Consider the following 72,089-nt stretch of genomic DNA (forward strand, 5'->3'; position numbering starts at 1 on the left):
ATTCTAACCTGGAATCCGTATTGCAGATCCGAGAACCCGAAGATCTAACCGGGTTGATTTGTGGAGTGTTCGGATAGAAGTCCATGATCCATGCCCTGAACCCATGGATCTAGATTCTCTTGATGAAGAACCTGCTTTACTAGGAAGTTGGACCTCTGGTAGAAGGCATGTGATGTTTGGAGATGTCCAGAATGAAGGTAAGACCTCCCTCACGTGTTTATTAGGGCTAGGGTGTGTTTTAGTTTCAACCCCACGAGCAAAGCACCTTGGTACAACAATGTACTAGGGGGCAGTTGCTAGTGGCGGTTGATTAGACCAAGCGACTGCCCCAAGCGACCACCTGGTCCTGGTTGCGGGGTTTTGCCCTCAAACTTCTATATATAGCAACCCTTGCCTATTTTATGAATATTATTTTCGGGATTGCTGTGTTTGGAGGTTAGGCGGATGTGGAGACGTGCTGGAAGGTGATCTGAAGTGCCATTGGTGACTTGGAAGCTCTTTCGCTTGTTCTACTAATCTGGTTGAGGTAAGTGATCCCATGTTCCTCTATCCTTGGCTTTGATTATGTAGCTTTGTCATCCTCTTTGGTTGTTCATGTTCCTTCTATTACAGTACCACCTTTTTAATCATTCTTGATGAGATCCGGTCCGAAAACGAAACCTTGCTTTTGTAAAAAGGATGGATCTAATCAAGGGGAGGATTTTGGACAACCAAATTGTTGACAATTGTTGGGTTTCGTGTCACCCTTGGTTGTGGGAGTGTTAGGTTTGGAATTCAAACTATGATCATCCAAAAATCAGATTGAAATCGGATGATCAGAAGCCTGAGTTTCGGATCTGAAACTCACTGTTTTTGGGGCGGTTGCTCAGCCTAAGTGACCGGCTGGTTTCCAGTGAGCTTGCAACTTCTAGATTTTGTTCGATTTGATTCATTCGACTTATGTATTATTGTAACCATGTATATATGTGTCATCTGTTTCAAGTAGGAGTTTTATAATTGTTTGCGGATTCCTTTTTTACGGATGATTTACTTATATGCAGGTAAGGACATACAACCTCATCTTTATGAAATGACTTGAACATGCTAGTCCAGTGTCTATAACTATTGCTCTTTTACTTTTATATACTGTTGTAACTGTATATAGCATGTTGATTTGATCTTATACTTCCTGTTTGTATTGTCTTAATATATACTTTATCAATTATGATATTGTTCTGTTGGTTATGTTATGATTATGATTGTGTGGTATGTGGTTGTGACGGAAAGGGTATTCCTTTGGGATATCTTAGCTGAAAATATCAGGGGGCTATGGTATGGGACATATGCTCACGGATGCCTCAAGAACCTTCATGACTATTGGATGACATACCTAGGTAGAGTCTAGATTTGCATGGTTAGGTACCCCCACATACTACTACCCTTTCGGTAGGGGAATTGAAGCCGAATAACCCATGATGATGGTGATGTGACTCTATTTCATCCTAGAGCGGTAACTAGTCCGTGCAAAGATTCAGTGGTCCACTGTTGTTCATGCAATGGTAGGGTTGCATATGTTAGGGTTGGGCTCATGGACGTCCAAGGAACGGGCCGGGTTTCGTGAGGAGTCATGAGAGCTTTCCGCCCCAATAATATGTGGATGACCATAGGGTTAGGGAGTGGAGTCCAATAGCGGTAGCCAATCCGTGAGGGTTTCACTCCTAGGTTGCGAAGGATATTGAACCGAGTTGGTTGGTGCTATAGGGGATGTATTTGGACTGCATGTAGTTATGTCACCATTATGACTTGCATTGGTTTAGAAACCCCAACATGCGCCAGTATTCATGCCAATGGTCGTGGTGAAAGAGTGTTGACTTAACCCCAGCCACGGTTTGTGAGCCAGGTGTGGACTTACCCCTTTACCCAAGATCTCTACAGAAGTAACCAGTCTTTGCCGGATCAGAGTGATGAGACCTACCTAGAGGAGGGCTGGTGTATATCTTAAAGCATGTCAGCTGTTGGAGACTTGCATAGTTAGATCTTAGCTGCATTTCATATTTTGCATATCATACATACCACTATTTATTTCTTTGATGACTATCTGACATATGGATGAGAATTGTTTGTTTCTTACTGAGTTCGTCAGAACTCATTCCTTTAATTCCATGTTATTTTAACCTGCACAGATGGAAGCTATGCGCCGGAAGATGGATTGGTTTTCTATGAAGAAACCTACTCCCATGAACCGGCAATGGAAGATGGAGATAGGCTGTGTGGGAGCTCCTACGGGTGCATGGAGTGCGCTTACAACACCCATCAATGGGTGTAGGAGACAAATTTCCAGACAACTCGCTGTTCGTCTAGAGAAGAACTAGAGAACCCCGTTTCTTGTGATTCATGAGAATCATTATTTAGATTTAGAAAAGAAAACTGGAAAGAAACTCATTTGATTTTACTTTTGTTTCTGCTGAACTCGTATTCTTTTGATCATTTATTTCTTTCCTTGGATATTTTATTGGAGTATTTGGACTCCTGTAATTCTTTTATTTAATTATAGAACTTATTCTTGCTCACGATTATCTTCACTTGCATTTATTATTATTGATGGACAAAAACCGTGGATCTTGTGACTGTTCGCACCCACGGGTTGTCGGGCGGGTAACCGAGACCGGCGGGTGGGGTGTGACAGAGTGTATACCCCTGCGTATGGTGGGAGCAGACGTGATCCTAGGGGCAGATGGATGATACCCTTTGAACCGATGGTGTTCGACTACAGTGACTTGAGAGTCAACTTCTAGGATCAAGGGCTGAAAGTAATTCTTGTCGGTGAAGTAAACCAAGGCCCATTTCAACTTCAATATCACGAGATGAGGAGGGTTATAAAAAAGGCCCATCATGCCATATTGTTCAAATTAGATCTAGCAGGAACAAGTGTACAACCCATCTTAGAGCCCAGTGAAGAATCACAAAGGCTTTTAGACGGGTTTGCAGATATTTTTGAAGAACCCGTGGCCTCCCTCCAGAATGGGCCCATGACCACATCATTCACTTGCAAATTGGTAGTCAGCCCGTTAATGTGAGGCCCTATCATTATCCCCATTTCCAAAACGAAGAGTTGGAAAAGCAAGTGAAAAAAATGCTAAGGACTGGCGTGATCCAGCCCAACAACAACCCATATTCCTCCCCAGCATTATTAGTTAAGAAGAAGGACGACACATGGAGGTTTTGCATCGATTACTGTGCCCTTAATACGATCACCACTAAGGATCGTTCTCCCATTCCCACCCTTGACGAGTTATTCGACGAGTTGCATGGGGCCAGTTATTTTTCAAAGATGGATCTTCGCTCCGGATACCATCAAATTTAGGTAAGGTGAGAAGATGTGTCGAAAACTACTTTCCGCACCCATGACGAGCACTTTGAATTTTTGGTGATGCCCTTCGGGCTCACAAATGCTCCAGCTACGTTTCAAGCAATGATGAACGCAGTCTTCAAGCCCATCTTAAGGAGGTATGTGTTGGTTTTCTTTGATGACTTACTTATTTTCAGCCCAACTTGGGAGGCCCATGTAGATCATTTGGAATCAGTCCTGGAGCTATTAAGGGCCCACAAACTTTATGCCAAACGTTCTAAATGCCTATTTGGTCAACAAGAAATTGGGTATTTGGGCCATGTGGTCTCAACCCATGGACTCTTAGTGGACCAAGACAAAATTCAAGCCATTAACAAATGGCCCATACCCAAATGTATTAAAGATGTGAGAGGCTTTCTAGGATTAACTAGGTATTATCGGCATTTTATAAAGGGGTATGCTCAGTTGGCCTCTCCTCTCACTAATCTTCTACGGAAGGGGGCATATGAATGGAACCCAGCTGCACTTGAGGCGTTCCAGGGGCTGCAGCAGGTCATGACCAGAGCACCAGTATTGGCCTTGCTGGACTTCACACAGCCATTCACGGTGGAAACGGATGCCTCCGACGTAGGTATAGGCGCAGTGCTCTCTCAATCAAAGCACCCCATCGCCTTCTACAGCCACAAACTCTCGCCACAACTTCAGTTCGCGTCCTCCTATGTGAGAGAGATGACGGCGATCACTCAGGCCGTAGCAAAGTGGAGGCAATATCTCCTTGGGTCTAAGTTCTACATCCAAACTGAACAATGCAGTCTTCGTGAGCTTACAGACCAAACAATACAAACACCGAAGTAGCAGCGTTTCCTCACCAAGTTTGTGGGGTACAATTTTCAAAATTGTTTACAAACCAGGGAAGGAGAACAACGCTGCTGATGCGTTGTCTCGCAAACCAGAAGCCGGCAACGAATTCTTCTCTCTCACTCGGATTACTGTGGACATTGTGGAGTCTCTAAAAAATGAAGTGCGGGAGTCTTCGAAGCTTCAAGCGATCTGTGCAGCCATGGCAATAGAATCACAAGGATCACCTGGATACTCGGTCAAACAGGGTGTGCTCCTATTCCACAACCGATTGGTTTTCCCCAAGGGCTCAGCGTTGTGGATGAAATTTTTGGAGGAATTTCATGCCTCACCACAGGGAGGTGAAACCCCGGATCTACCCCAACCCGTGGCTCAAAACGAGAAACGGGCCCGAGGACGGCAAAGTGGGCCACAAGTGGAGCCCGAAGGGTTGGAAATGGAACCAAGTTGGTGGATGACCCTTGTGATGATTCATCAACCTCCAAAGTTAATTGAAGAGAGAAGATTAACATGATGGTGTAAAAGGGTGACTTGAAACGGCCAAGATCGGGATGGAGAACCGAGACACGAAAAGGATCAAAACGAAGAGCGCGAAAGACCTTCCAGCAAGCCAAAGATCTCCCAATTTGGACTGTTGACCCACCAAACACGACCGGCGACGGCCGGTGAACAGCCGCCGACCACCCCCAGCCCGGGGGCGGAGAAGGGTTTACCCTTAAAACCCTATTGAAGCCTCACCAACCGCATTAGAAGGCAGACGAGGCTGAGGCAAATGAGGAGGAGAAAGCAAGGGAGAGGAAGGTCCTAACCATTTGGACGCGGCAACACCGGACAGCGAAACGAGGAAAGGTAAGAACATCAAACCCCTTCTTAAGCTTAGTTTGGAGAGTCTCGCAATAAATGAAGATTTGAGAGGAGCAAGGGTGAATGCTGCAAAAGTTCATTATGTTTCCCTTGGTTTGTAAGTGATTTGTGCAAGTTGTTGCAAACAAGCATGGCCCGGACCAGAGAGCACCCGAGAGCCCAAAAGGGGCTTTGATTGAGATGGAATTAGACAAATGAAGGATACAGGACCCAGCGCCAATTAGACATTCCCAAAGCCGCTCGATGACCGAATCGAGGGAAAGATTGCGAAACAGGGAGAAAGGTGGGCAAAACAGGGCGATTAGGCGTGGGGATTTGGGAACCATTAAAACCCAAGACTCAATATGTTATTGATCTTCTTACAGATTAGGAGATTATAACACCAACCGTAAGTGGACGGGAACGGAGAGCATGCTAACAAAAGGGAGGAAAACCAACCTATCTGCATGTTTAAATGTAATAAATCAATGATATATGCCGTTAATAATTATCTTGTGATTGTGTGGGACGCACGAATGAAAGGAAGCAAGACTGCTCTATCAAACTGAAAACAAATGAGAAGTATGAGATGGATGAGATTGAAGGATTGAGGACCAAACTAAACAGATATGAAGAATAGGATGAGTTGAACAAAACCAAGCAAACAGGGGGGGCCAACCCAGTGAACACAGAGATGCACAGACAAGACAGAAGCTAAGGCAGAAGGGGAGGAACCCAGAGACACACCCCCGGGGGGAGAAGCGGAACCGGAGAGGGGGGGAGGCAAGCGGCCCACACACAAGAGAGGAGGGGCAAAAAGATAAGGGCGGGCGCAAGACCGGGAAAGATCCGGAGAGGACAGGAGAGCAGCAAAGGGACGACAGGGAAGGAAGAGACAAAGAGGGAGGACCACAAGATGGAAAGTAGAACAAAGGGACAGGCAGAGGGGAGAACGGACCAAGAGACGAGACCGAGACGACGGGCAAGAACCGACACGGCAACCAACCAAACGGGAGGAGAGAGGGGACCAACCCAACAGGGAAGGAACCCAACAACCGGGAGAACCCAAAGAGCGGAGGGAGAGGAGAGACGCAAAGGAGAGGGACAAACAAGGGACCAAGAGACCAGAAGAGAGGAGCAAAAAAACACAACACAACACACAAAACAACGAACAACAAGGGGGGGGGACGGAGAAGCAGAAGAGGGAACGGAGAAGAGAAAGAGGAGGCAGAGGGAACAGAGGAAGAAAGAGGAGAGAACCAAGGGAGGAGGGGGGCGAAGGAGGAGAAGAAGAGAGACGCAGGAGCAGAGCAAACACACAGAGGGGACAAGGGAAGAGAAAGGAACAAAAGCAGAACGAGTAGAAACAGAAAGGAGACGAAGACAAAAGGATAACAACGAAGATATGCAAAGCAATCTGGTGAGGAATGAGAAAGGCGGGGAACCCACGGGACGGGAGGGGAGGGGGTGGGGTGTGACAGGGAGGACACGCCGGGTTTGGCATACATATAAGCGGCTCTATTCCAACGTGTTCTGGAAGGGGATGAAGTCTGATGTTGAAAAATATGTAGCATCCTGTGCAATCTGCCAGCAGATGAAGCCTGAACACCTGAAGTCGATGGGACTCATGCAACCAATACCACTACCAGAAAGGGTGTGGGAAGAAATTTCAATCGATTTCATCACCGGACTTCCGTTATCAAAGGGGCGTTCAGCAATACTGGTGACGGTGGATCAGTTGTCCAAGTATTGTCACTTCTCAGCCTTGCCGCCTCACTATGCCAGTTACAAGGTAGCAGAATTTTTTTTTGATGATGTGGTAAAATTACATGGGATCCCTAAATCTATAATCAGCGATCGCGATCAAATTTTTCTCAGTTCCTTCTGGAAGGAATTACATCGTCTACAAGGTACCTTACTCGCCATGAGTTCGGCATATCATCCACAAATCGACGGCCAAACAGAGGTATCCAACCGGAGCTTGGAGATGTACCTAAGATGTTATGTTGCAAACGAGCCGAATCACTGGGTAAGATATTTGAGTTTGGCTGAATATTGGTACAATACATCCTACCACTCTTCAATCGGCATGACACCCTATGAGGCAGTGTATGTAAGACCCCCTCCATCGCTTAATCGATACCTCCCTGGAGAGTCCACGAACGCTGCAGTACACGATGAATTGCAAACGCGAGCAAATTCTGTAGTCAATGATACATAATTTGGTTCGTGCCCAGAATCGCATGAAGACTATGGCTGATCGGAAATGCCGTGATTGGCAGTTTGAGGTGGGAGATTTGGTTTATGTCTGTCTCAAGCCGTACCGACAAATCTCAGTCGTTGCTCACTTGAACCAGAAACTGTCGAAGAGGTTTTACGGGCCATTCAAAATCCTTAAACGAATTGGCAAGGTTGCATACCAAGTGAAGTTACCACCAATGTCCCAGATACACCCTGTATTCCATGTCTCAGTCTTGAAACCATATGTTGGTCATCCCTCTCCTGCAACACCTCTTCTAGAGTTACCCCCTGCAAAATTACAACCTCTGGCTATTGTACAAACTTGATCTATTTGGCGACGTGGAATTCCGGTGACTTAGGTCCTCATTCAATGGGCAGATATGCCTACCGAAGAGTCATCATGGGTAGATGTCACAGTCATTCAGAAGCAATTCCCTTGTTTCAACCTTGAGGACAAGGTTGATGTTGGAGAGGTGGGTATTGATACGAACCAAAGCTCAGGGCCTTCTGAAGGGAAGCAAACTCCAGCAGAGCAGGTTGCCATTATGCTAGGACCACCTCCAGTTGGGCAAAATTTGGTTATGCCAGGACAAGGACAGGGAACCACAATTGAACCTCTGCGTTTCAGCACCAGAGCACGCCAAAAGCCTGCTCGCCTAACCGATTATACTCTGTAAAGGCAAAAGGGAAAATATCAAAATAAAAGTGTGAGTGAGGAATTTGTGAGAATGAGAGACTGATCTTACGGGGGAATTTTTGGGGTAATTGATCTCACGGTTGAGAGAGCAGAACGTCTATAAGTAAAGGCTATAAATACCTGTGAAAAACCAATGGAAAGACAAGAAGAAATTATCCTTATCTACGCTCTTCTCTGAAATTCTCTCTGTTCTTACTCTCTTTTCTTCGTCTGCAAGTGATCGCCCTCCTGGGTGTATCATAGAATAAGCTAGGAGATGCGATCGTGCCTCCTTGTAGCTTTAGCTATTGCATGCAATCGATTATCTGTGAAGACCACACTTCTAGAGATTGTAGAAGTTGTAAGCAATTGACTTCAGAAGGTGCAAGTTATGATCGCGATTGACATTTGTAGTAATATGTTTGCCACTCGCTCACGGCATCTATGATGGACAGGAGTCATAAGAATTATAATGAAAGATGAGATATTGTCGCTCTGAAAAATGTAATCATGCATGCAAGTGTGAGGAAGAGATCATGCTTAATCGCTCCGAAGGATAGATCAGCCTATAATTTCTGATTTGAATTGTTACAAGAAAAGATGACACTTTGCTGCCATGCACCATAAGTCTGAGGAAATATAGAAGATCTGTCTCTGTAGAGAAATAGTGAAGATCTAGCTTTGGAATGAAAAATTGATAGCCCAAGTCCCTTCAAGAGAGTAGGTAGACTTTGAAACCTGCAAAACAGTGAAGAGAGAGAACATGCAGTACTCGGCAAACCTAGATCTGGGGCTTGAAGAAACAGAGCTTAACCTTCATTCGTTGGAGCTTCGTTCTCTCTCCTCTCTAGTTGTTGATTTCTCTCTTGAAGCTTTCTGCTTGTTAAAGATAAAGCGAGGTGTTGGTGTTTCAAAGATATTATTTTGAGGTGTTGTGGAGTAAGTTGCCCTTTGTTTATTATACTAGAAAAGAAGCAAATGCAAAATTTTGTTTTTTCATTGAAAATGCCTTAGATCAAACCTCATAGGTTTCAAATGAAAATTACTCAAAACAAATTATCAATAATGAAATCTTGATTTATCATGATTAAACGAATATAAATATGATCCATACCTATCTAAGGATAAATGCTAAGTTAGCTTGGGCTAGGGCAGGTTGGGGTTGGGTTAAGCTAAAAGGACCTAGAGTTGGTTATAGCAGGGGAATAAGTAGGGTTTCTTGGGTTGGGTTTGCAGGAAGAAGATGAAGGATCTCCATTAAAGAGATGAGGACGAGGGTAGAAAATGAGCATGGTCCCCGATCTCCAGCAAAGCGGTGCCAAAGGATTACGAAGTTTGATAGTTGCATAGAGGGATAGTAGGGTTAGTTTTAGAGGTAAAATGTCACACACAAGGAAAAGACACTCTTTTGATTAAGTTTAAAAGTCTAAAGTTGATTTTATTTATTTTTGTTAATTGAAACATTAAGGAAAACCTAAAATAGCTAATCATGTAATTTTCCATTCCTTTTGATGGAATTGTGGTTAGTCTAGCTTACACGTACCTCGACTAGCTCTCAGAGATAGCTTTTTATATATAAAAGAGAGAGATAATTATTTTATATAGAAGACAGAGCTTTGGCCCTAAAAGATTGAAACTATTAACCTCATCACCACCTGTTAACCTCATTCATAAGGAGTTGGTGGCTTTTCCATTTTTTCCCCCTCCAACACTCAAACCACCTACCTAATCAAAAAAGACAAGAAGAGAGGATTTCTGTTAGTTTTTTAGTACGTAACAACCTTTTATTCATGGAAGCAAGGAAACCTCATAGATGATGAAATACAGGATTCCTTCAATCATAGAGTGAAATTCTAAGAGGACAAGCATATAATTACACAGTTATAAATAGATAATAAATTAAGGCTGCATAAGAAATTGCCTCCTTGTACCATGTGTGGAAATTTAACCTTTCGCACAGACAGATTATATCAACAATGATTTAAATTGTAGAGTGAGAAGTCAATAAACTTAGGTGTTGGGACTGCAACTAGGGGTGTTGCTTTCTTTAATTCCAAACCAAATTCATTTGACATGTCAAGCTCCACTCCATCTGGCAATTTCCATCGAAATGAATGTAAAATTGATGCAATTAAATGTGGAACTATTCTTTCTGCCTAAAGGGATTCCTACACAAACCCTTCTTCCAGATCCAAATGGAATATATCGAAAATCATTCCCATAATTATCACATTTTTCATCACCAGCTAAAGATCCCAAGAACCTCTCAGGTTGAAGTTGAACTCCAAAGGATTCTTCCAAGAAATAGGGTCTCTTTGAATTGCCCATGCATTCACCTTGGAGCCCATTGAAAGTTGACTTTGGAGCCCTTTGGAACCAGAAAGCCACCTGGGCACTAGGAGACGGGGCCGGGACCAGGTGGGTGTAGGCGAAGGACCTCCTTCACAACTCCTTGCAAGTAGGGGTAGCTTAGACAAATGAGACTCTTCCACCAAGTTGTTAAACCCCAGTACTTCTTCTATCTCTTCCTGAAACTTCTTCATTACATTTGGGTGATTGAATAGCTCAGCCATTGCCCACTCAACTACACTTGATGTTGATTTAGTCCCAGCCCCCTCACATCCTGTGAATAAATTTTTATTGAGATTTGATTTCGTATCGAATGTAAATAATTTGTCAGTTTAACAGCTAGCTTCTAATTAAGAAGAGTTCTTTCCAAATCGAAATGGAAGGTCATTTACCTGTAGTAAGGCCTTGATGTGAGGGATGGTAATTAGGCCAGGGACTCCATCTTTTGTGTTGAGATTGAACTATTGTAGTAAGATTTGCAAGAAATCTGTGTCTTGTTCACCAACATCATTCTCTTCTCGTTCTCGCCTCTCTCTTTCTCTCTTGAGTCGTTTATCAATGACAGAATCCAACAGCTGATCAATGCCCTTTACCGTCTTCTTCATTTTCCACCCAATACCTTGGATATCAAGCCTTGCAATTGCCGGGAAAAGGTCTGAGACGTTGGGTTCACCAAAAAGCAACACAGCTTTACCATTATTCACCGAACATCGATGGTGGTGCACTGCCCTTCCTCACCTTCAAGTGCATCCCCCACAACATGCTAGTTATGATATTAAATGTGGTAATGAACATCTGCTCTCCAATGTCAATGGGGGGTGCCAGCCTTGGAGTAGAGATGTCTGATCAACATGTTGAGGACCTCTCTGTGCCGGAGGATGTATGGGGAGGGCTTCAAGTCTTTTGTAATTTAGCAACTCCGACACACAAACTTTACGGAGCATCCGCCAATGGCTACCATAAGGTGACCAAACCAGACTATGTTAATGCCACCATAACTAGAAACAGTTGCCACCACCGGCACGTCATGGTTGGCAAATATTGTGTCTTCATTTTTGTAGATCTCCTTTGCTACCGAAGATGCTGTCACCACTATGCAAAGTTTCCTACCTATTGTGGTCAAACCCAGAGATACGATGGTCAATCAAAGTGGTTCAACTTGGCCATCACAACTTAACCCGAGCATGGGCAAACCGGAGTAAAACCAGCAGACCACACGCCAAGTATTTTAGTCACAAACCAATTCTTGTCTAAAGATAAGGACGAGAGATCACAAAGAGTCCATGACCAACTTCATCAACATTGTCCAAGAAGAGTTTGACTACCCTCAGAGAGATAGAATTCTAGTATAATTCTAAACAAGAATACCACAGGTAGTCGACTCCCATCAAACTATATAAACGAGTATCATCATAAATAGAAGGTAGGTGTTCTTAAGTTATTCTAAGAGAGAGAGAGAGAGGAAGTTGGTCATGTTTCCACTCTGATTGACCATCGTATCTCTGCACAACACTACCTAGTCGGAGTTTCATGAAGGGACCATAGGTTTCAGCAAGTTTGGCAAAACTCCGGTGGAGGTCAGTGCCAATGAAGGGCAGGTTGCCCACTATAGGTAGACCTACTGGCCCAGAGGAAGTGGTGATGTCTCTGTTGTTGACCATCGCCACCACCTTGCAACAGTTATTGCAGTTGCTAACACTAAGAAGATTGATAACACACAAGAAGCCTGTGTTGGGTTTGACAAGAAATTGTCTTTGTAGTGGCACAGCTCTCTGTCAACATGAGAAACGTTGGAGATCAGAGACATGGCAAAGACACAGGCCATTGAAGGTGGGAATGGCACGAGGAAAGCTCACTTAGTGACTCTAATGAGACCAAGCTTAAATAAGGAAACTACAAAACTAAAAGGGCCAGTCAAGGATTTCTTTTTAGGCAAAAACAAATAATATACAAATAGGGGTAGCTCAGCCATCGGAGTCAATATGGACCAATCTGAATTAGAATGAAACTAAAATCCGATAAGCATTATTCTATTTATCAATATCATATCGGTTTTGAAAGCAGCTGATTCCATATCTTCTACCAAAATGTTGGGATAAAATAATCCAATTCAAAAATGCTAGGAATCATCTTGGCAAATACGATTTCAATACCAATTTCGTTTTTTTGTATCGATTCTCATCCTCATTTTCTGACATTTTTCATTTTTTTAGGTTTTTTATATCCATTTCAAATCTTATTTTTGTTTTAAAGAATAGAAAAACCTCAAAAATCCAAAATTGATTTTTGTCTATTACGGATTCTAGGTAAAATAAATAAATTATATTCATCTTTGTGCAAGTCATTTAAAATCTCAATGTAAATTGAGGGTATAATAACAAACAAATATTTTTTTATTTTTTAATAAACACATCATTTTTAAGATAACTTCATTATTTCTCCTTCTCTCCCCCCATACCCTAACTATTTATTTGCAATTTAAGTGACGATAAAAACGCAAAATGACATTTCTGATTAATAGGTCACTAACGGTGTTAAAATGGAGCAGGTCTTTGTAAGGGATTGATTTTAGAGAGAGAGAGAGAGAGAATGCCCTATTTCCAACAGAAACGGAGGGAAACCATCTTACAAATCCATGAAAATATATGAGTAAACGGCAATTAATGGAGTACAAAAAACAGAAGAAAAAAAAGCAACGTAGATGGAGGTGTAAACTTGGAAAGAAGAAAAAATAAGGAACAATAAAAGAAAAAGAGAGGGGTAATTCTGAAATTTAAAAATGGTAGCAAAAAATAAAAAGCAGTTGTGGGATTAGCGATAAGGTATGCTAGGAAATAATTAGAGTAGATGAGGAAAGAAAATAATAGAAGTCATGGATAGGTGAGGTTACCGATGGGGCTCAGGATTTTTTCTCTCTGTGTATAATTTCACCTGTAGATGACTTGCCATGAGGGAATTTGAGTTGATTTGTCTACACAAACGAAGAATTAGAAGAATAGGAAGAGGAAGAGGAAGAGGAGGAAGAGAGATGGAAATCGAATGGTAGAAAGGGGGGGAAGAAGGAAAAGAGTGCCCACATGTACACACCAGCCACATATGCTCTCACAAACATACCTAAATCCATTCTATTCAATCAGTCTCTACCAAATGGGAATACATCACTAAAGATTCCCAGTTTATGAGCCTCAATCAATTTGCGCTTAAGTTCTGAAGGGGAAGTATTTCCCTACTTCCTCTTTTTTGGAACCCCAAAATTCAAAACAAGAGAGGCTCTCACATTTGGAACAATATTATATATGTTTCACAAATTGTTAAGGATAAAGTGGTAAGGAAAGTTGGAACTGGTGTATCAACTTTCTTTTGGACTGACCCTTGGGTTAAAGGCATCCCTACTTGTTTTTTTTTCTTTGGATTAGATGGCAACTATTCTACCACTTCAGTTTCAAATTTTATTGGCAACAATTACAGGGATTCTAATGCTCTTCTAGAAGTGTTACCAGTTTTCACCACATCCCAATACTATTGCCGGTTTTTACCATCCAGAACTGGAGAGTCCTCAATTAAGAAGGCAGTGCACTCCTTCACTCTTATTGCGCCAATTTTGAAACGTATTCGGAGATGTGGAGCTTGTTTCGGAAGATGAAAGCTTTACCAAAACACAAAATATCTTTCTGATGAATTTTAAATGTAGGTTTGCAGGTCGCCTCACTTCTTACCAAGTGGCTTCAGGTTGACGCTTTATGCTGTTTCTGCAAACAAGAAGAATGATGTGACCCCAAATTGAGGGTCAATCTTACTGACCAGTCCAAGTGAACCAGCAGTAAATTAGGGCTTTAAGCACCCTGCAATTAGGTCTTCTAGGACAATCCAAGGGTGGACAGCAGCTGTTACAGGGCTAAAACACCTGCAGTTATGGTGTAGAGTTGATTTAGGGTTGTTTGGGCTTGGGAATTGAACCAATAGGATTCAGGTGCAGCTTAGAGGTTAGGGTTTAATGGAATGCAAGTCTGAACCTTGCTGTAGTTTAGATTTCATAATTGATTTTCCAGTATACATCTAGGGAAGGGCTAGGGTTTATGTTTTTTAGGGCTTCTAGGGTCCAGAGGTGTTATACAATTGGGGGAATGAGGACAGAGTTCGCCTAGTAAGGTTAGGGTTTCCAGAATTCCAATCTGAATTCTGTTTTCTAAAATTCAGGTTCAAATTCAGGATTCTAAAGGTTTGAAACTAGGGTTTTCCCAATTTTCAGGTTTCTAAAGGGTGACTAGGGTTGGTCATGATTGAAGGTTTAGGAGGGGTGTAGGTGAATGATCCCAAAAGGATTTAGGGTTTGCTTGAGTAGTTTGAGAGTTATGAATGAACATAGGTTAGGGTTTCTAAGGTTTGCATGAAGAAGATGAAATTAGATTCTTCTAGGTTTTAGGAAGGAGAGAAGGGTTGAGATTGGAGATCAAAGGTAGGGAAGGGGAAGGGGAAGGAGAAGGGGAAGGGGAAGGGGAATGGGAATGGGAAGGGAATTAGGTTGCTGAAAGGAGTACGGTTTGAATAAGGTCTTAAGGAGACCTAGGGTTAAGACTCGGGGAAATTTCAGAAGACTAGGGATTCCCATGCTGCCACAAGTGAGAGAGAGGGACAAAGCTTGACAATTGCAGAAAATTAATAAACTCCAGCAGCTGTGGGCTTCCCTCCTTGGGAACCCACGAGTCTAACCAATTCCTTTATTCAAATCATTATTCAATAATCATCAACTGTTTTGCTTACAAGTGGGAGGCTATATGTATAGCCTTTACATGAAGGGTTTCCTACGAGGACTCAAACTTAGAGAGCAACTCAAACAAGGACTCCTACTTGACTCATGACTCCAACAAATCAAGTAAGGATTCCATTTTAAGGAACTCCTAATTAAATAAAAACTGCAGAGCTGAGAGACTCCTAACTTAAGAAGAAAACCAATTTAAGATTGGATTCCAATTAGATCTCTCTCCTAATGGGACTAGGACTCCTTTATAACAAATCATAGATTGACTCGAATACAAAAACAGAAGTAGAAATGGGATCCTAAAATTATGTGGCATCTAATAGGAACCAGTAGGTCTCTAAAAGGGGTGGTAACATGACCAAATTGCCCCTGTTCTATTTTGGCCTTCCTGTCGAGCCAGAGGAAATAGGGCAGGGTCCTCCCTGGTTACATCAAACAAACTACCGCTCATCTGTTTTCAGGTGTGGCTGGGTTAACCATTTATGGATTGCAGGTCCTTTGGGATTGAGAATGGCATCCTTCACAGTTAACACATTGATTGACTTGTGTCCTCAAATTTGCTTTGCTCATGCGGGGATGTCCCTACCCTCCCATGGGCATTCAATGTGGTTACAGTAACCTGTTATTTGATATGGAATACTCGTAACTAGATCAGCTTTTCCAATGCATACTGAATCCTTCTCGGCTAATCCAAGCTATTTACTTTTGGACTGCACAGCTTGATGTGTCTTTTTCCCTTAATAATCATCAGTGTATGAATGATGTTGAACCTCTGGGTTCAAAACCCATCACCCCTGGTTTGAGACTCTTATCCTGATATTATGCTAGTGATTGCACGTTTCACAGCAGGAAGAAAGGATGCTAGTAGATAGATGTTCTGCATTCTACATAAAGACTATTTTATTTCCATTTGAAAAGGATGCACAGGCTATAAGCAGCAGCTGGGAGTTTTGACTGTAGCACTCTACCAGGGTCTCCAAACTGCTGAAGTTTTGGACTTCACTGTTCACTTTGTTGTCACTAGTTTCCCACTTTGGGATAAGTACAATGAAACCTGTAAGGATCTGACCCCTATATCTAGTACCTCTGTTGCTCTCAATCTCAAATATCATCTTACTGTACGGTGGATAGGGAACTAGTAACCTTTTGCACACAGCCCAACTTGTTAGATAACCTACTAAACCTGTTAGCCTTGGACATACAACTCTAACACAGAACTATGTACACTGATAACTTTCTTTTTCAATGAATCTTTCTTCTCATCAGAGAAAAAAAGACCCCTAAACTAACAGTATTAACTAGGACCCTAACTCAAACAATGAAACTTATAGAAGAACTAGAAACTAAATATCCTATGAATCTATCTTCTAAAATAAACAACATAGAATGAACAAAGACAACTTTCCCCAAAAAAATATATTTCCTAAAACCCTAGAACTATGACTCAAGCTGGACCCAAGTCATCTTGTTCTAGAGACCCAGTTGGGTTTGGGTCGATCCAAGGCTGTGTTACTGCCTCACACACGATCTTCTAGAAGCCTTCCACCAAAGGAATATGGTTGAGTCTTGCAACACAGTTCATGTCAACAACTCAAGTACTGTTCATATGAACATTTAAGCATTTACTGAATTCTGTTTTGGTTTCTCTTTCTTCACACTTCAGTCTACAGAAATTCCTTTTCTCTAATGAGCCTACTTTCCTTTCCCTGTTAATACCAGTAACCATAACCCGACGATTGAGATTCAAAGGTGTTTGAAAATTTCTTCAAGATCCATAAGATCTGAATCACAAGCTCTAGCACCTGCAATTCACTGTTCTTGGAGTATTCTGCAGGAATTCAAGGACTTTGTAACATCAGATCAGTGACCGACTCTTGCCCAGATCTTGGCACTGATGTAGCCCCCAAAGGACCTCATAATTTAGTACCAACTGTTATGCTATGACCCGAATTCTTGTACCCGATTTCGAAGATCGTCCTGCACCAACAAATTTTGGTGGGTGACCCGAATGATCCGTTTTTGGAGATATGTGGTGGAAGTGAAGGGATTGGATCGACCCGTTTACCTGATTGGAAACTACATATATGCATCCTATGTTCACCTATCACATTATTGAAAGATTTGGGATTTTCGATTAGGGCTTTGGGTGAGAATTCTTGTAACGCCATTCTTGCAATAGATTGTCAACTCCTTTTGTTCTTCTTCTTCATAGTGAAAAACTCTTCCTCTTTGCCCATGGATGTAACATACCGCATTTGTGTATGAACCACGTTAAATCTTTGTGTGTTTTCGTTTTGTTTCTATTTCCATTTGCTATTTTGTGGTGTTTGTTTTAACAAACTGGTATCAGAGATCTTGGTTGTTTTCGATATGTACATTCATGGCTTTCACATCAACGACATACAATATTGAAAAATTCAACGGGAAAACTAGTTTGAACTTATGGCAAGTTTAGACTCAGCAAGGAGTGAAGAAAGGCCATCTTTGGGAAGGCAAAGAAACCTACGGCTATGTCTGAAGATGATTTGAATGATATGGATGATCGAGCCCTCACTGCGATTCAATTATGTCTATCGAAAGAAGTTCTGCAAGAAGTTCTATCAAAGAAGACAACGGTAGAATTGTGGTCCACTTTAGAAAGCTTGTACTTCACGAAATCCTTCAGTAGTAGGTTTAGGTTAAAGCAGCAATTATATACTCTGCGTATGAATGAAAATACTTCTCTCAAATCTCATATTGCTAATTTTAACTCTATTGTTATTGAACTGCAAAAGATAGATCTTAAAATTGAGGATGAAGATTTAGCCCTATTATTGTTATGTTCATTGCCTCCATCATACAAGCACTATAGAGACACCATGATCTATGGTAGAAAAACCATCTCAATTGTGGATGTCAAAATGAATCTTCTAAGTAAACAGAAAATTGATGATGAATTGACAACTACTAAATCTCTAAGGTAGTAAAACCATCTCAGTTGTGGATGTCAAAACGAATCTTTTGAGTAAACAAAAAATTGATGATGAATTGACAACAAGTAAATCTGAGGTGTTGGTTTAACAATTAGGGGTAGAACTATTGAGAGGAATTCAAACAGCAACAAGAAGAAGTCTAGGTCAAAATCAAAGAATAAAAACCTGACCTGTAATTACTGCAAGAAAAAGGGGCAAGCTTCAGAACACGCAGAAAGCAAGTAGTGGTGCCAACCAACCAAAGAAAGAAAACTCTGCAGAGGGTAGTGTTGCTAACGATGTGAGTGACTTCAAGATGTTATTGGTGTCTGATGACAGAGCTAGATCACAAAATGAATAGATCCTTAATTCCAGGTGTTCCCACCATATGTGCCTTAACCGTGAGTGGTTCTGATAGAAACCATGATCTAGGGTTAGGGAGGATGTACTCCCTAGATTAGGTGGCTGCCTAGGTCTATTCCAGCAATAGATAGAGGGTTTTTGGGGTTGAAGTTTCCAATCTGAATTTATATGAGAGTTAAAATTCAGACTTGAGAAATCAAACATAGACCAAGTAGGAATGGGTGAGGGTTTCAGTTAGGGTTGGAAGATGACTTAGGATTGCTGGTTCTGCTGGGTGAAGGCACTGATGATATTCTGTAGTACAGAACTGATGTAGAAATGTAGGAATGAATTTACAGATGATTGACAGATTCTCGAAAAATTCAAAAAATTCCGCGTCTTCTCTCTGAAGAAAATGATGTGCAGGTTTCCTTAGAAGTCCATAAACAGGGCAGATTTGGGTAAATGAAGGTTAGGACTGTGTTCCAGGCTTAAGGGTGATCAAAAGGGAAGGGAAAAGAGTTCAAGTGGGGATGGGAATATGGTTTTCCTATTAGGGTTAGGACTGACAGCATGGGGAAGAAGAAGCTTAGGGACACTAGGGGAAAGGTTGAGAGGAGGGAAAAGGGCAGGGGAAGGGCCAAGGGAGATTTCCGAAGGGGCTGGGTGTGTTTTCTAGGACAGATAAGAGAGGGAAGGGGCTGTTAAGGTTACGGTTGCAGGGGAGGGGTTTCCTACGGTAGCTTGAGCAAGGGGGAGGGGTGGGGAAGCTTGTAATTTACTGGGGAATGTGCTGGAGTGCTGGATCTTGTGCAGGAATGTCTTGAAGATTGCTTGAAGTTGCTGTAGTTGAAGAAGATGATGAGATGAACAGAAGCATGGTCACTCAGAAATACCGAGATCTCGGTCGAGATATGCCAAAAAATTGGCGGTAGTCTCGGTAGCCCATCTTGGTGAGTTTTAGGGCTCTGGTTGGGCTGAAACTTGGTATTTAGCCTATTTAAGGCCTTTTGAACACATTGGTGGCCTTAGATTTGTGAGAAAATAACCCTAACTATGTCTCCTACGTCGACCCTATGTGTAAAACCGAAATTCTGTGAAAATTTGAAATGCAAAGTTAGAGTCTTAGAGAATAGAGATTATAGATATAGAGTTAGAGTCTTAGAGAGTTAGAGACAACATGTAATGTAATTATGTAAAGATATCAAGTAATTCAAGACTTCAAGTTAATGAGTTATCATTTATCAACCATCAAGTATCAAATACAATTATACAAATATACAATAACATTACACATCAAGTATTCAAGTCAACAAGTGATCAAAGTTCAAACTTCAAACTATCAAAGATTCAAAGTAATAAATTGTTAAACACTTAAATGTCTTCAAAATTTTACAACCATAACTCCATAAGAATTAAGAAGATTACAACTTACAACTTACAAGTTACAACTTACTAGTTACAAGACTAAGAGTATCACTCAACATTCCGCATCAATTGATTCTGAACGGTGGCCACATATGACTCCCAAGTCAATTGATCACTGAAGTATGTCACATATCGGTTTATATGATCATTATATGTTTGCATGTCGAATCTTTGGAGGAATAGCGATGCAGGATAACGAGTCAATCGTGGGTGGGTGAAAGAGCCATTGTTGTTGTTGTTGTTCATATAGTTGTTGAGTATTTGGGTACGGGTTTCTAAACCACTCATTTAACAACCCACCTTCACTCCCATATGCATACTCTCCAGGTGAAGGGTCTTGAGGAATAGTATGACCTCCATAAGAAGAATACCCACTGTAATCTGACCCGGTGCTGTGATCCCCGTATTGGTACCCCGATGACAGGCTCTGCTGTTGTGAATCACTCTGATCTAGGCTCATGCTTCCCATGTTCAATTCAAGATCATGCATGCTCGCATCATCATTCGGTTGCCCCTGCCCCTGCTTTGATCTGCTCTTCCTACTCCTACTATAAGTCCGAGAGATAGGGGAACCGTGGCTCACATGTGTCGGATGACTCGGACTGGTGGAGGTGAGTTAGGTGACTCCGTTTGTTGACGCCGACTTCCACCGGGAAACACGACCAACCCGATCGCCTCCATGACTCGAACTCGATGTCCGATTTGGGCCACTTGGCCGTCTGGTATCATCGGCATCATCATCTGAATCCCCACTACTAGTTGTCACCTCAATTGTTTGAAGTCGACCAGGTGGCTCCACAAATGGTACAGCTGATCCTTGTAATGCCGCTACAGCAGCCTGACCCTCATCAAAAGATAGGTCCTCAGCCACAGCATCTGGGCCCATAGCAGCAGCAATGGTAGGATCAGGCTGCCTTCTTCGGCCCATCCCAAGACCGGGCCACCTCGATCCCTAACCCACCGATATATGACATCATCTTCCTCATCTTCTGCGGGGGGGCTCGTGGAATATATCAGTCAACTCAATCGGTTCACGATTGTCGTCATCTATATTATCTTGTATGTGCCCTACTCTCAATCTCATGTTGTAATGCACATACACCAAGTTCTCAAGCCTCTTACTCCCCAATCTGTTCCGTACCTTACTATGGATGAGCGAGAAGGTGCTCCAGTTCCTCTCGCAACCAGAGGATGAGCAAGTCTGTGAGAGTACTTTAATTGCTATGTCCTTGAGATTTGGCGCACTAGTTCATATAGAAACCACCAGTCAGCTACATAACCAAAAATAAGAATGCATTAGGCAAGCAAATCTTTATATTTATATAACTTATCAGTTATCATTTATAGAGTTATAGACTTATAGACTTATAGACTTAATGACTTATAGAGTAATGAACTATTTACCAGGATCAGATTTTTTTCCTAGTTGCAACTGCAAAAGGCTTTGCAAAACTCCCAGAGGCATCCCTGAACTCCCTGATCTGTACACCAATTCTTCAATTATTGTATTATGTATATGTTTAATGCACTAATGCAAGAAGTTGAAGAAACAATTGAATAAGTTCTCACCTCTCCATTAATTGTCCCTTGCATAACGGGATTTGACACAAGCTTCTCCACCACCGCTTGCACCGCAGTCATCAACTTTACATTAAGCCCCAGATCATTCTTGTAATGGTACTTTGGGTTGAGGTAGTAAGCTTGCATTGTGGAAATAAAAAATTTGGTTAGTGACTTAGTGATTTGGTTGTTTACTAACTTACTTGTTTATAAATTATAAGTTATAAGTTATAACAAATAAAGAATTTAAATTAAAGTATACAACAAAAACTTAAAGACTTAAAAGTGACTCACTAGCCAAGTGCAAAGGATGCATCAAGTGCATCTCCCATCTATTATCGATGATCCTCTCGTAGGATTTGAAGGTGCTAGGGGCAGCAGCTTTAACCAACTCTTTCATTTGCTGAAGGGCAGCATATATGTGGGGATTGTGGGCTTCTTCTCCGAATCCACCATCCTTAAAACAAACACAATAGGCTCTATAATGCCCAGTGTCCTATTCAGCTGCCTCCAAAAGGAATCATCAGCAATGGTTTGTTGGGCTAGTATCGCATCGGGATGGCTAGATCCATGCCAACCAAACCACTCTTCACTTGCAAACATGTGCCGAAGACCCACCACTTTCTTCTGGAAGCTTTTCAGAGCTACATAGTTGGTGGCGAATCTAGTCAATCCAGGTCTGACTAGATCACCCTTACAGTGGTTCCTCATCATCTTCAAAGACATAACCATGGTTATAAATAAAATTACTTACCCTTCTAACCCTCTCAACCACAAGATTGATTGACTTTCTTTTCCCCAAGTCCTTCAACATAAGATCAATTGAATGAGCAGCACATGGTGTCCAAAAGAGGTGGATCCCCCGCTGCTCTTCTTCCTCATCAACATTTCACCAGCTTTTTTGAAGTTTGCACCATTATCTATGACAATTTGGACAACATTCTTTGGCCCTACCTCGAGGACCACCTCCCTAAGAAGCTTGTAAAGGTAGTCAAGCATCTTTGATCTTATCTCGAGGCATCCACCGACTTGAGGAAGGATGTCTTTCCATTGCAGCTCACCATGAAATTAATGATGGACTGTCTAGTAGGACCAGTCCATCCATCACCCATCACAAGTAACACCATATGTACTCCATTTTTCTTTTAATGATTCAATGTATTCATTCACCTCCCTGCTTTACCTTGGGTAAATATTTATTCATTACTTCCCAAGTTGTTGGGCCTTTAACCCCTACACCGCCCTAGCAAATCGCATTGATCATCCCCCGATAGTATGGTGTTTTGGCTACATTGGGTGCAATGTTGTTATAAAGCATGAATTTGCTTGATTGATAACCTAGCTTCCTCCTCCTCCTTATCGCCTTCTCTACCTCCAAGCAAACATATAGGGAATGCTTCTTTGATAGATGTCTTGTTGGTTGAAGAGGGAGGGGTCTTGGTCACATGTGGAATCATAATGTGTAGTCTTCCTCCTCCTTTCGGTCCTCTCAGTCTCAGTTCCCTGAAAACTATGTCTAGGTGGCATGGATGCCCCCGACCCCGAACCACCTGCTCCCCTTGTTTGTTCATATTGCCTCACACTATCGGCATGTAAGGACTGTCTGCTAGCTTCCATCGCAGCCTTCATCTGTCTCCATTCGGCTCGTGACTCAACACCCATAACCCTCCTCCTCTCTTCATTATCGCTTGACTCCTCATCAACATCAAGAGTAGGTCTAGATAGCACTGTATCCTCAAATTCCCTTTGCTTTTGTGCCATCTCTTCCTTTTTTTGTTTCCCTCCCCTTAAAGTTGTTGCAATTGCTTTTTGGACTTCATAAGGAACCCTGGGACACTTGGCAACATCTTTATAACCACCAGCCAAATGTTGCTTTAATCTGGTTGAACCACCAGAATTCAAAGTCTTGAGGCAATACTTGCATCGGGATTTCTTCTTGTCAGCAGTCAGTGGATCCCCATGTTGCCAAGCAATGTCCTGAGTCCCACTACCAGTGCCGCCACTCCCACTAGTTGCCATTTAAAATTCAAATGTACAACACTGAAAGTCTGAAATACATACATGAATCATGAATATTCCCAAATAATCATTAGAATAATTTTTAGATACATAAAAACATGTAAAAACAATTTATAAAACAACAAAACACACACTTTGTTCTAAGATAACATATATACAATGCTCAATAAGACATGTTTGTATTTTTAAAATAAACTACATAATATAAGCATCATTTAAAAAAAAAAAACAGATAAATTTTTAATAACATATTATTTTTTATAATTATTTTATGTAAAAATAATTTATAAAACAACAAAACACACACTTTGTTCTAAGATAACATATATACAATGCTCAATAAGACATGTTTGTATTTTTAAAATAAACTACATAATATAAGCATCATTTAAAAAAAAAAACAGATAATTTTTTAATAAAATATTATTTTTCATAATTATTTTATTTAATTATTTAAATTAAAAAAAATACAGCAAGCATGATAATCAAAATATTAATACATGAGATTGTAGCCCTCTAAATGTAGTTTAACATAAATAATAATCACATTCATATCATAAGTATTTATTTATAATCTTTAATTTTAATTTTTTAGATAATATATTTTTTAAATATGAAAATTCAAAAAAAAATTAATAACAGAAAATTAAAATTTTTTTTCCATGAAAGTGTAGATCTAAGCTTGAACATCAACATATATTTATATCACACTCATACAATCATTGTAGAACCTTGTATTTGAAAAAAATCAAATTTGGGGGAAAATCTTACATTTCTTGAAGATCCCTTGAAATATGCTTGAATCACTATAAATATGCTTCAATTTGTTGTTGTAGATGAGTTGATGATGTTGCTATGTTGAATCCCCAACAAATTCCGGCCAAATATGAGCTTCCAGCGAGATAGAGAGAGAGAGAGGCTCGAGAGAGGCGAGATATGCCTCTCTCGAGCGAGACAGGGGCTTTAAAAAGCCCCTAAAGTGTGGAAAATCCCACCGTTAGCGAGATATTGGCGAGATCTGCAATCTCACAGATCTCGCCAGAGATCTCGTCTCGCCTCTCTAAAAAGGAGAGATATCTCGCGAGATCTCCCACCATGAACAGAAGAATTTCAAACACAAACACTCCACCTAGGCCCCCACCCAATGAAGGAGACCCTAGTCCTTACTCAACAATTCAATTAATCATCAAAAACTGAAAATAACTAACAACAGAAAGGCTATTTATAGCCTGAAACAACAGACTCTGACTCATACTAGAATATCTTGACTGCTAGGGTCCCATTACAACTCATCTTGGACTTTGAAACACTTATCAAAAGGAATCTAATTACTACGCAATCTTAGCCCTTTGATCTGAGTTCTCACTTAAACACTTTAAGCCATCCAATTAAGCACATGCTAATTAGATAAATTAAGATCTAAGCAACCAAATTACAAACAAACTAGACTCTTCCAAAGTAAACCAAATTAGGCTCAAACTGACTCAAGTAAAATCTGAAATAATCCCACTCTAATTTCAGGAGTAAATTGAGGGCAAAATGCCAAAAATACCCCTCCTACATCAGGTTTGGCCAGCCTATGGAGGCTTTTTGGATCCATCCAGAGGGGCCCACTTAGGGTCTCACACTAGGGGGTCCCTGTGTTCACATCAGGTTCTCTACTTACAAACCTTTTCAAAGTGGAGTTCTGTTGATGGAGAATAATTTCTCCTCGCAATACAATTGGCAAGAGAAACATAAGAATCAAGATGCATGATGGCATTCTCATAACTCTAATTGATGCCTGGCATGTTCTTGAGTTGAAGAGAAATCTCATTAGTTTAGGCGCCTTTGATAGAAACGGGTGCAGATACACAGCTGAAGGTGGAGTAATGAAGGTCAGCAATGATACTCATTTATTAATGAAAGGAAAGAAGGTTGGTGGCTTATATATCTTGCATAGTACTTTAGTCATTGGATTTGTTGCAGCAGCTTCATTAGCTTTTTATTCAAATGCTACAGAATTATGGCATATGAGACAAGGCCATATGTCTGAAAGATGGATGGTTACGTTGAGCAAAAAGGGTCTATTGTGTGGTTAAGAGTACAGGAAAGATAGAGTTCTGTGAGCATTGTGTGTTCAAGAAGCAGAAGAAAGTTAGTTTTAGTACTACTATTCACAGGACTAAAGAAACTTTGGACTATGTCCATTCAGATCTGTGGGAATCATCCAAAGTTCCTTCAAAGGGGATCGGTTTTCAGGTACTTACTTGTATTGATGATTATTCTAGGAAGGTTTGGGTCTACTTCTTAAAGCACAAAAATCAAATATTTGTTACTTTCAAGCAATGGAAAATTTTGACCAAGAAGCAAATTAAAAGATAAAGAACCGACAATAGCCTAGAATTTTGTGAAGGAGACTTCAATGAATTCTATAAGAATGAGGGAATTAAAAGACACCATACAGTTGTGAAGACACCTCAACATAGTGGAGCTGCAGAGCATATGAACAAAACCTTGTTAGAAAAGGCAAGGTGCATTTATCAAATGCAAGTCTTTGCAAGGAGTTTTAGGGCAAAAGCAAAAAACAAAGAAGCATGCTTGGTTAATAGGTCTCCCTCACAACTATTGAGTGCAAAACTCTAGAGGAGGTATGGTCAGGTAAACCTATTAATTACAGTAATTTAAAAAATCTTAGGTGTCCTACTTATGCACATGTGAATGATGGGAAGTTGGAACCTAGAGCTAAGAAGTACATTTTTCTTAGGTATGGATCTGGGGTTAAGGGATTTAGGTTATGGTGTCCTAATCCAAATAATCCTAAATTTATTATTAGCAAAGACGTAGCTTTGATGAGTCTGCTATATTGACTCTTAGAAAAGAAACTCATACATCACTAAGGTGGAATTTGAAGTGGATCAAAGCACAATCAACTTCAATTCAGCCACCCACTATTATTAAAGAAGAAGGTGCTCCAAAGAATCTAGAAGTACAGCATTGCCAGAAATAGGCCAAGGAGGAACATTAGGTCACCACAAAAAATATGGGCATGCTGAAATTGTTGCATATGCTTTGTCCATTGCAAATACAATTGAAAACAGTGAACCTACAACATATTCAGAAGCTACTTCTTCAACTAATTCTTTGAAATGGTTGTCGTCCATGAATGAGGAGATTTCTCTTCACCAAAATCAAACATAAAAGCTTGTTAAACCACCTAGAGGGAAGAAAATTGCAAATGGGTTTACCAAAAGAAAGATCCACCACAGATGATGGAGATGCTAGATACAAAGCACTGTTAGTTACAAAAGGCTATAATCAAATACAAGGTGTTGAATTTTAATGAGGTATTTTCACCTGTTGTTAAGCATAGATCTATTTGCGTTTTGCTTGCTTTAGTTGCAATGCAAATTTGAAGTTAAGAGCACCATTATGTGAAAACTACATTCCTGCATGGTGAACTAGAAGAACAGATTTATATGCATTAGCCTGAGGGTTTTGTTGTAGAAGGAGGGAGGACCAAGTTTGCTTGTTGAAAAAGTCCCTATAGGGTTTAGAGCAGTCTTCGAACAGTGGTATAAAAGGTTTGATTCTATTATGGCTACTTTAAGATACAGTAGGTGCAAGAATGACTGTTGTGTATACTTTAAAAGACTTTTTGATGGTTCATTCATATATTTGCATTATATGTTGATGATATGTTGATTGTTGTTGTTAGAGATATCGATGAGAACATCAAGTTGAAACAACAATTAAGCACTGAATTTAAGATGAAAGACTTGGGGGCAGCAAAAAAGATTCGTGGCATGGTAATCAAAAGGGATAGGAAGGCAGGAAAGCTTTGGCTATGTCAACAGAATTACATTAAGGAGGTATTGGAGCACTTTGGCATGAAAGATGCAAAACCTGTTAGCACTCCAATTGCATCTCACTTTAGATTTTCAGATGCCCTATCACTTAACACAGATGAAGAGGTGAGTTATATATCACGTGTTCCATACTCTAGTGCAATCGGTTCCATCCTGTATGATATGGTGTGTAACTCGACCTGACATTTCACAGGCAGTTAGTATGGTAAGTAGGTTATTATGTCCGGGTAAAACTCATTGGGAAGCAGTGAAATGGATACTTAGGTATCTAAAAGGAACCTCTAGTGTGTGTTTGGAATTTGGGAGGAATGGTGGCATATTAACAAGTTATGTTGATTCAAACTATGCAGGTGATCTTGACAAAAGAAGGTCATTCACAGGATATGTATTTACTTTGGAAGGTTGTGTGATCTGTTGGAAGGCTACTCTACAGGCTATAGTTGCATTGTGTACCACAAAAGTAGAGTATATGGCGGGGACTAAAGCAATTAAAGAAGCTATTTGGCTTAGAGGCTTGATTGGAGAGCTCAGCACGGTTCAAGAGGTGACTGTGGTCCATTGTGATAACCAGAGTACTATTCATCACTTGACAAAAGATCAGATGTATCATGAGAGGACGAAGGACACTAATGTTTGGTATCAATATGTCAAAAGGTAGTTGCTAAAGGCAATATGCAAGTGTTGAAGATTGGTTCTGAAGACAATCCAGCTGATATGTTGACAAAGCCTTTATATACTGTTGAGTTCAAGCATTGTTTGGACTTGATTAGAGTTGGTTGCATTAGAGCTTAGCCCATGAAGGGGCTATTAAAGAAAATGAAGATTATTCAGTTTAGTGGGAGAATTCAGGTCAAGGTAGAGATTTGTTACGTTATGACCCGAATTCTTGTACCTGATTTTGAAGATGGACCCACACCAACATATTTTGGTGGGCAACCCGAATGACCTATTTTTGGAGATCTGTGGGCGAAGCGGAGGGCTTGGGTCAACTTATTTACCCAATTGGAGTCTATATATATGTATTTTATGTTCACCTATCACATTATTAAGAGATTTGGGATTTTCTATTGGGGCATTGGGTGAGAGTTCTTGTAACGCCGTTCTTGGCAATAGGTTGTGAGATCTCCTTTTGTTCTTCTACATGGTGAAAAACTTTTCCTCTTCACCCGTGGACGTAGCACCACACTGGTGTGTGAACCACGTTAAATCTTTGCGAGTCTTCATTTTCTTTCTATTTGGATTCACTATTTCATGGTGTTTGTTTTAACACCGACCAATGAGTTCATTATCCCTATAGCAGCTAGTTGAAATTCAGTTTCTATTTTTAGCAGTGACATCTCAGCATCAAGCCATCAGCTTGGGCTGATATTTTAACGGATTGTTCCACACTACTAGACCTCCATTAATTGGAATAATGGGCCTATCCAATTACTTTTTACTTACATTGATTTTTGGTTAGAACCCTAGTTTCTCAGTCCTGCAATAATCCAGATGATGTCAGACAACATTGAAGGTTCACTCAGTTCCCAAAACAGCTTCTGGAACCAATGAATGGCACTGCTCAATAGGCTTAAGGCTGGTTTTGGTTTTGTAGGACTAGTGGATAGGCATAAAATTTGCGTTAGGTGAGGGACAAGAATGAGATAGTATACAGATCCAGGGATTAAATAATATCAAGGATTCAAGGGCGCAGCAGATTTACCCTCCGCCAATTTCAAAAAAGTGGACAGGTATCAGGTCTACAGCAGATTTACCCTCTGCTAATCTCAATAGTGGGCAGAAACCAGGGTTTCTAAAGGCTTTCAGGGAGATTTCTTGTAGCAGATAATCAGCGGGATAGAATGGGTGAAAGTGGGATCAAGTGGGTGCCTTAGTCAAACATATGCTTAAAAGATTAAAGGAAGGTGATGGCTAGATTGGGCAGAAGGGGGTGATTGAATTAACAAGTAACACAACATAGGCATAAACCAGAGCAGCAGCAAAGGTATTTTGGTTGATGGAGAAGAGTCTTATGTAGCTAGAATCACTAGTAAGTAATGAAGAACAGCTTAACGGAGACATCCTGGATGTCCCGCTGCAAGGTGGCAGCCAGATCATGCACCAGCTACTTCCTCCATGCATCAAACACCAAATAACTTCATCAGAAGCATGCAAGCTGGACAGCATTGAGAACTGAAACCATGGGCTGCTTGCCCTCCTGGTTGTTCTAATATTAGAGAGAATGGCAAGGAAACATTTTGTAACTTAAGAATTTGGTCCTTGCTTCGTTCACAAAACACAATCAGTTTCTAAACTGATGTGACCTAATTACTGATGACTACTACTTACAAAATCAAAACTGAAAAGGTCAAACCAAGTGCCAAAGGCTTCCACATGGTTCCGCTCAAGCAGAGTTGAAAGGGGCATTTTTCCAACGTAGTCTTACCTCAACAAATTTTCTGAGAGGCTTTTTCAATACCTTGACCTCAGGCTACAACTGTAGTCCTCCTAAAATGAAATAGGAAGCACAAATATTAACTTGGTCCACATAAATTGACCATAACATAGACTAAAACCATCTGAACCAAGCAGTTCATTGGTTCATACATGACCCAAAACATAAAAATACAACAAAACTCACGTAGAACCTGGTCCAAATTGTGGCTCCTTCTACCATGACTGTACCCTAGTCTCTGCATCATCAGTGTCAGACTAGTGTCTATTTCCTATGGTCAGGTATGAGACCTGAGTTTTATTAACTTGAGGAGTGTCCAAGGGTCTACATACTCTATGGTCAAGTTTTCATTAACTTGCTAAGTTTCCAAGGGTTTGCACATCCTGACATTAACCTTATTGCTAAAATGTCGATCTAGTACAGGTGATCAGAAGTAACATCTTGATTTTGCAGTCATGTGAAAAATGAAACATATAAAATTAAATACACCTTCACAGTGGCCATGACATTCATGAGTTGCACAAGTCAGTATAACAGTACAGGAATGAAAATATAATTAATCAAGTAGACAGCAAAAACATAATCTCAAAAACTCAAGATGAATATGGATCTAGAAAATGCCTAATTAAATCTTAAGGCTAAAAATAGCATGCTTTCTCAGCATGAATATGTGGCTAACATGCATAAGACAAAGTTGAAAATAGAGTACCAGAAGAAAGTACCAGTCAGAACTCCAAAAGACAACTAACAGCCACCAGTGTAAGACCATATGTTTGGTTGTCAGGAAAGTGAAAAATGGACAAAAAAAGACAGAAAAAAACATAATAAAACAAAAGTTATGATGACTCCAGCAAGTTTGGCTTTCTCTCTCCTCTTTTTCTTTTTCTTTTTCTTTTTCTTTCTCTCTCCTCTTTTTTCTCTCTCCAGCAAGTTTGGCTTTCTCTCTCCTCTTTTTCAAGACATAAAGTTTGTCTTCCTGTTTATTCTTGCTGACCAGATATACCCTAAGTGACAGAGCTTTGTCTTAGACGAGGACAATGAAGACAAGCACATTTATTTCAGTTTAGAAATCTACAATAATAAATCGATACACAAAGCATTTTAGTATGTCATCTTGTTTAATAGGGCTCAATCAATAAGACTGCACTCTATTAGGAAGGGGTGCAGCAGGGAAAATCAAAGAAACAACAAATACCACCCCTTAGATAAACTGGTACTCGCTTGAATCAAGTTGAAAGAGACATGAGAAAGATTTTCCTTTACTGAATTGCAGGGCCTGATACTTGAGTGAAATAAGGACACTAACTGCATGGCATCTATGCAAGGTTCATTTCACTTGCCAGAGCCTTACAGCATCCAAATACAAAGAATAAATTTTCAGGGGCCTCCACCAACAGAATCCCTCAAACCTTTAGCTCCTCGGTTCTTCAAACTTTAACCAATTTCAGCCAATTGATGGAAACTGTAGAAGCCAAATCTCCAGCTGATTACTTATATACACACTGAATTTTCTGTTCTCTTTTTTAACCCCTTAACCTGCTTCACCTGTCCAGAAAAGACACTGTCCTAACCTCCACCCCCTCTACTGTCTTCTATTTAATTTTCACTGAAATCTGAACTTCACAAGTACAGTTTCGAAGTATCTTACATGAAGTAGAAGTTACATAAACATATTCAGAACTAACCCATCCTCTACTTCCTCTAGCAGACCAATTGTTTTCTTTTTCAATCATGCCTTTGTTGTCACTGCAATTGAGTTGTGCATGAATTTTATATCAACATGGTACTTAGTTTTACCCCATGATTTCCAGCCATCAGGGGCTTCTTATAGTAGTTTCTTTAGCAGTAGTAACTCTAAATGGATTTCAAATCTAACCATAAGGGTTTAGTTGTTATTTGGTATAACTTCCTTTCTCTATTACCTGATCCTGGATAAACAGCAAGAAGTTTTATTCCCCTCCTACCCCCCCCCCCCAACCCCCCCCCCAACCAAAAAAAAAGAGAGTTAAGTATTTGCGAGCAAGAACAAACACAAATTGAAGGAAGATTAAGGGAGAGAAGAGAAAAGCCACCTTTAGAACCCAGATATAAAAGCATATATCCAGCTATAAGTCATCAAAATCAATCAACCCAAATAAGCAAAAGAAGTGGGCAGTTCGTACCCTATAATTTAATCAAGATGTAAGACCAACAATAACAAAGCAACCCCATCAACAACTATCCCATCTCTTCATCTCTTTTTTAACTTTGGGAGGGGGATGCCCATTCTTAAAGAAGCAATAAATCCACTGTCCTCCCCTAACAACCTGCCTACTGAAGATAAGGTTCATATGATACAACCCTTGGATCAAGGTCAGCAAGAACCCAGGAAAGACCACTTCATTCTAGATCTTTTTCAGGAAGTCAAATAAATCCAAAATAATAGTGCCAAAACACTTCCCACCAATAAAAAAATCTAGAGTAAAAAATGATCCAATAAAAAAATCACCTTTATGAGATTAAACAGGTCTAGATATTATCATGGTAAATAGTGAGTGGCGACCTTCATATACCCAGATAAAGACCACAGCAAAAATAAGACTTCAGTTACATTTTAGCATAACCTAAGGAAGTGTAAGATTAAGCTAGTAATAAAACCCCCAATTTAGACATGATAACCAAACCTTATCAAAATTTGTGATATTTTAAATCAGAGGAGAAAATAGAAAGATTAGTAGCATCCTTATATCAGATAACAAATCTCTCCAATCTCAGTAAACAAATAAATGACAATAGGAACCAGAAGCAAGCTCATCACTGGAACCGTAGTTGCAAAACATATGAATTAAGCTTGAATATATCATTTTCATCAACATCAATTACATTAAAGTTAATCCCATCCAAAAGAACCAATGTGTAAAATTCGCAACTCTCAGTGTTAGTTTCTGTTTCAAAAAAACTTTAAATTGGGAAGAACAATAAAAAAACCAGGGATGATTAACCTGAGTCACTGCATGACTACTTTAGCCCCAAGAGCCTTCATCTTCTCAATAATCTGCTCCCCTTCCTCCTTTGACACGCCTGTTTTGAACACTGCTGGCGTCTTCTCAACCAAATCCTTTGCTTCCTTGAGACCCAAATCCGTAAAACTTCTCACCTCCTTGATGATCTTTATCTTCGCCGCAGCCTCATAAGACTCCAATTTCAACTCAAACACAGTCTTCTCTGGCTTCTTCTCCTCCTTTGCCGTCGCAGTTGCTTTCATCGCACCAATTCCAGCTAATCCGGCAGCCCCTGGTTTCATGACCCCGACAACAGGTGTCTCCTTCATGCCCAATTTCTTCATCAGAAATCCTGACAGCTCAGCCACTTCAACCAAGGTCAGCCCAGAAACTTCATCTACCAACCTGAAAACCCGATCGCTCGGAGGACTTCGGTGCTCTGCGGGATCGAAATTTGAAGGGTCGTAATCTGCAGGAAGTCTCCTCTGATCAATGTCTACCTCCTCTTCCTCCTCATCTTTCATTGCAGGAGCACTAAATGTCCGAGAAACACAGTTAAATTCGATCAATTTCGAAGAAAATGCTGCAAGACGAGTTGGGTTTCTGCAGAACCCACTAGAGAAATGGTTTCCGAATCTTGAAATAAAGTTCATTTTGAGATTTTTTATGACTTACTTCTTTTTATTTGATCTCCCAAACTAATGAGATGCCATTAATGATTATAACCGATTCAAGTTGGGGGCTTGAAACAGAATAATACAGGAAGTAAAAAAAAATACTAAACCAACAGAAGAAGAGATTTGTAGTTTCAGACTTCTATTGTTCTATAACACCTGAGAGAAGCAAGAAACTGAGATAAAGAAGAGAAGCCGGAAACAGAAACCCTGTTCCACTGTTCGTCGGTGAGGGTTTCAGGTTTAGGCATCGGAACTAGGATGGAAGTGAGTCATTTCCGCCGCCACTGAAACTGGCCGAGAGTTTAAGAACTCTAAAGTCTAACCAGGGTTCGTCGGGAGAACTCTAAAACCCTGTTTTTGCTACCATCTTTCGTTTTCGATTTTTTTCTTTTTTTTCCACTTGTGAGTAGGGTGTAAATGGCCCACCGACCCATCCTGGTTGAACTCGACCCAAACCAAAACAAAGGGATTTAAACTTCATGAATTTCGCATCCATATCCCTTGATTAATCGAAGGATTTGCAGGCTGAGCGTTTGTTCTTGAAAGAAAAAGGTGGGGTGGAAAAATTTCTGCTACTCTCAACAAAAGATGAGACCGGAAATGATTCTTTCTTCCGGGGGGGTGGGGGGGCGGGGGGGGGGGAGAGGTTTGGGTTTGTAATGCTCCCCGGAGGAAGGGAGGCAAATCAAGTCCGTCACATACTTGTCCTTGGCACGGGGGGGGGGGGAGGGGGTTAGAGTCATCGATTTAAGGTTGAATCAAATCAAAGTGAACAATTCATGGTTAGCTGGAAAATTTGCGGTTGAATTCGGGTGGGTGACCAAAGATGATCCTAGTCACTTCCATGACAACTTCGTCATCGAACAAGAAAATGGTGAGATTTCAAAGAGAAGACTTACGGAGCTAACTTTAGCTGAATTATCCTATGGACCTCCGAGTCTTCAAATGTAATTGATCTTGCCTTTTAATTCGATTATGCTCGGGTTTTCTCGAACCATCTGGCGATAATGATTCGATTCTATCTGACATTATTGAAAATCAGGTTGGAGTTGTTTTAAGACCCCGGGCAACGATGATTTGGTGGAGGATTTTGTGGGAAAGTTGTTGAGAGAGTAAGAAAAAGTGGGACCCACTCGGATCAGGGTCTTTGTCCAGAAAGACCCTTTCCTTTCCTTTTCTTCTCTCACCCCACTACATGTAAGACCCACATATTTTTTTTTCCCACCCCTTTTTTTCCCACCCCACTTTGCAAACAAACGCAGCCTTAGGGATATCTGAATCCGTCCGATTACTGATAGAATGGAAATATGGTATACTCATTTTTTACCTTATTATTCGTTTGATAAAATTATTCGATTAAGTTACTTATTTAGATTAATTTTTCTTACTTTAGAAAATTTCACCTATGATATATAATTATTCTTCTAGATTTTCTACTAAAATAACTACCAAAGTTGTTAAATTCTTAAATTTCAAACTTAACCCTCACAAATAAAATTGTAAAGATGTAAACAGGTAGTTGAAAACTTGTATTCAATCTATATTCCTGCCCATTTAGAATAATCTACTTAAGAAAATAACTATGTGATTATCATGGGAAAAAATCGTCTGCAGTACAAGGATCTGGCAGTGCACTGCAGTGCATAAGCCATATTGTGCCACGTAGCATTGTAAAATCCAATGGTTAATAATGTTTGTGGGTATTTTTTTGTCACATTCGTGTTCGGGTTGGTTGAGATCTCACCCGCCCCGTTTCCTATTAAAGATCCTTCGAGACGAAGCGGAAGGCGTCGTTTCCATCCATGGCTTACTTCTTGTTTACCATCTAGATCCCAAATCTAAAACCAAGCCTTAATCTTTTGCTCTTCTTCATCCTTCCGCCACCCAAATATGGGAAAATCTGAATCCTCAATGGCGGCAGAGGTGGCGATCAGGTCCAAGTGAGTAATTTATTGAAGTTGCAAATAAGGGTTTTTCTGGTTGTTTGAGAAGATAAATCTGTTGAGATCAGATGGATGGAGGTGAAGAGAAATTGAATCGATTATGATAAAAAAGAAGGGGATTTTGTTAAGAGAGATGAATGTTTAATAAAATCAAGATGGAATGGCGTCAGTTTAAAAACCATTACCTAAACTTTGAAGCGTTCTATAAAGATGTACGTCTATAATTTGTTGAAGGGAAAACATGAGTTTTTCAAGCTAAGTTAAACCTGCGGAGGTTCTGAGTTTTCCGTCGACTCTCTCTGCCTCATTAAATGCTCCATCCGCTCGTAAGGATTGAAATCACCGATTAAAATGCCATCAAAACTGGAGAATCTGAATCCAATCAGATGAGCCTCTTTCATCTGCGGAAGTGACAAAAACTCTACCTCCAGTCCTAGAAATGTGTTTTAGAGTCCGGAGAAGTTGAGAAGCCGTAAGTTGCAGCGAAGCGACGGGATGGAAGAGGAAAATGGGGCGGTTGAAACCTCAACCCGAATAGAAAGATTAAACAATAAAAAAACTACCCAAACATTATTAACCATTGGATTTTACAATGCTACGTGGCACAATATGGCTTATGCACTGTAGTGCACTGCCAAATCCTTGTATACGGCAGACGATTTTTTTCCGATTATCATCTGAATCCGACTGAATTCGTCCGAAAACCCGATAGGATATTGCTGGATTCCGTCCAAATATAATAGGATGCAGATATGGTATTACCACTATCCAATCCGAATCCAGTCCATTTACACCCCTACTTGTGAGTTTGTGACTCCATAAGCAGGGGCGGAGCCATGTTGGGACCGGAGGGGGCCATGGCCCCCCGGATTTTTTGAAATTGTAAATATCCTTGGTTCTCTCTTCATTTCTCTATCTTTAAATGTGAAATACCACTATTTGGCCCCCTCCAAAAATTAAAAATAAAAATTTAAGATAAAGATGATGGGTACAAATGTCATTCATAATATTTATCTAATGGTTATCATTAAATCCCTAATTTTAAGGAATAAAAGGTTAAATTTTAATTAAAAACTAACTCACGATCCATGGATTTCTCATTATATATTCTCTCCTATTTTTATTTCTATTTATTCTCTCATGATTCTCCTCTTTTATTCCTATTTTTTCTCTATTTTTTTTCTCACACGTCTCACAAAATATTGAAGTAGTTAGCAGATTTTGGAATTTTCCTAAATCCTCTCCACATCAGGTATTCATTATCTCTTTCTCAAAGTATTCCTTTCTCTCTCTCTCACTCACGAATTTTCTATTAATTTACCTAATTTTTAATGTAGACTCCACTTTAAAATATAATAATATATTATGAGATGAGACCTACAGTGGGTCCCACATTGGCCCACATACATTTGCCCCCCCCCAATGTTCAATCCTGGCTCCGCCCCTGTCCATAAGTGCGGCTGAAACTCTTGTTGCCTCGATGAATTTATTTTTTTATTTTTTTATTGCTTATTTTCACTTGTGACTCCATTAAGTGCAGCTGAAACTCTTGTTGCCTCCATGAAATGAGAAAATTACTTGTGACTCCAATGTTACTATTATAACAAAGTCTTAAGTCCCAAAATAAAATGATCAAAATACCCTCCAAATATTATCCCTTCAATCACCTTCTTTCAATACCTTATCAGAAACCACCACACCCCCTCCCCCTATTGGCAACCACCACCCCAACCCCATCCCATCCCCCGGCCAAAAACCGCCAAAAATCGGAGAGTGCACAAACCCTAGATTCTAAAATAAAATGATGGAGATTTAAGCTTTTGAAAGTCTTCCACCCTAAATCGTTGCCATATCATCGGTTCCCACTGGGAAACTCTCTAGGAAAGTAAGATTGTTTTACTCTTGTGTTAGCCTACTTTTATCTTTCAAATATGTCAAATTGCCAATAGAGCCATGGCCATTGTTGCCATTCCAAGCTAAGTACTTGAGTTGTGAGTTAGTTGCACATTATCTCATCCAAACCCATCGTGCTTAAACAAACTTAGAAGAAGAAACACGTAAGAAACACTCTTCAGTGAGGATTTCACAACCTTGTGAAGACGTAGAAAACCTGTCCTAGCAGAAGTCTCTTGTGAAATCTCCTAGGATCCTAACTCAAAAACCCATATCGTAGGTCCAAGATCCCAAAACGTGAGTAGAAGACAACTCTGACCATCCAAGTAGAGACCGTTGAATCAAAACCTAAACCAATGGAATTGGATGGTAGAGATGATGAATCTTGAGTTTTCCTAAGTTTCGGAAGAAGATCTGACACAAGCATTGATAGATTGGGAAAGTGGATTAGGAGTTCACAGTTGGTGATATTGGAAGGTCCCCAAGATCATGTAAGACCTTCCTATAGTGTGTGTTATGTGGATAGCAATTCCATAGAGCAATTCCACATAACACCATAGACCTTGGATAGCAATTCCATAAAGCAACCACCCAAGAAAACACGCTTCTGGACCAATTTCCAAGGTGGGTTGATTGGATAGGACAGCCCCAGGAGACCCCATATGAGCGACCCTACCCAGGTGTCTGCGAGTGAAAAGGTTATTTTCGAGAAATTACATTACGGACCCCTATTTAATGTTATTTTTGCCCCAAAACGGATTATTTTACCCCCAGCCGTCAGAGAACGTTAGTCCACGCCACAAAAGTCGTTTTAGAGAAGGAGAAAGTTACAGAGATTACCGGGAGAGTGATCTGAGTTTTAACTGCAAAATTGAAGGTTGGTTAATTCCTCCTTTCTTCTAATTCATCTCTTTTGATCTTTTGTTGGAGGAAAATCTTTTGGGAAGATCACATTAATTTAAGGAAACCTAAACCCTATTTTGATCATGCAATACGAGTAATTCTCCAATCACTCTATAATGTTGATTTTCTTCACGGATAGATTTCGGAAAGACCTAGATCATGTTTTCTTAGATTACTATTTGGATTTGAGTTTTAGATCCGCTACAGTGGTCAAACCTTGTTTTTGGGAAACCCTTAATCGTTTTGGAAGTTGTTTGAAACCCCAAAAAGAAGCCGTTGAAAACCATATCAGGTTGCTTTCCGCAAACCCACAGGGGTCACCTGACTAGGGTCTCCCTTGGCTACCCCATCTAGATCTATCCAGATGACTCTACCCCCTTTGGGTCAATTGGCAAGGGTCTCCTGAGCTACCCCTCTTTAGGCTACCTTACCCCTGTTGTATTGGGATATGCTTATATATTTCAAAGCTTGACTTTCTAGGTTAATTCTAACATGAACCAACAATTATTTAGGATAATTTGAGACGTATTAAGCAGTTTTTGGTTCACTTTGAAAGATTACAAATCTACTTGTCAAGTGAGAAAATTAGACTATGTATGCTTGAGATTCAATCTTGAATTATGATTAGACATCTATGATGAGTTATATGCTATTGTAATATGATTTTATTATCATATTGGAATCTGAAATTGCTTAGAATCATTCTCTATTATGCTTTATTGAATGATGAAGAGTTATGGTTGAGTGTTGGTTTAACAAGGTAATGCATGAACTTGACCTAGGTTGTGGCATGACCATTGCCCTCCCAACCTTATTATGGACATGTAGATTAGGTTGCACATCTAGGATGTCTAGCTATACATGGTTAGGTAACACCCATCATGTCGTTACCTTATTGGCAAGGATATTGATGTCGATTTACCCGTGGGAGCATGTGTTGGGTTGGTGGGTTCCCAAGACCAGTAACCAACCCGTAAGGGGACACAACCGTACTATGGGGGCCATTCATTGGTAGGGTTGCATATGGTAGGGTTGGGCTATGAGCGCTCAAGACCAGTAACCAACTCATGAGAGGACATGAGAGCCCCCCCCCCCCCCCACCCCAATTATATGTGGATGACCAATAGGGTTAAGAGGAGGCGTAGTCCAAGTTAGTCGGTGCCATATGATAAGTTAACTCTAGATAGGAAAGTATATTGAACTGAGTTGGTTAATGCCATAGGGGAGGTATCTAAACCTAGAATGATGTGATTAAGTAGATGACTTACATTGGGCTAAGTATTACACTAACACATACCAGTACTCATGCCAATGGATGTGGTGAGAGAGTGTGGCCCTAATCCCTAGCCATGGTCTATGAGAGGACTGATATCCCTAAACCTTGGTTGTGATGTCCAATTTTTCGGAACCATTGGGGTCTATGTTGGACAACCCAAAGGAGGCTGGTGGTGTACTTTAATGCTTGTCTACCTAGTTAGAGATTTGCATCTGTTAGAGTATATGAGCATTACTACATTACATTGCACTTACACTTCATATTATCATACATTCATCATGTATATATTGTTGAATTATTTGCTCAGCTCTTTGGAACTGATCTCTCATTGAAATGTTGTTTTAGACTTTGCTACAGATCATGATGCCTCGGTGCTTCAAGCTCATGAGACGTCGGCGATTGATGCGTACGACATACCAGTTTACTGGAGTGACGACATGCACGGTGATACATGTACATGTTTGGATTGTTCATATGGAGCTTAGTCCCATGCTTAGAAAGACGAAGACCATAATGAGACATTTGAATATCATATTTATCATTTAATTAAGAATACATACAAAATGTAAACCTTGGAAGTATTCAAGTCATCTTTTATTCATAGTATAACTTTCCATTTTTAGATAGACATTACTTCTAATTTTGATTACACTTCCATTTATTTGAGATTCCTTCGAATATTCTTGTTACTCAATATTAACTAATTATTGGATTTTATTGCTTTTACTCATGAATATGTTATTGTGTGGATTGGTGTAATGATTGCGTGTGAACTTGATCTTGTGACCATGGATCACCCCATTGGGCATTTGGGTGGATCCGATACTGGATGAACCGGATGTGATAGAGTGGTATCAGGCCAAGGTTCACAGACAAGCCTAACCATTAAACATGATAACTGAGCATCCTACATCCTGTAGTAACCCAACAATACTAGGCTGAATAATAAGTATAATTGAAAAATAGAGTTCAAACTAAAATGAAGCATAAAACATCAAGTTTAAATAATATATGATAACCATAATGAAATAAATAAGCACAATTCATACAAAGGAAAGAAATGCATAATATATAATAATTAAAGTGAAATGAGCATAAGCTAAACTTCATTGATTATCAAGTGAATATTTACATAGTCGGCGTGGTCACACACTATAGAAAAAGAAATAACTGGATTAAGTTAAACTGAAAGTAACTACATTAGAAGTCAGCAAAAACCAAAACCATATAGCTGGTAACCTATCATGGTGGATGTGGTTGGAGTCATGTGCTCCAATGATCTATCTGGGTATGTGTATGGCAGACCTCATCCTCTACCTGAGCTAGGCCAGTATCCATCTGAGTCAAGTGGGCCCCAATCTTAGCTTGTTGAGACTCGATCCTCCTTAGAGTACTAGAGAAAAGTCTAGACCACTAAGTAGAATATGCAGGTGATGCATTTGTAGGCTGGTAAAAAAAACCTAATATGATGGATCCCCTACCTCCATCTGATGAGGCAGAACCTCATCCTTGTCCTCACCCTAGATGTCCTCCTTCTCCTGCTCCTTGGCCTTGATCTCATCATGCTCATTGGCCTAATCCTCGTCATCCTCCTCCTTTGAACCCTACCTCTCTTTAGAGACCCATCATGGAGATCAATCGGCTCTCAATGATGTCACCCACCCACGGGTAAGCACCTCCGTATCCTCGAGGCTGATGTCAAAGTGCTAGAAGGTACAAGTAAGAAATCGTCCAAAGGCAAGGTTCGCAAGCCCTGGCTCCTTGAAGCAAAAAGCCATAGCTCTTTGGATAATGTAGGCCAAGTTAATGCGATAACCTACATAAAGCACGTAAGTCATGAAGGCCTGTATAGAAGAAATTCTGTATTGGTGCCCTCCCTTAGGCACTGTCACACCCCACCCGCCGGTCTCGGTTACCCGCCTGACAACCCGTGGGAGTGAACAGTCACAGGATCCATGGTCTTACAATCAACAATAATAAATGCAAGTAATAGATAATCATGAGCAAGAATAAGTGCAATAATTAATAAAAAGATTACAGGAGTCCAAATACTCCAATCAAATACTAAAGGAAAGAATCAGTGATCAAAAAGAATAATGACTTCAGCGGAAGCAATCAAAATAACTAAATAAGTTTTTTTCCGGTTTCTTTCTCTAAAGCTAAAAACTGTGACTTAAGTTTATCAAGGAAAGGGGTTCTCCAGTTCTTCTCCAGATGGTCAGCAAAATGTTTGGCAACCTGTCTCCTCCGTCCATCAATGGGTGCTATAAGTGCACTCCCTGCACTCGTAGGAGCTCCCACACAAGCTATCCCCCCCAGCGGGCCCACTCCGGAGGGGCCCGGTCCCACGGGAACCACCGACCAAGAAAGGATGAGTTCCGATGAACCGAGGATACTTTCTCCATGCCCCAATGCTATGATGGATATGCAAAAGTATGAATGCTACTAAGATCTACTGTGCAAGTCTCTAACATTTGACATGCTTTAAGAGATAAACCAGCACTCCTCTGGATACCTCTGTTGGGATCCTAGGTAAAGGGGTAAGTCAACACCTGGCACAATCCATGGCTGGGGTGTAAGTCAACACTCTCTTACCACGACCATTGACATGAGTATTGGCACATGTCGGGGTTTCTGATCCAATGCAAGTCATAATGGTAACACACTACATGAAGTCCAGATACTTCCCCTATGGCATCAACCAACTCGGTTCCGTATCCTTCGCAACCTAGGAATGAGAACCCTCACGGACTGGCTACCACTATTGGACTCCACTCCCTAACCCTATGGTCATCCACATATTGTTGGGAGTGGAAAGCTCTCATGACTCCTCGCAACACCCGGTCCACTCCTTGGACGTCCATGAGCCCAACCCTAACATATGCAACCCTACCATTGCATGAATAACAGTGGACCACTAAATCTTCGCACGGACTGGTTATCGTTGTAGGATGAATCAAAGTCACGTCACCATCGTCATAGGTCATCCGACTTCAATTCCCCTACCGAAAGGGTAGTAGTATGTTGAGTACCTAGCCATACAATACTAGACTCTCCCTAGGTATGTCATCTAGTAGTTATGATAGTGCTAAAGGCATCAGTGAGCATGTGTCCCATACCACAGCCCTCTGATATCTCAAGCCAAGATATCCCAATGGAATACCCTTTCCATCAGAACCACAATCCATCAATCACCATCATACCATAACCATAATTGATACAATTCATACAAACATCAAGTATACAATAAGATTAACATGCTTTATACAGTTACAACAAGATATACGATTAAAGAATAGTAAGAAAAGACACTGATCTAGCATGTTCAAGTCATTGCATAAAGATAAGAGTGTATATCCTTACCTGTAAATAAGTAGAATTCCTTTAAAATGCAATCCACAAACAATTATAAGACTTTAAGTAGAAATAGAGAACACCTATAAACAGGGTTACAAGATCATATAAGATAAATGAGTCAAATCGGATAAAAGCCAAAAGCCACATACTCACTGTAACTCAGCCGGTCGCTTGGGTCAAGTGACCGCGTTGAGCAACCGCCCCAAAAACAGAATACTCAAATTAGAAACTCAAGCTTTTGATCATCCGATTTAAATCCAGTTTTGGGATTATCTCAATCCAAATTTTGAACCTAACACGTCTATAACCAAGGGGTAAAACAAAACCCTAAAATTAACGCAAATCTATCACCCAAATCCTCCCCTTGATTAGATCCATCCTTTTCACAAAAGCAAGGTTTCGTTTTCGAACAGGATCTCATCAAGAACATTAAAAAGGGAATATCATAACAAGAGGATCATGAACAACCAAAAAGGGAACATAACTACACTATTCAATAGCTAAAGAAAGAGACTGAGTGAATGGAGATTCACTTACCTCAACCAGATCAGCAAGAATGGAAGGAAAAATGTTCCAGATCACTATCAGCACTTTGCCCACCTTCTAGCATGTCTCCACTGACGCCTAATTGCCCAAAATGGCAATCCCGAATATAATAATGAGTTAATAGGGTGAGGGTTGCTATTTATAACGAACATGGGGCAAATTAGGGTATTTTCCCGCAAGCAGAACCTGGCAGTCGCTTAGGGCGGTCGCTTGGTTCAATCAACCGTCTCAAGCAACCGCCCCCTAGTACATTGCTATACAAGGGTGTTTTGCTCAAGGGGTTGAAACCCAAACACAACCTAACCCTAATCAACACATGGGGGAGGTCTTACCTTCATTCCGGACATCTCCAGACACCTCAGGCCTTCTACCAAAAATCCAATTTCCTAGTAAGGCAGGTTCATCATCAAGAGAATCCAAATCCATGGGTTCAAGGTATGGATCATGGACTTCTATCTGGACACTCCACAAATTAACCCGACTAGCTCTTCAGGTTCTCAGACCTGCAATACGAATTCCGAGTTAGAAAAACGGGGGTTGTTATATCCCTCCCCTCTTAAAAGAAATTTCATCCCTGAAATTACGATGTACCTGTAAGTACTAAAAGATGGGGGTACTTAGTCCGCATCTCATCTTCTTTTTCCCAAGATGCTTCCTCAAATGAATGATTCTTCAATCTAATCTTCACTAAAGGTATAGTCTGATTCCTCAACTGCTTATCCTTTCGGTCAAAAATTTTAGCCGGTTCTTCATCATACGTCAAATCCGCACTCAAACCTTCCGGTTCATGGTGAAGCAACTACTCTACGGTTGCTAAGCATTGCCTTAGCATATATACATGGAATACATCATGCACACCAGCAAGAGACGGAGGCAGAGCCAACCTGTAAGCTACTAGTCCAACCTTCTTAATAATCTCAAAGGGACCAATATACCTAGGGCTGAGCTTCCCTATAATATTGAAATGCAAGACTCCCTTCATCGACGAAACCTTCAAGAACGCACACTCACCAACTTGAAATTTCAGATTTGACCTTCTTTTATCCGCATAGGATTTCTGTCGAGACTAGGCAGTTTTGATCATTTCTCTAATCATATCCACCATAGTATCTGTGGTTTCGATTAGATTAGGGCCAAGAACACGCCTTTCCCCAACTTCATCCCAATACAGAGGAGTTCTACAAGTCTTTCCATATAAAGCTTTAAACGGGGCCATTCCAATCGTAGATTGATAACTGTTATTATAAGCAAACTCCACCAAAGCTAAGTGGTCATCCCAGTTACCACTCATATCAATGACACACGCTCAAAGCATATCTTCCAAAACCTGTATGGTCCTTTCCGATTGTCCATCGGTTTGCGGATGATGAACAATACTCAAGTTCAATTAAGTACGCAGGGGTTTCTGCAAACTATTCCAGAAATGAGAATTGAACCTCGGATCTCTATCCGACACAATACTAACAGGCACACCATGCAGTCTCACCACATTATCAACATACAGCCTTGCCAGTTTGTCCATAGTATAGGTGATCTTCATCGGAATGAAGTGAGCCGATTTGGTCAATCAGTCCACTACCACCCACATTGAGTCATTCCCTTTGCTGGTTCAGGGTAGACCTATAACAAAATCCATAGCAATGTCTTCCCTCCTCCAACTAGGCACGAGAAGAGGTTGCAAAAGACTAAATGAAGGCTGTCGAACAACTTTCACTCGTTGACAAGTCCCACACTTAGGAATGAAGTCTTCCACATCATTCTTTATGCCGGACCACTAGAAGTATCCCTTCATATCTTGATACATCTTTACACTTCCAGGATGAATAATGAAGATGGACTAATGGGCATCAGTCAAAATTTCATTTATGAGGTCTTCCACAACAGGAACACAAATTCTATCTCTGAAAACAAGACCACCATCAAAGGCTAGGGAGAAATCTGTCACTTCCTTAGTCTTCGAGGTAATCAAGTCAATCTTTTTCTTCAATTCTGGATCAGTCGACTGCAACGCAACAATTCTGTTTCTCAAACTCAATTGAACTGATACAACTGACAAAATAGCATCGGAATCTTCTGACACAATCTCAAGTTCAAACCTAATAATAGAGAATAATAAAAGCTTACTGAGAGATGCCAGATCAACACTTTCTCGATTGCTCTCCCTACTCAAAGCATTAGCAACCACATTAGCTTTCCCTGGATGATACTGAATATCACAACCATAATCTTTCACCAGTTCTAGCCATCTTCGATGTCTCATATTCAACTCCTTTTGAGTAAAAAAGTACTTGAGACTTTTGTGGTCTGTGAAAATTGCTATCTTTTCACCATACAAATAGTGATGCCAGATCTTTAGAGCAAAAACCACATCAGCCAATTCCAAATCGTGAGTAGGATAGTTATGCTCGTAGTTCTTCAACTGCCTAGAAGCATAAGCTACTACCTTCCCATGCTGCATTAGAACACAACCCAAACCAACTTTAGAGGCATCGGTATACACTGTCAAACCTCTAGAGTCATCTGGTATTGTTAACACCGGAGCGTTAGTCAACCTCTTCTTGAGTTCTTGAAACTCTCTTTACAGGCTTCATTCCACTCAAACTTGATTCCTTTCCTTGTAAGCTTCCTCATTGGGTCTGATAATCTAGAGAAATTCTCAATAAAGTGCCTATAATACCCAGCCATACCAATAAAACTTCAAATCTCGATAACTTACTTGGGTCGGTCCCAATCTGCCATAGCTTTAACCTTCGCAGGATCAACCTTAATAGCATTAGCATAAACAATGTGACCCAAAAACATAACTTTGGATAACCAAAAGCCACATTTGCTGAATTTGGCATACTGCTTCTTCTCTCTCAAATCCTGCAAGGCAAAACTCAAATGCTCAACATGCTCTTCCTCACTCTTTGAATAAATCATAATGTCATCAATGAAGACAATGACAAATTTGTCCAAGACATCCTGAAATACTCGGTTCATCAGATCCATGAATGCTACCGGCATTAGTAAGACCAAATGGCATGACTTTGAATTCGTAGTGCCCATATCTAGTCCTAAATGCAGTCCTGCAGACATCACTAGATTTTACTCTCAACTGATGATACCCAGATCTCAGATCGATCTTTGAGAAAACAACAGCTAGCACCTTTCAACTGATCAAAAAAGTCATTGATCCTAAGAAGAGGATACTTATTATTGATCGTCAACTTGTTCAATTCCCGACAGTCTATTCACAGTCGCATACTACCGTCCTTCTTCTTCACAAACAAAACAAGGGCTCCCCAAGGTGAAACATTGGGTTGGATAAACCCTTTGTTTGACAAATCCTTCAATTGAGTCTAAAGTTCTTTCAACTCAGTCGGAGCCATCCTGTACTGTGCTTTTGAAATAGGGGCTACTCCAGGAATTAGATCAATTGAAAACTCTAACTCCCTCTTTGGAGGCAAACCAGACAAATCATCAGGGAAAACATCGAGAAAATCCCTGACAACATCAATATCAGACAACTGCTTCACACCTTCCGAAACATCTACAGAAGAGGAGAGAAATCCAACATCTCTAGTCCATTGCTTGACTTTCACAGTCACGGCCACAATCTTCTTACTTAACTTCCCTTGATTTCCTTGATAATCAAACGGACTATCATCCTTAGGATGAAACAACACTTCCCTTTTAGAACAAAGGATGACTTCTCCATACTTCGACAACCAATCCATTCCAAGTATCACATCAAAATCTGACATGTCGAGCTTTATCAACCGGGCTTCCAAGATTCTACCAGCAATAGCTACTGGACAAGACTCAACCACAACATCTAATCTAACAACAAATCAGGTAGGAGTATTAATAACAAGTCCTCTTTCCTACCTCGCAAGTGTAACAGGAATACGACTCACAAATGAAGATGCAATGAATGAATGAGATGCACCAGTATCAAATAATACAAATGTAGAAGTAGATGATACTGGAATAAGACCTGTCACCACATCATGATTTGTCTCAGATTCTATACCAATAACACTAAAAACTTTCCTAGAAGGGGCATTTTGAGCAGACTTCAAAGTTGACATCAGAGGATTCGGCTTCTGAGTGCAGTTACGGGAATAGTGACCCGCTTTCCCACAATTAAAGCAAGTCAAGTCCCTATTGCCAACAGGAGCTGCTGAAGAAGGAATTACAGGCCTCTAGTTATTCACCACTGGATGAGGATTAGCATTTATCGGTCCAATACCTTGACTACCTGCAACAAGACGTACCGGTCCATTGCTAGAACCACAGCTCGAGCCAGAGCTAAACTAGAACTAGCACCTCTAGGTTGAAATGTTGATGTAGGGTATGGAGCAGGCCTAGAGAATCTCCGGTTACGGTCCACCAGATTGTTCCGATTAGCTATAGATTGCTGGAGTTGATAAATTTCTCTCTCATTATCCTCCACTTTCTTTGCATTCTGCACCATCTCAGCATAATCCACAATCAGCTGAATCACAAGATAAGTCTTCAAAGACGGTCTCAAACCCTTGAAGAATTTCTTCACCTTCTCATGATCACCTCTAGATGTTGTAGGGGCAAAGAAGAACAATTCTTCAAACTTCTACTGATACTCAAGGACAGTACTAGGTCCCTGTGTGAGTGCCATGAATTTAGACTCTTTAGCATCTCTCACAGACTCAAGAAAATAGTTCTTACAGAAGGTTTCCTTGAAAATATCCCAGGTAAGAACTGGGTGCGAAGCTTCCAAAATGGGTATGGTAGCATTCCACCAAGCATCAGCCGCATGCTGCAATCTCTGTTCCACACACAAGATTTTTGAGCTTCATTGCAACGGAGGTTGCGAAAAGCTTTTTCCATCTCTTTAATCCACTTGTTAGGGAACAAAGTATCCGTCAAAATACCAGTGAAAGCAGGGATTTGAAGCTTCAAGAAATGCTCCATCAGTTTCGCATGAGGTCCAGGGGCAAAACCTTCAACATAGGCACCAACTACAGAAGTACTAGCTCCAAAAGGATTTCGAGCTACTTGGGCATTCTGCTGAGTAGTCGCAAAACCTTGCATCATAGTGTTAAACTAGTTCTATTGTTGATGCATCATGTTTCCCAAAATGTTCATCACATCCTGAAGAGAGACTTCAAGAGGCAGGTCCGGAGGAGTAGGGTTTCCACCAGGATGAGGCATATCTGTTCTCGGGGTCTCAATACCCTCATTTCCACCAGGAATCTCAACATTTTCCTAATCATTACCACCAACCTTCCTGACCATTCACTACAGTGCGATTCCGTAACTGAACCATTCTGTGGAAAGAAATCCAAAAATTAACAACACTGTAAGGTCAAGTCCAGAAAAGATTCTTCAAGCCAAACATGCACCAATTCAATGCAATTACCAATATACAGAAGCAACATTAAGCACAAAATCCAAAATAATCAAAACAGGGCCAAAATCCAAAATTTGTGTGCAACAGAAACTGGGCCGGTCGCTTAGGTCAATCGACCGCCACAAGCGACCGCCCCATGTCTCGCTACAGAAATGAGTTTAAGTACGGGTTTTGGGTGCCATTTCACTTCCACACTTCTCAAAACAGCATTTGGGCTCTAGGGATTTCGTTCTTAGGTTAAAGAAATCATTTTGGAGACTCCATTGGCTTCAGATCTACTTCCCATGCGATCTTTACACGCTACATAGGTAACCTTCTCTCAAAACCCTTCTTTTCTATGGTTTGAATGAGAGAAACACCAATGCACTTTCTTTTCTTGGTTTTCTTTGATGCAAAACATTCCTTTTATTCCATAAAACATGTCTAGGCATATCTACTGTTCACTATGCATTTTTACACTTGTGGGTATCTCATAGACATGCCCTAACTCTCATTTCCTCTCATTTTTACCCAAAAATCAGATTTTCACACTAGATGGCTGCTCGAGGAGGTAGGAGAGTTCCTATTCGAGGCTAAGGTCATGGACAGGGTCGAGGTGACGCACATGATCCAATACACCCAGACTACTTTAGGACTCCAGATGCACAGGGGCTATTCTTTGGTCACTTCAGTCATCATAAGGTTGAATTAGGACAACCGGTAGTGACTTAAAAGCTCGAGCAGTTCCAGATAGAGGATAGGTTCGTAGCGGTAGGTTGGAGGAGTACGCTTTTCTTGAATGAATCTGCCTATCCGAAACTCATCAAGTTGTTCTACAACAACCTGACCTTCCATGAGGAGCCAATGGGAGAAAATGATACTAGGCTCGTCGTAGAGAGTCGAGTTAAGACTATAGACATTCGCTTCACCATTGAGGAGCTCGCTCACATCCTCGATATTCCTTACATCCACAGCGATCGGAGATGGTTTGAGCCGGGGCAGAGTCCAGACGATGTCATTCATTGGGAAGAGAGGGCTCTAATCTACTCGGGCATTTGCATAGGGGAGTGCATCGGGTTGAGTCGATGACCGAGCTGCTTCCATCATGCCGGATCATCTCACGGATCATTGCACGAAACCTGCTGCCTAAGGCAGGACATCAAAGTGAGATTTCTCTTATGCAGGCTTTGATGACTTTCTCCATGTACACCCACTACCAAATAGACATGGCGTATATTATCCAGAATGCCATGATCTATCGAGTGACACATCCAGGGGGAGCAAACCTTGGATACAGGAGACTTCTGACTCGAATCTTTGAGCACTTCGAGGGTCCACTTCGAGGGAGAGGAGGCTATTCCAGTCGGTCATAGCGATATGATCGGTTACAGATTGGTTGCTCAGATGCACTTACTGGGCGGACCAAATTCACTAGAGATGCCAGCTGAGCCGGAGGATATGGATGTAGAGGCCGATGATGCTGATCATGCTAGGCTCACCACCACCATCTTAGTTCTAGGTAGGGGGTTCATCCGGAGCTCAGGATTCTTTAGAGGTCGCATGTTACTTGTTCAATGAGTCCCCATTGCCCTCCGGAGAACCGCCACACCATCTCCACCAAGAACTCTTCCGGAGAAGGGGTTCAAATTAAAACCCAAGAAGCACAAGCCTTCCATTCATCCCACCATATAGCAGGCACATGGGAACAAGCACCCAGGGCCACACCCCCAAGCACGAAAGCCAACCTGCCCCACGGGACAAGATGTTAGGGGGGCACAACCATAGATGGACCACCATAAGCCAAGCAGGAAGTGGAGGAGAGACAAGCAGGAGAAAGAGAAACAGAATGTCAGGAGGAGGGCCCCCCACCCAAGGGCATTAACAGCCGCACACCGAACGGGCAAAATTTGGTACCATTTACGAGACCCACGGCCCACGCAAGGAGGGGATAGAGCGCCACATTTGGAAGGGCGGGGAAGTGGGCACGCACAGAGGCCAGGCGGTAGGGGGGGAGAGCCCGAATAGCTATGGGCAACCAGTTGATGGGGCCGATGTCCAACACCAACAAAGGGCCACACACACAGACACCACAGCTTACACCAGTAGCCCTGGAACCGGAAGAGGCCATCCCCCACCACCCCGGGCCCACCCAGTTACACCAATTGGAACAGGCCTCAAGTAGAAGCCACCCAACAAAGATGTGGAACACAAACACGGACCTCTGGATAGGAGTGGGGGAGGCGAGTCAACAAGGATGAATAGAACGGCCAACTAGCCCAACACCCCGAACCTGGGGCAAGATGGGAACACACCAAAAGATGAGGAGGAGAAGGAAGCGGAGGGGATGATGAGTTCCACCAGATGATGATGATGAGGCAGCATGGGGAAGTCCTCTTTACGTTCGATCCCTACTCCCTCGGGAGGAAGCTCTTAGTTTGGGGAAGCTGAATTTTCCAATAATGCATATGTGATCTATGATATGGATGCTCAGTGCAGTGGCTCTGGGTGCGTGGCAGTAGAGTAGCTGTGGGAGAGGGAGTAAGGCTCATGAAATTGGATGGTTGTTAAGGAAGGAATGGGGCTCTACGGGTGGAAATCTAGCACAGATAATGAGATGTGATTACCATGTTGTGATGCCATATTATTGATGCACCAAGGAGCAAGCAGAGAAGGGAAAGGGGATCAATGTGAGAGTTTTAGGATTTTAGAATGGTAAATGAGAACCAAGACTTACACATAGGGATCCCCAGGGTAAGAAGGGGAATATGATTGAGGTGACCCCTCCCCCCCAAAAGAAAAGCTGGATTTGGGTGAGTAACCAGGAATAGCATGTAACCAGTGTATTTGAGAATAGTGGTGAAATATGAGCATAAAAAATAAAAAAATAAAAATAAAAAGAGAATAAGTGGTGGGCAACCAGAACGGAATATGCATGTAACCAGTGTATTGAGAAGGGGGGAATAGAGCAGCAAGGCACCGGTGATCTTGTTGAGTAACCGGGTATCTCATCACAAATGAGCGATATGCGTAAAAAGGAAGATGACAACATTAAAAAAAAAAAAAAAAAAAAAAAAAGGGTTCATAAAGAATAAGTTTGGGGGTCAAATGCTCAAAAAGAGTAGAAACAAGTCTGAGGTTGTAAAAAGATATGGATTCCAATTAGTGGAGAGGTAATCATTTGGTCAACATATTAGATCAATGAGCTAAACGATGACATGATTCAGCTAGACTAGGGTGATCGGGGGCAAGATCCTAACTTCACACACACACGAGAGCAGATGAGTAAAGTAGACATCAAGGTATGGCGGATGTGTTGGATGAAAATTTAGAAAAAGATTGAGAGGCAAGCAACACATCCATGCATGATTAAGCCGGAATTGCTTCTTTCTTTCTTGATTCCTCATGCTTCATTAGTAGTTAGTTGTTGTTTCATTTGTCTTTATTGCTCGAGGTCAAGCAATGTCTTAAGTTTGGGGGGATAACCATGAAATAGAGTTAAGATTGATAACATACTGAGATGGTTGATTTAGGAGTATTTGTCTGTTTAGTGATAGTATTCATTAGGTGTGCTATTAGTCTTAACATGTGCATTTGTTAGTCATTATTGTCACCATTACAGAATTTCCTCATGGATGAATTGAGCTCTCTCTTAAAATGTAGGTGAAGATTCATAATAGAAGAATGTCTCTAACGTTGTAGAGTTGTTGTGCATGCTACAACAACGGAGCAGAATATTCTCGGATCCAATTCAAATGGAATTGACCAAAAAGGGCTAACTTAAGTGGACAAAATTTGTAAATACATGATGGTTTCAGCCCTTGATCTGGGAGGAAAGTTCAATCCAGGCCGAATCTAACCTAATGATTGAAGACACATGGAAGAAAGAGAAGAGAGGCAAAGAGAAAGGAGGAGACACATTCGACCAAGGTTGGGAAGAGAGACTGGCTGAGAGGAAGGTGGTAGAGAACAAATGCTGGAGCTCGTGGAAGCAAGGAGGCGGAGTTGCTGATTGTGAAGAAGAAAGTGGAGCTCAGTGGAAGCATTGAAGCCTTAGTTCATTCTGTTTTATAACTCTATCTTCTATTTCTAGTCTCATGTCAACTATACTTGGTTTTATGCATTGAATCGTATGGGCTAAATCTTAGGTGTTGGGATGATAGTAGTACCTAAACTGAATTTTGATATGTAACTAATCATGTGTTCTTTAGTTTTATTGCAATCCACTTTATTGTTAATGAATTCAGCATGTTATATTGACTAATTTAGTTCTGAATGATCTTCTTGAATGAATGTTATGATTTCATTAATTGGAAAATTAATGAAGTCTAGGTGTTTGTTGAATTGTGTGAGTTAGCATCATCTTTAATTAGGTTGTGTTAATTAGTAGGTTGGGTAGGAATACCCAATTACCTCACATTACCATTGATTGGATTGGGTTTAAATTGCATTCTTAATTCAATTCTTCATAGGAATATGCTGATGTTGATTTAGGATGCTAGCATGTGTATTGGAAAATACCATATTGCCATTCATTCCAAGTTCTTGATTTATCTTGGGGTTGTAGTATTGCTTTAGTATTTGTGTTTTAAAATTAGGGGAAGGGAAACTTGATTCCTAACACACTTGTCACTCATTAAGTTTCTTCCATGCTCAAATCTACATTTTAGTTCCTAGTTTCTTACCGTCATTTGGTTAATTAGTTAGACAAACACCAATCAATCTTGTTAATTTCATTTAAATCAATTTTATTTTTACATTGAAAGTTAATGATATAATTCTCCGTGGGATCGATACTTTACTTATCATTTATTACTTGATTGCGATACGTATACTTGCGTGATATCTTGAGATACAAGCAACAAGTTTTTGGCGCCGTTAAGTCCAGTCAACCGAAGGAAACTAATCCTGTCCAAGAAGAAAGGGAAAAGGAAGATCCAGTGGCTGTTCAAAAGGACCAATCTGATTTTGAAAACCAAAGTGTTGAACCACAGCTACAGCCCATGTAACAAGGTTCTCGAAAAGTGCATTATAAACCACCCCCCTTTCCTCAAAGATTTCAAAGGCAGCAACAAAACCATCAGTTCAAGAAATTCTTGGATGTTTTGAAGGAGCTCCACATCAATATACCATTGGTAGAAGCACTTGAACAAATGCCAAATTATGTGAAATTCATGAAAGACATCCTTTCTAAAAAAAAAAGATTTGGAGAGTTTGAAACAGTAGCCATGACACAAGAGAGTAGTGCCTTCTTGTTGAACAAGCTTCCTCAAAAATTAAAGGATCTGGAGTCACCATTCCTTGTGCTATTGGAGAAAATTATATTGGGAGAGCCCTTTGTGACCTTGGAGCTAGCATTAACCTTATGCCAATGTCAATCTTCAAGAAGCTTGGTGTGGGAGAAGCAAGGCCAACTACAGAACACTTCAGTTGGTGATAGATCCTTAGCTCATCTTGAAGGAAAAATTGAAGATGTCTTGGTAAGAGTTGATAAGTTCATCTTCCCCGCTGATTTCATTGTTCTTGATTTTGAAGCCGATAGAGATGTGCCCATCATTCTTGGAAGACCCTTCTTGGCCATTGGAAAGACTTTGATTGATGTGCATAAAGGAGAATTAACTATGAGGGTAAATGGAGAGCAAGTCACTTTCAATGTTCTCCGTGCAATGAAATCTCCAGATGAGATAGAGCAATGCTCAATGGTAGATATCATAGAGGAGCTGGTTGTAGAAGAAGTTGAGACAAAGGGTAGTAAAGATCCATTAGAGCTTTCATTAACATCTGAAATTTCACAAGTGGATGATGAAGCGGTAGCTACATTAAATGGTTAGATGCAAGACCAGCTGAGACATTAAGAAAGAGTGGATTTGATCCTCTTGTATTATCTGAGCATGCAACTCAATCTCCTAAGCCATCAATTGAAGAGCCTCGGTTAGAATTGAAGCCTCTTCCAGGACACCTAGGTATGCCTATTTGGGTGAAGGAAAGACACTCCAGCTATCATTTCAGCGATACTAACACAGAGCAAGAAGATATGTTAATTAAAGTGCTGAAGAAATACAGCAAAGCATTAGGATGGACCATATCGGATATCAAGGGAATCAGCCCATCAATTTGCATGCACAAAATTCTGCCGGAAGACCCGTAATAATCTGTGGAGCATCAAAGGAGGCTGAATCCAATTATGAAGGAAGTGGTCAAAAAGGAAATCATTAAATGGTTAGATTGGGGTGGTGTATCCAACTTCAAAAAACAAGTGGGTGAGTCCAAGACAATGTGTCCCCAAGAAAGGAGGAATGACAGGTTGTGGAGAATGATAATAAGGAGTTGATACCTACAAGGATAGTGAGTGGGTGGAGAATATGTATGGACTATAGGAAGCTCAACAAGGCTACAAGGAAAGATCATCTCCTCTACCCTTCATTGATCAAATGCTTGATAGATTGGCTGGAAAAGAGTATATGCTTCTAGATGGATACTCGGGGTACAATCAAATAGCCATTGCTCCCGAAGATCAACATAAGACCACTTTCACTTGCCCAATGGTACCTTTGCCTTAGAAGAATGCCTTTGGTCTTTGTAATGCCCCAGCCACTTTCCAAAGATGTATGATGGCCATTTTCACCGATATGGTGGAACAATTTGTAGAGGTGTTTATGGATGATTTTTCAATTTTTGGAGAAACTTATGATGAATGTCTCACTCACTTGGCAAAAGTCCTACAGAGATGTGAAGAAACCAATTTAGTCCTCAACTGGGAAAAATGCCATTTTATGGTTAGAGAAGGGATTGTTCTTGGACACAAGGTTTCCAAACGAGGTCTAGAAGTGGATAAAGCCAAAGTTGCCATTATAGAAAAATTACCACCACCATCAAGTGTGAAAGGGATTAGAAGCTCTTGGACATGCTGGGTTTTATAGAAGGTTCATAAAAGATTTTTCACAGATATCTAAACCATTGTGTAGCCGCTTGAAAAAGAAAGCCAGTCACTCGTGAAGCATGTATGACAAACATTTTTAGAGTTGAAGAAGAAGCTAATCTCTACACCCATCGTTGTGGCACCGGATTGGTCTATTCCCTTTGAGGTCAGTGTGATGCTAGTGATTGGGCGAGGAGCAGCTTTGGGACAGCGTAAGAATAAGGTATTCCATTCAATCTATTATGCTAGTCGGACCCTATCGGAGCACAACCGAATTACACCGTACCGAAAAAGAGCTCTTGGCAGTTGTGTTTGCATTTGACAAATTTAGAGCTTATCTAGTGGGGGCAAAGGTCATTGTGTTCACAGATCATTCAGCCATCAAATATTTGATACACAAGAAGGATGCTAAACCAAGGCTGATTAGATGGATCTTATTGCTTCAAGAGTTCAATTTGGAGATAAAAGATAGGAAGGGGACCGAGAATCAAGTGGCGACCATCCGTCTAGGTTGGAAAATCCAAACCAAGCAGCTGAATTTGAAATTAAAGAAGTCTTCCCCGATGAACAACTCTGCCGATCCCTCTCAACACCTTGGTATGCCGATTTTGCTAATTATTTAGCACGGACTTCTACCCCCTATAATGCCCACCAACAAAGGAAGAAATTTACATGCGGTTAAAAGGTATTCGGGATGAACCATCTTATTCAAGCTATGTGCAGATCAAATATGAGGCGTTGTATCCCCGAGGTAGAAGTAGAGGAGTGTTGAGGCAATGCCAGACTCCCATATGGTGGACATTATCAAGGAGATAGGACAGCAGCAAAGGTCTTGCAATCGGGGTTTTATTGGCCAAGTATGTTCAAAGATGCCTATCAATTCATTCAAAAATGTGATAGATGTCAAAGAGTGGGAAACATCTCAAAAAGGAATGAAATGCCCTTAACCAATATCTTGGAAGTAGAATTGTTTGATGTTTGGGGAATTGATTTCATGGGGCCTTTTATTCCTTCATATGGAAATCTTTACATTTTAGTAGCAGTGGACTATGTATCCAAGTGGAGATGGATGTGTTTTTAGAGGTCGCACCACCTTGGGCTAGAGATCTGATCACTCGGGTTGGTCACTTAGAGCAGGGGTCGGCAGAGATGAGGGGCCAACTACTAGAGTGCTTAGATATTCTCCGCCAGATAAGGCTAGCACCACCACCACCACCACAACAGTAGTTTAGACTTAGGCTTTTCATCATTTTAACTCAATACAGACTGACTTTAGGATTTAGATATGACTTCGTAAAACTAGGGCTCTGATACCACCTCTGTCACACCCCACCACCCGTCTCGGTTACCCGCCCGACAACCCGTGGGAGTGAACCATCATAGGATCCATCGTCTTACCATCAACAATAATAAATGCAAGTAATAGATAATCATGAGCAAGAATAAGTGCAATAATTAATAGAAAGATTAAACGAGTCCAAATACTCCAATAAAATAATAAAGGAAAGAATCAATGATCAAAAAGAATAATGAGTTATCCGGAAGCAATCAAAATAACTAAATAAGTTTCTTTCCGGTTTCTTTCTCTAAAGCTAAAAACCGTGACTCAAGTTAATCAAGGAAAGGGGTTCTCCAGTTCTTCTCCAATGGTTAGCAAAATGTCTGACAACCTGTCTCTTCCATCCATCAATGGGTGCTATAAGCGCACTCCCTGCATTCCTAGGAGCTCCCACACAAGCTATCTCCATCTCCCATTGACGGTGCCACATCTTCTTCATACGATCGGGGTCTTTCATACGGATCACCTCCAATTTCCGTCATTGTATAACCATCTATACAGTTTATATTATACATACAAAGAAAATGAATGAGTTCTGACGAACTTAGTAAGGATAACATAATTCTCATCCATATGTCAACACAATCAGCAATGCATATATAATATGTATGATATGCAAAAATATGAATGCTACTAAGATCTACTGCGCAAGTCTCTAACATTTGACATGTTTTAAGATATACACTAGTCCTCCTCTGGGTAGGTCTAGTCACTCTGATCCCTCACAGACTGGATACCTCTATTGGGATCCTAGGTGAAGGGGTAAGTCCACACCTGGCACAATCCATGGTTGGGGTGTAAAACAACATTCTCTTACCACGACCATTGACATGAGTACTAGCGCATGTTGGGGTTTCTAATCCAATGCAAGTCATAATGGTAACACACTACATGAAGTCCAAATACTTCCCCTATGGCACCAACCAACTCGGGACCGTACCCTTCGCAACCTAGGAATGAGAACCCTCACGGACTGGCTACCTCTATTGGACTTCATTCCCTAACCCTATGGTCATCCACATATTGTTGGGGTGGAAAGCTCTCATAACACCTCCCGACACCCGGTCCGCTCCTTGGACGTCCATGACCGCAACCTTAACATATGCAACCCTACCATTGCATGAACAACAGTGGAGCATTGAATCTCCACACGGACTAGTTATCGCTGTAGGATGAATCAGAGTCACGTCACCATCGTCACAGGTCATCTGGCTTCAATTCCCCTACCGAAAGGGTAGTAGTATGTGGGGCACCTAGCCATGCAATACTAGACTCTCCCTAGGTATGTCATCTAGTAGTTATGATAGTGCTAGAGGCATTAGTGAGCATGTGTCCCATTCCACAGCCCTCTGATATCTCAAGCCAAGATATCCCAATGGAATACCCTTTCCATCAGAACCACAATCCATCAATCACCATCATACCATAACCATAATTGATACAATTCATACAAACAGTAAGTATACAATAGGATTAACATGCTTTATACAGTTACAACAAGATATATGATTAAAGAATAGTAAGAAAAAAACACTGATCTAGCATGTTCAAGTCATTGCATAAAGATAAGAGTGTATATCCTTACCTATAAATAAGTAGAATTCCTTTAAAATGCAATCCACAAACAATTATAAGACTTTCAGTAGAAATAGAGAACAACTATAAACAGGGTTACAAGATCATATAAGACAAATGAGTCAAAACGGATAAAGCCAAAAGCCACACACTCATTGTAACCCAGCCGGTCTCTTGGGTCAAGCGACCGCCTTGGGCAACCACCCCAAAAACAGAATGCTCAAATCCAAAACTCGGGATTTTGATCATCTGATTTCAATCCGGTTTTAGGATGATCTCAATCCGAATTTCGAACCTAACACGTCTATAACCAAGGGGTAAAATGAAACCCTAAAATTAATGCAGATCTATCACCCAAAATCCTCCCCTTGATTAGATCCATCCTTTTCACAAATGTAGGGTTTCGTTTTCGGAGAGGTTCTCATCAAGAACATTAAAAAGGGAATACCGTAACAAGAGGATCATGAACAACCAAAAAGGGAACAGAACTACGATATTCAATAGCTGAAGAAAGAGATTGAGTGAATGGAGATTCACTTACCTCAACCAGATCAACAAGAATAGAAGGAAAAAGGGTTCTAGATCACTATCAGCACTTCGCCCACCTTCCAGCACGTCTCCATTGCTGCCTAATCGCCCAAAATGGCAATCTTGAATATAATAATGCGTTAATGGGGCGAGGGTTGCTATTTATAACGAACAGGGGAAAATTAGGGTATTTTCCCGCAAGCAGAACCTAGCAGTTGCTTGGTTCAATCAATCGCTTCAAGCAACCACCCCCTAGTTAATTGATGTACAAGGGTGCTTTGCTCAAGGGGTTGAAACATAAACACAACCTAACCTTAATCAACACATGGGGGGGGGGGTCTTACCTTCATTCCGGACATCTCCAAACACCTCATGCCTTCTATCAGAGATCCAACTTCCTAGCAAGGCAAGTTCATCATCAAGAGAATCCAAATCCATGGGTTCAGGGTATGGATCATGGACTTCAATCCGAACACTCCACAAATTAACCTGACTAGACCTTCGGGTTTTTGGACATGCAATACGGATTCCGGGTTAGTAATATGGGGGTTGTTATAGGCACTATGTTCCTTTCTACAATGTGGACTAGAACGCTAGCAGATGAAAGTATATTGGTACCACTGCTGATAGGGTCACAAGCATCGTCGCATAGATTGGAGCGTATGTTTTTGCACTCAAAAGGAAAAAGTAAGTCATTATCCTCTACGTCAGAAGGAACCCACCAGTGCTGATCTGGAAGATAGAGCACTTGTACTGCCAAAACCGTAGTGGAGAAGTGAATCCTAGTCTCTCGCACTCCAATGGAGACCACAAGTCGCCAATTGCCCTGGCCATCATCCTCCTCTTAGTGTGTCTGGTTACTATAGAAATATCTAACTAGCTCTGGGTAGACTGGCTCATCCAGGTTCAGCATACACTCTCAACCTAGAGCTTGGAATCTCTTTACTTGGAAGGCCATTAAGTCCTATGTGATCACTAGCCTCCACTCAATAGGAGAAGTCTTGAAGTAAGTGTAGTATAGGGACTCCATGTCAACTATATCAAAGAGATTTGGATGCTGAACAACATGTCCAAGACCTGGTGCATAACCTTTACCACACATGGGTCCATGGTGTCCTCCTTAGTATGGCATAAAAGTAGCCCTAGTAAGAAAATATGAAGAAAATATCAATTAACAAAGAAAATTCAGCAAGAAGCACTAAGTGATCAAAGAGGAAAATTTGTGATTTGTGAAAAATGGCAAGATTTGGTTCAAGAAGCATTGCGGGGGTTGGGGATTATGTTTTGAAGCAAAGTTGTTGCATAGAAAGGGGTTTCAAACAAAAACCCATTGTATTTTCAGTTAGAGACAAAACCCACCAAGAAATTGATCAATTTATTAAGGAAATGCGTAGATTTGTTAAAAGATGCAAGGAAGAGGTTTAGAAGACATGTGAATGGTAGGGAACGGTTTGGAAGCAAGGAAATCATTCCTAAGCAACATGATCTCTAACCTATCTCATGATTTGAAACAAAAACACCATGAATATGAAGTCATCCGAGATGAAATGGTTACCTATTGCCTAGGATTGATGATCTCTTTGATCAATTGAAAGGGGAAGCAATGTTTTCAAAGATAGATCTAAGATCTAGATATTATCAACTCAGAGTGAAGTCAAGTGACACATGCAAGATAGCATTTAGGACTCGTTATGGGCATTACAAGTTTAGAGTGATGCCATTTGGGTTGACAAATGTTTGTGCAACTTTTATGGATTTGATGAACTGAGTATTTCGGATGTCCTAGACAAGTTTATGATAGTGTTCATCGATGACATCTTGATCTACTAGAAGAATAAAGAAGAGCATGCGGAACATCTCCGTTTCGCTTAGCAAAGTTTAAAAGAGAAGAAGTTATATACCAAATTCAATAAGTGTAGTTTATGGCTATCAAAGGTATAGTGTTCCTAGGCCATGTTGTGTTAGATGAAAGAATCCAGGTTGATCCTGATGAGGTCAAGGCAGCTGCAGAATGGGATAGACCTAAGACCAAAATCAATAGCTTCCTAGGAATGGTAGGATGCTAGAGAAGGTTTTTCAAAAATTTCTCTAGATTAGCTGCTCATATAAACAAGCTTATTAGAAAATGAGAAAAGTTGATTTGGAGTGGAGCTTGTGAGAAGAACTTTCAAGAGTTAAAGAAGAGACTGGCAAATGCCCCAATGTTGACAGTACCAAACAACTCTAGAAGCTTAACAGTCTATACTGATTTCAAAGATTGGCCTGGTTGTGTTTTAATGCAACATGGAAAGGAAGTGGCATACGCCTCAAGACAATTGAAGGATTATGAGCTTAACTATCACACCCCATGCGCCAGTATCGGGCTCGACAACCTATGGGTGTGATCCACAGCCACAAGATCCATGGTTTAGCCATCAGTAATAATAAATACACACAACACCAAATCAGGAACAAAGAACAGTTCAATAATTAATGTAAAGGAACAAAGAGTCCAAAATTCAATGAAAAGTAATAAATGTAATCTAAGGAATGAATTGAAGGAAATGTCTCCAAAAGAATGTTTTCAGTGGAAGCAAAGAAAATCTCATGATTTAATTGTTGTTCTTGTCTTTCTCAGGACTGGCGCACCCTTCTTCTAGTCTCTCAATAAAAGGTGTCATAAAAACCTCTCTCATCGACCCATCCAAATGGTGAATCACTTGGATCCTCTTTTTGTGAATAGGTGCCATTAGAGCACTCCATGCACCCACAGGAGGCTTCGTGTTGTGCAACATTGATTCCCATTGACGTCTCCACAATGTCTTTATTGGAGTTCTCCCATACATGGGGAACTTCTCGCAATTTTGTATAGTCATCTGAAGAAAAACAGAGACAATCCACAAAGATGAGTTCTGACGAACTCAATAAGGCAACAATCCTATAAACACATTAACATCACAAACACATCATGAGTAAAAATGAAAAGGTGATAAGCTAAAGTATGGATGCATCTAGCAACTAACCATGCAAGTTTCTAATAAGGCAGCCATCCTCTGGGTAGGTCTCGTCACTCTGATCCCTCACCGACTAGCTACCTTTATTGGGATCCCGAGCAAGGGGTACGATCCTCATCAATCAACCTTGGCTGAGGTTTAGGTCAACACTCTCTCACCACGACCATTGGCATGAGTATTGTCGGGGATTCTAACCCAATGCAAGGTTCTACGGTAACATATTACATGTGGTCAAGATACCTCCCCTATGGCACCAACCAACTCAATTCAGTATTCTTCTCCACCTAGGAATGAGAATCCTCACGGACTGATTATCTATGTTGGACTCCATTCCTAACCCTATGGTCATCCACATATCGTTGGGGGTGGTTGCTCTCATGTCCTCTCACGACTCCCAAGCTGCCTATTCGGCGCCCATGAGCCCAACCCTAACATATGCAACCCTACCATTACATGATCAACAATGGACCACTGAATCTCCTCATGGACTAGCTACCGTTGTTGGATGAAATAGAGTCATGTCACCATTATCACGGGTCATTCGGCTTCAATACCCTTGCCAAAAGGGTAGTAGTATGTGAGGGTACCTACCATACAGTCTAGACCTCCTACGTATGTAAGCCAACAACCATGATAATGATAGGGGCATCAGAGAACATTGTCCCATACCATAGTCCCTGATATCCCAAGTTAGGAATACCCAACAAGGATAATCCTCAATCATAGTCGCACCAAACACATCATTCCGCATCAAGTAATAAATTAAATACATCTAACATTATCCATAACATGTCATTATCAAATAAACACATTTAGCCACTGTTACAACAAGTTATAAGGCTACATACATTTTCATGGTGATATGCAAATCATCATAACATCATATCAATCATATATGCAATTGTAACCTTACCTGTCTCAATGGAAAAACTACTTAAAAACATATTAAACCTCATAAGTAACCATTCCAACAGACCTAAGAGATCACCTAGATTAGGGTTAAGAAGTTACATTAAGATCTGAGATCCAAATGGAGCAAAAACAACACTGACACAATCACTATGACCCCGCCGGTCGGTTAAGGTGGTTGGTTGGGTCAATCGACTACCCTGATCGATCACCCTCTCTCGAGCAAAATTCCAAGTCCAAAATTCAGACTTCTCATCACCCATCGGCGATCTGATTTCGGGGTGATTCAAATCCAAATTTCACCCTTGGGACTCCAGAGTATACACCAGATCACTAATTACAGAAGAGGAAGATCTAAAATCCACTTCATCTTATTTGACAAAATCAGCCCTTGATCTGGATATAAGAATCCATCCTCGGGCGTGGTCTAGTCGAGATCATTGATGGGAAGGATTTAAATCATTCAAACTCAGAGGAGAAAACTACTTTCTAATAATAGAAAATTCAAAGGAAACCAGAGAGTAATTAACCAGCCTCCAAAATATTGAAAAGTCAAAGCGAGATCCAAGCTTTCTTTGTGAATCGAGGATTCTTCGCCACCTAGCACGTGCACTTAGCCTTTACTTAGTCTTCAGTAGGCACCACGATTAAAATTATGTGAAATTAAGTTATGGTGGGCCTTATATAAGGAGCTAGGGGTAAAATAGGGTTTTAATCTCGTAGTCTAATCGACCGGTCGCTTGTGGTGGTTGGTTAGGTCAATCAACCGCCTTAAGCAACCGCTCCCTAGTACTTTCCAGTACTTGGGTGCTTTGCTCTCCCGATTGATCCCTAACACCAATTTAACTTAAACCCACACTTGAAGGGATCTTACTTCGATCTCGGACATCTTCAAACTCGACTTGTCTCCCTCTAGAAATCCACCTGCCCAACCCATCAGGGTTTCCACTAGTTTGCCTTTGGTTCCATAGGCTCAGGGTTTGGATCATGGGCTTCCATCCGAATGACCCAGAACTTCTTCTGGCTAGAACTCCGGGTACTCAGACCTACAATATGGGCTTCGGGATAGAAATACGGGGATTATTACAAGTAACTATCAAACTCATGATCTAGAGTTAGCAACTGTTGTTTTTGCTTTGAATATCTAGCGTCACTATCTATATGGAGGATGACTTGCCATCTACCCAGATCATAAGAACCTTAACTACTTCTTCACCTAAAAGAAGTTAAACATGAGACAACATAGGTGGTTAGAACTAGTAAAGGATTATGACTATTATATTTAGTATCACGCTCGGAAGGCCAATGTAGTTGCTGATGCACTTAGTAGAAAGTGTTGTGAAGAGATAGATTTGGCTTCTTTTAGCAAGCCACTTCTAAATGCCATTATGAAGTTGGAACTAAAGATTATGCTAGAAGGATTTGATGTAATACTTGCAGCTATGTCAGCATGGCCAACCTTGAGAGATAGTGCACACCACCCACCGGACCCCAGGAAACCCGGGAGTGACCACAGCCCAAGGATCAAGACCGAGGCCATGCCTCCCACATACACGGAACACAATCATGAACAATAATAACAATGGTAAAAACAGTAATATTAAATATCATGAATAAGATAAGACTAAATAAACGAGTGCGGAAGGCAAAACATAAAGCAAACAAAGGGGAGAGAAGGATGACAACCACTCCCGAACGGCGGAAAAGAAGTGTGATAACGCAAAACATGTCTAAGTATCAAAAGGGTAACCAAAGATAAGTTAGTTACAAGACCAATGGTTCCACAAATACACCAGGGGAAGGGGCACATGCTAGGCCTATACTAATAGTAGTCTCCTCAACAAGACGGATGAAGAAACCCAGCCGCCGCCCCGCACAACCGGGGGCTAACCCGGTGCGAATAGAATCCTCCTCGGCCCAATATACGAACCTCACCGACGCCACTACCCGGAGGGTAGAGTGGAATCATAGTCCGCCCATAGGAGGTGCCATCGAATCTTCGGCACTGGAATGTAATCTAAAACATGCACAAAAGGAATGAGTTTGAAGAACCGAAGGAAGTTATTCCATAATTAGAAATCATACACATCGAACATATAATAATGCAATGTGATATGGAACATATGATGAGATATGAGTCTAACCATGAATGCGGCCAAGGTAGACATGCTTAAGTCATAGCACCGACTCCGGGCGCACCACTCTCCCATTTCCATATCGGGAATGCCCGGGAAGATCGGAAAGTCATCAAAACCATGGTAAGGGGAATCGGCACCGCCCTCACACACCATTTGGTCAAGCACGGCGCATGCACGAAGCCAGCCCAATGCAAGCATCACTCACCGGCAGCCGATCGAACGCCCATTCCTCGCCCCGGCGATCCTCCGTATCCTCACACAGAGTCAGCGAAACCCGGATCGGACCATCAACCCATTGGTCATCCACAATAGTAAACGGAAGCCTCACGCCCTCACGGATGGACCGGCTGAGCGCCCATGAGCCCAAGCTATCCATATGCAACCCACCAATAAATGGCCCTTCGGTATCCGAGCATGGTATGTCCCCACCGGATTGGCACCGGCCCAGAGCGCCCATCCAACCATACACACCACGGGTTGCGGCTCAATGCCCTCCGATCGGGTCCGACACGACAAGGATGAACCTAGCCACACCACAGACACCCATGTATGTCATCCAATAACCGGAAAGTGCGATAGGCACCACCGGAGAATATCCCAACATCCCTCCGATGCCCAAGGACGAAGGCGAGGACACCCTCCAACCAAGTCAACGAAGCAATCACACTCAGATCTCATCATTCTCATGCATCCAATGCATATTCATAATAGTACTCAAATCATGATATTGAAACGAATCATTATAAACATAAGCAAATCAAAATGATAGAGTAACACAACAATGTACAAAGATTTAAATACACCGCTCCAACACATATGTATCAAGATCATAATGATTGAAAGAATTAGGGACTTCATCTTGAATAAAGCATAGTCAATATGTGATGACTATATGTTTATGGATATAACCATCCACCTGGATGAGTTGATGATGAATTGAGAATACCAAGAATAGTCCAAATAAGGTTAAGGCCCAAACAGACATCAAAATAAGTAGAAAAGAAGTGGAAGATCGGATGTCACGAGTCAAAACCGACCAAGGGGAAAACAACGGCGATGGTGGCGATGGTATCGACCAAAATGATCGACCAAAAAGCCCGCGAATAGTGGATTTGGGGAGGTCCGAAATGAGTCTCCGTGTTCGGATCAACGGAACTTGGAGGCAACTAACAACAGTAGTAGGACACTATAAATCAAGGAATTAACCCAATCCAATGGTCTAATAAAAGCCCCAATGAGCTATCAAGTCAAGTGATAAACACAGGTATGAGTTGGAATTGATTGCATGATGAGTAAAGCATGCAATAGTTAGAGGAACTAATAGAAAGATGGAATCAATGGCAATGTAAACATGAACAAATACACATAGCTCAGTGATATCAAATGGTATGGTGTTAATAGGTAAATCATGGAATACAATGCTAGGCATGAGATATAAGCATAGCACAATGAATGGCAGGGGAACATGGATTGAGCAGAGTAGGCACGGAGTGGTGGGCAAGGCAGACCATCCAAATGCCCACAGCAAGATGGCAATAGATAGGAGTAGAAAAGGAGGGAGAGAGGGAATGAAGAGTCACCAGTGTAGAAGATGAAGGCAAGAATCAATGATAAACAAGTGCGATGAGATACCCACACAACCAAGGAGGCAAGCCCCACGCCAAGGAGAAAAAGATTGCAAAAGGCCAAGGCCGAGGCAATTAAATAGAAAATGAATATCCATGGAATCATTAACGGCAGACGGGACAGGTGATGCTTGGTCGAGGACGACCAAAATGATCGACAAGAGACAGAGAAAACCGGTAGAACAGAACCAAGAGGGATGAAAGGCTATACAAGGTCAAAGAGGAGGTTCCACAATCAACAAGAAGTCAGTTCAGGAATACCCGGATGTGCACGGAGGTCAAGACATCAACCAGAACCCCGAGCGAGACCTAAACACCGACAAGCAAAGCAAGGGGTACATTGCAAGTCCATGGACTCGGCTCCAAACAGATCATCATCAGGATGGTCCATAGTTTTTCCACCGCGGGTCCTCGGACCGATACAAGTGGATCCGGTCGGGGTCAAGGTTAGAATAGGGCTGGATTTCGAGATAGAATCATAGCCCTGCAATCCTCGGATTCAAAATTAAAGGAGAAGACTGAGAAGATTTCTTCTAATTTGCAAGAAGAGTCTAATTTCCTTATGTCTACCTATGGTGCATTAACTTATAGAGGAAGACTGTGTGTGCCTATTGTTGAAGAACTCAGAAAGGAGATTTTGAGTGAAGCACATCAGTTGGTGTTCACAATACATGCTGGTAGTACCAAGATGTATAGAGATCTGAAAGAACACCATTGGTGGGTCGGATTAAAGAACGATGTGAAAGATCTTATGGCTAAGTTTAACAAGTGTTAGCGAGTTAAAGTCATTAGACAACCATCATCATGTCTTCTCTAACTGCTTCCTATTCTTAGTTGGAAGTGGGAGGACATTACCATGGATTTTTTCATCACCTTACCTCGTACTAGTAAGGGGAATGACACGGTGTGGGTGATTGTTGATGGACTAACTAAGTTAGCGCACTTTATTCCTATGAATATCACTTACACTATGGATAAGTTGGCTATATGTGGATAATGTGGTTCAATTACATGGTGTAACAGTGAGTATAGTATCAGATAGAGATCCAAGATTCACCTCTCAATTTTGGAATAGCCTGCAAAAAGCTTTTGCAACTTAGTTGAACTTGAGTACAGTTCATCATCAACAAACTGATGGACAATTTGAGTGAATGATTCAAATCTTAGGAGATATGCTCAGAGTTTGTGTGGTGGATATGGGTGGAAATTGGGATGAGCATTTAGCCTTGGTAGAGTTTGCCTACAACAATAGTTACCAATCAACTATTGGCATGGCTCTCTTTAAGATGTTGTATGGACAAACTTGCAAAGCTCCCTTATACTGGAATAAAACTAGTGAAAGAAGAATTTTGGGTCGGGAGATGATTGAAGCCACAAACTGCAATGGTTGATTTGATCAGAGAAAGGATCCAAACAACATGATCTAGGCATAAGTATTATGCAGATAGAAGAATGACTGATCTTGAATTCTAAGTTGGAGAGAAAGCTTTCTTGAAGGTACCACCCATGAGAGGGGTGATGAGATTCAATATCAAAGGAAAGCCCTGCCCTAAATACATTGGACCCTATGAGATCATTGAAAAGGTCAGACGCATTGCATACCAAATGGCCTACCATTATCATTGGCCGGTGTGCATGATGTGTTCCATGTGTGGATGTTGTGGCAACGTGGAGAATTCAAAGCACCTTTTATAGCAAGAACCTGAAGGTTTAGGTGTGGATCTCACTTATGATGAAGAACCAACAGAGGTGTTGGATTGCAAGGATAAACAATTGGGGAATCAGACCATAACCTTGGTGAAGATCCGATGGAAGAATCACACCCCTGAGGAAGCTTCTTGGGAGAAGGAAGATGAGATGAGAGTGAAATATCCTTATCTCTTTGGAAACCTGGGCATGCTTCAAATTTTGAGGATGATATTTCTTTTAAGGTGGAGGAATGTGAAATCCCCTAGGATCCTAACCTGAAAACCCATATTGTAGGTACAAGAACCTAGAACGCGAGTAGAAATTATGGGCCATCCAAGTAGATATTGGTGGATTGGAACCTTAACCAATGCAATTGGATGGTAGAGATGATGAATCTAGAGTTTTGCTAGCTTTCAGAAGAAGATCTTACACAAGTGTTGATTGATTCGGAAAGTGGATTAGAGTTCATAGTCGGTGCAATTGGAAGGTCCCCAAGATCAGCTAAGACCCTCCTGTAGTGTGTGCTAGGTGGAGCAACCACCTAAGAAAACACGCCCCTAGAATAATTTCCAGGGGTGGGTCGATTGGGTAGGGCAACCCTAGGTGTCTGCGAGTGAAAATGAGTATTTTTCAAAAATTGCATTACCGACCCCTATCTTAAGCTATTTTTGTCCCAAAATGGACTGTTTTACTCCTAGTTGTTAGAGCACGTCAGTCTAGGTCACAATAGTCAATTTTCGGAGAAAGAGAAAGTTACGGAGATTGCCAGGAGAGTGATCCGAGTTTTAACCACGATATTGAAGGTTGGTTAGTTCCTCCTTTCTTCTAATTCATCTCTTTTAATCTTTTGTTGGAGGAAAATCTTGTGGGAAGATCACATTAATTTAGGGAAACGTAAACCCTATGTTGATCATGCAATACGAGTGATTCTCCAATCACTCTATCATGCTGATTTTCTTCACGAATAGATTCCGGAAAGTCCTAAATCATGTTTTGTTAGATTATTGCTTGGATTTGAGTTTTAGATCTACTACAGTAGTTAGACCTTGTTTTTGGGAAACCCTAATCGTTCTAGAAGTTGTTTGAAACCCCAAACAAAGCCGTCAGAAACTATATCTAGTTGCTTTCTACAAATCGACAAGGGGAAACCTGAACTCTATTTTGATTATGCAATACAAGTGATTCTCCAATCACTCTAAAATGCTGATTTTCTTCACTGATAGATTTTGGAAAGAATTAGATCATGTTTTGTTAGATTATTGTTTGGATTTGAGTTTTAGATTTGCTAGAGTAGTTAGACCTTGCTTTTGGGAAGCCTTAATCATTCTAGAAGTTGTTTGAAACCCCAAAACAAAGCCATCAAAAACCATGTCGGGTTACTTTCTACACACCGATAGGGGTTGCCCCAAGCTGCCCCACCTAGATGTGTCTAGGCGACCCTACCCCCTAGGGTCGATTGGAAGGGGTCTCCCACACTACCCCTCCTCAGGCTAACCCACCCCTACTGCGTTGGGATTTGTTTCTATATTCCAATGCTTGACTTTCTAGATTATTTCTAACATGAACCAGCAGTTATTTTGGATAATTTGGGACATGTTAAGCCGACTTTTGGTTCAATTTGAAAGGTTACAAATCTACTTGTCAAGTAAGAAAATTAAACTATGCATGCTTGAGATTATATCTTGATTTGTGATTAGGCATCTATGATGAGTTATATGCTGTTGTAATATGATTCTATTATCATATTTGAATATGAAGTTACTGTTGTAATATGCGGAGGAGGGGGGAAAAAGATTCTAAGGAATCAAAAAAAAAAAAATGGAAAAATTGGATCTATGTCCAACGGATTACACCTGCCCACCTACCTAATCTCGCCGGCTAACAAGTTCTCAATAGCTGATAAGCAATCTATAAGCTCATAATACACAAATGTATAACTCCCCAAGAATTTCAATTGCACTTATATTCATCACTGTAGGAATTGGGTTCAAGCTTTCCCCAGCCCCTTCTCATCAATGGACTCCTAACATGGATGTATATTCAATACGCAATCAAAGGATTTCGCATGCTTACCATGCGAACATGAGCGCCCAAAAATTATCACAGCCGTTGGTTGTCGGGGGGATATAGCTCAGTTGGTAGAGCGCCGCTCTTGCAATTGGGTTGTTGCGATTACGGGTTGGATGTCTAATTGTCCAAGCGGTAATGATAGTATCTTGCGATTACGGGTTGGATGTCTAATTGTCCAGGTGGTAATGATAGTATCTTGTACCTGAACCGTTATATAGGGTGGTCCCCAGGCTCTTCTTATGTCCCATATACAGCGGATTCCGTGAGTAGCGATCCTTCAGTAATCTTCTCGACGAAAAAAAGAAAACTACAAGCAACTACCCAGCCGGGAATAACGGCCCTGTTGCAAAGCCTTCAGGACAGGCAGCAACAAATAAAGTGCGCCATAGCCATAGTATAACACCAGTTTCTTTCAATAAGTGCATCAGCAAAACCATGATACCAGAGTACCACCAAGCTTGTTCTGAGTCTTAGATGGCTTCTGGAACAGAAATATCGTTTGATTCGTCAATCCTCAAAAAAAGAAATAAGCAAAGTTGCGTCGTTGAGTGACAAATGGTTTCCTATACTCTATACTATAGTTGCATGCAAGTCTATTGTTGTGTTTCGGAATTAGGGGAAGCAAAGCTTCAACAAGGCACGGGCTCAAAGAATAAGTTGTTCTTGCCGGCGTCGGAGACACAGCTATCTCACTTGCAAGCATATTTGGGTGGAATTACTATTACACAACATATAGACAGAAAAATTAAGAAGCACCCACAAGATCTGCATACATGGTTCAGTTTTCACTTCCAATATGGCAAAAGATGCAAGGAAAACTAGAGTTTGAAATTACAGTAATAAAACACCCTACTTCAATTTGATCTAAACCAAAATTAGGGGTGAAAATACAATGAAAGAAAACACACCTGCAAAACATTGCCAAATCTAATAACATTTCCCCCTCTTCGGTTGACGAAATGATATGCTGGGGAAGATATACGGAGGTAGTCAAGGTACAACTGTTGGGAAGGGGACATGATCAATAGAACCTGGCTGGATCCGGGCTGGGATAGTGGCGCCCAGCAAAGAAAACTACTGCGCTAACGCAGCAATCAAACTACTGCGCTACCGCGCCGCGCTAGCAACAAGAAAAGCGCATTCGCCCCAACTATAAACGGGCGTGCTAACGCGCCCAGCAAGAAAAGAGACGTCTATAGAAGTATAGCCCTTTTGACTACAGCCCTGGTCGGAGACCACCCTATATAACGGGGCTAACGCGCAACGGCTATCCAACGGAGACCACCCTATATAACGGGGCATACTTAGAATCATTCTCTATTATGCTTTACTAAATCATGAAGAATTATGGTTGAGTGTTGGTTTAACAAGGAAATGCATGAACTTGACCTGGGATTTTGGCATGACCATTACCCTCGGAACCTTAGTATGGACATGTAGTTTAGGTTGCACATCTAGTATGTCTAGCTGTACATGGTTAGGTAACACCCATCATGTCACTACCCTATCAGCGAGGGTATTGATACCGAATGACCCATGGCAACAGTGTTGGGTTGGTGGGCACCCAAGACTGATAACCAACTAGTGAGGGGACACAACCGCACTGTGGGGGACCATTCATGGGTAGGGTTGCATATGATAGGGTTGGGTTCATGGGCGCTCAAGACCGGTAACCAACCCGTGAGAGGACATGAGAGCATCCCCCCCATCGTATGTGGATGACCAATAGGGTTAAATGGAGG

The 72,089-nt window shown here is 41.1% G+C and overlaps 2 protein-coding genes and 1 pseudogene across 2 annotated transcripts; 1 reads left to right on the forward strand and 2 right to left on the reverse strand.

Moving 5' to 3' along the window:
* Positions 1–9,916: 9,916 nt before the first annotated feature.
* LOC149028683 (geraniol 8-hydroxylase-like) lies at positions 9,917–12,120 on the reverse strand (annotated as a pseudogene).
* Positions 12,121–31,651: 19,531 nt separating this feature from the next.
* On the reverse strand, positions 31,652–33,676 carry LOC149028684 (ribosomal protein L7/L12 domain-containing protein). Its single transcript, XM_089148999.1, has one exon. The coding sequence runs from the start codon at positions 33,268–33,270 to the stop codon at positions 32,623–32,625; it is 648 nt and encodes a 215-aa protein (XP_089005125.1). The 5' UTR covers positions 33,271–33,676; the 3' UTR covers positions 31,652–32,622.
* A 20,114-nt stretch (positions 33,677–53,790) lies between these two features.
* On the forward strand, positions 53,791–54,393 carry LOC149028685 (uncharacterized). The gene has a single exon (XM_089158503.1). It carries the CDS (start codon positions 53,791–53,793, stop codon positions 54,391–54,393), a length of 603 nt encoding a protein of 200 aa, XP_089014629.1.
* The last annotated feature ends 17,696 nt before the right edge of the window (positions 54,394–72,089 follow it).

This window comes from Hakea prostrata, chromosome 1, assembly GCF_041222555.1.
Source record: "Hakea prostrata isolate BN-2017 chromosome 1, UWA_Hpros_2, whole genome shotgun sequence".
In the NCBI taxonomy this organism is placed as follows: Eukaryota; Viridiplantae; Streptophyta; class Magnoliopsida; order Proteales; family Proteaceae; genus Hakea; species Hakea prostrata.

What these genes read in the sequence shown, in the direction of transcription:
- LOC149028685 (XM_089158503.1), top strand. Translation starts at nt 53,791, where the DNA reads ATGACACAAGAGAGTAGTGCCTTCTTGTTGAACAAGCTTCCTCAAAAA.
- LOC149028684 (XM_089148999.1), bottom strand. Translation starts at nt 33,270, where the DNA reads ATGAACTTTATTTCAAGATTCGGAAACCATTTCTCTAGTGGGTTCTGC.